The following is a 72,089-nucleotide window of genomic DNA, read 5'->3' as shown; positions in this document are numbered from 1 at the left end:
CCAATTTGATGGTAAAATTATTCTCACAGGTGTGTATGATATTTTAACCATTATTTTGGGGACATTGACTGATTTTTTTGTTTGAAATCACAGTCCTCATCATTCCTAATACCATTGCTGCTTGATGTTCCAAATTTAATGCTAAAATATCAATCCCAATAAATATGCTTCTTAAGCAGTTTCCTGAGCACATTGACCAATTACAACAAAATAACTCAGTCAATCATAGAATATGTCAACACCATTGCAACGATATGTCCCCAATTTGATGGTAAAATTATTCTCACAGATGTGCATGATATTTTAACCATTGATTTGGGGACATTGACTGATTATCTTATTTGATATCACAGTCATGAATATTCCTCATACCATTGCTGCTAGATGTTCCAAATTTAATGCCAAAATACCAACTCGAATAAATATGCTTCTTAAGCAGTTTCCTGAGCGCATTGACCAATTATAACAAAAGAACACAGTCAGTCATAAAATATGTCAACACCATTGCAACCATATGTCCCCAATTTGATGGTAAAATTATTCTCACAGGTGTGTATGATATTTTAACCATTGATTTGGGGACATTGACTGATTATTTTATTTGAAATCACAGTCATCATCATTTCTAATACCATTGCTGCTCAATGTTCCAAATTTAATGCTAAAATATCAATCCCAATAAATATGCTTCTTAAGCAGTTTTCTGAGCACATTGACCAATTACAACAAAATAACTCAGTCAATCATAGAATATGTCAACACCATTGCAACGATATGTCCCCAATTTGATGGTAAAATTATTCTCACAGGTGTGTATGATATTTTAACCATTGATTTGGGGACATTGACTGATTATTTTATTTGAAATCACAGTCATCATCATTCCTAATACCATTGCTGCTCGATGTTCCAAATTTAATGCCAAAATATCAACTCATATGAATGTGCTTTCTAAGAAGTTTTTTGAGCACATTGACCAGTTAAAACAGAAGAACACAGTCAGCCATAAATAATGTCAACACCATTGCAACAATATGCCCCCAATTTGATGGTAAAATTATTCTCACAGGTGTGTATGATATTTTAACCATTGATTTGGGGACATTGACTGATTATCTTATTTGATATCACAGTCATGAATATTCCTAATACCATTGCTGCTAGATGTTCCAAATTTAATGCCAAAATACCAACTCGAATAAATATGCTTCTTAAGCAGTTTCCTGAGCGCATTGACCAATTATAACAAAAGAACACAGTCAGTCATAGAATATCTCAACACCATTGCAACCATATGTCCCCAATTTGATGGTAAAATTATTCTCACAGGTGTGTATGATATTTTAACCATTGATTTGGGGACATTGACTGATTATCTTATTTGATATCACAGTCATGAATATTCCTAATACCATTGCTGCTAGATGTTCCAAATTTAATGCCAAAATACCAACTCGAATAAATATGCTTCTTAAGCAGTTTCCTGAGCGCATTGACCAATTATAACAAAAGAACACAGTCAGTCATAGAATATGTCAACACCATTGCAACCATATGTCCCCAATTTGATGGTAAAATTATTCTCACAGGTGTGTATGATATTTTAACCATTGATTTGGGGACATTGACTGATTATTTTATTTGAAATCACAGTCATCATCATTTCTAATACCATCGCTGCTCAATGTTCCAAATTTAATGCTAAAATATCAATCCCAATAAATATGCTTCTTAAGCAGTTTTCTGAGCACATTGACCAATTAGAACAAAAGAACACAGTCAGTCATAGACAATGTCAACACCATTGCAACAATATGTCCCCAATTTGATGGTAAAATTATTCTCACAGGTGTGTATGATATTTTAACCATTGATTTGGGGACATTGACTGATTATTTTATTTGAAATCACAGTCATCATCATTCCTAATACCATCGCTGCTCGATGTTCCAAATTTAATGCCAAAATATCAACTCCAATGAATATGCTTTTTAAGCAGTTTTCTAAGCACATTGACCAATTAGAACAAAAGAACACAGTCAGTCTTAGACAATGTCAACACCATTGCAACAATATGTCCCCAATTTGATGGTAAAATTATTCTCACAGGTGTGTATGATATTTTAACCATATATTTTGGGACATAGAACAATTATTATGTGTGAAATCACAGTCATGAACAATCTAAAAACTGTTGCTGTAAGATGGCCGTTATTTGACAGCCAAATATCTCAGACATGTTTACGCTGTTTTAAACATTTGTATGGTCACATTAACCAATTATGATAAAATAATGTGCAGTTTTAAGCCATGTAAATTCATCATGCCAAGATGTCTCAATTTGATCACAGAACTATTATCACATATGCATATGACTTTACAAATTTTTGTAAGTTCACTTACAGTCACTAATCATTTCAAAGCATCTGGGCTGTAGAAAAATCTCTCTAATTTAATGGCACAAATATCACAGGAAGTTTTAGTTATATTTGAACCATTAGCTTGAAAAAATTGATCTATAATTGTAAGTGCACACTTATTCGCCAACCATCTTAAAGCGAATGTGTGAGAAGACTTCACCAATTTTGTGCTAAAACTAATATTGCAACTGTGAATGATTTTGCTTCCATTAGACTGAAACATTGATCAATTATTACCAATCTACACACAGTGATCAAGCATCTCATAGCTATTGTGACAAGATGTCCCCAAATAGATGCTAAAATACCATCACCAGTGTTTATAATTATGTAACTATTCTGGGAAGTTGGCCAATATGCAACTCCGCTCACAGTCGTACAACAGCTCAAAGTATCTGTAATAAAATGTCCCTAATGCTCGCTTCATTATCTCCACAAAGCTTGTATGATTTTTTTAACCATTTGCTCGGGGATATTGAGCAATTATTACAAAAGCAGTTTGAGTGATATAGCATCTCAACGCCATTGTGCTATGTTGTTGCTAATTTGAGGCTTCAAATATAACCACGAGTTTGCATGATCTTTTAACCATTGGTTTGAAATAATTGTCAAAATTTACTGGTGCATACATAGTATTAATTCATATCAAGGATGTTACAAAAAGTTTTCTTCAGTTTGTTGTTACATTTGATGACAAAGAATAAAATATCTCTAATTTGGAAAGATGAATACCGCAACAAATACTTATTATATTACAACCATTAGTTTGGAACATTACACAATGATTATAAGAGCACAATTAGTCGCCACCAATCTCAAAACATTTGTAATAAGATGTTCCCAAATTGATGGTAAAAATATCAGTGCATGAACATTTGCTTGTATGGCCATTGGTTTAAAAACATAAAGCAAATATCATAACTGTACATACAGTCATTAAATTTTTCAATGCTGTTTCAATAACTACGAATATTATCAAAACCGTTAATTAAAATACAACAATTACTTTTAGAATATTAATGAATAAATTAAGTATACTTTCATCCATAAAAAATTCATGAAACATTAAGAAATTGGAGATGTGTTTGTTGTTTCAACGATTAATTTTGCAAACATTAGTTTAACCAAATAATAGAAATAGCATTGCGATAATATATCCTCATTTCGGTTTTGGAATTATTATCATGGGTGTGAATGTCATTTAACCTATTAGTTTGGGATTTTTACCAATTCTTGTACGAAAATTATTAGGTGTATTAAAAAATATTTATTTTCTTTCAAATATTTGCATGATAGAAACTATTGAGCCTATAATTGGCACACATACACAAGAAAACAACACTAATGCAATACAAATATAATATAATTCGTGTACAGCTAAAAGACAATATTGCAACTAAAGGTGATTTGCTGTCCGCTAAGTAGATATTTGCCAGAATTATTTATCTTCAGAATCTGTAAAACAAAATACAACCTGTCAAACACATTTCACTCGCTATGCCTGTTTGGCTTTTAATTCATATTGAAGTTTTTGTAAATAAAAATAGACAGTAACTATCAAATTCTTTAAGTATAACATTTCAACGTGAAACCTTCGGCAATATTTAACTAAGTCAGTATTGTTTATGATAATAATCATCTATGTGAGCAACATCCAATAATATGAAATATTTTGAAAAGGTGATTCGCCTTTACCGTTAACTGTTGTTCACTTTACTTTTTCGATTCAAAACACATGGCATAACTCTTTGGCAACTGTGCAGTAAGTTGATGGATTGTGAAAGCTGTTTAGATTGGCAAATATGTACGCATGTCTTTAAAAAAATGGGCATAGTGGAAACCATGTGATATAAAATAAAAGTGAGCATGACTATCTGATGTTGCAAATAAAGTTTAAAATCTTGTGCCTAGGTAGATTTTCGACAAATTATTTGCAGTGTCTGTGAGATTTACAAGCTACCATTTCATTAACAACATGTCTCACTCACTGAATCTGTTTGGTTTTTAGCTAACCATAAAGCCGCGCACAAAATAGAATATTATAGAACTGCGTAGACATAAAATGCTAAGTTCATTTAATATTTGTAAAGCGTCTATGCTATTGAGCACAAACTTTATAAGAGTTTAGGATCTTATTTGTCTTTGATTTAGTGTACAAGCAGAAAATGTTATAATCTTGTCATTGTGCATGAGCAGCGCTGAACTTTACTGATTGCAGTATTGAATAAGTCTCTTTGTTCCCTAAGTTTAATTGATCCTTCTTCAATATTACATAATCATAAGCAGAACAAGACATGTTCAATGTATGACAGGCAAAGTTTCAACAGTCATAAACATGTCGGCTCAGAAAACTCTTAAACAGAGCAGAAAGTTTATCAATGCTGTGAGACTTTCTCAAAGCAATTATTAATAAAAAGGGGTGGCTATATACATGTATGAGCTACGCAAAGTAAAGTGAGATGAGTTTTTCAATCTTTAAAACTATAGGTAAGCTTTTCAACAAAGGTAGTGAATGGCCAGCTATAGAATAATTCTAAAAAAATGTTTAGTTCAAATTAGCAATCACAATAGAACAATAAGTAGGTTATTGCACTATTGCTATTGATATCTAAAATTATTTTGTTACAATGCAATTTCTAAAAAGACTTGTGTAGTTTTTCAAACAAAATTACAAATTAACAAAACAGGAGTTTTGGCTTGTGACCTTCCTTGAGTAAAAGACCAAAAGTAATAACTTTGTCAGCAGTAATAACAAACAGTTGACAAGGATCTTCAGGCAATTTTGCAAGTGTGCTTTTGCGAATTTTCAACAAGGGATCTACCAGTTGGTAATTATTGGTGCTCAACACAAGTTTTTGTTTAACTTCGTGTCTAAATTATCAGAAATACTTTTGCAAATTGGTATCATTCCTGCAGACTTTTTATTATTGTGAATTTTATAAGCAATTATCAGCCTCTCTTGCTTCATATAAAATTAGCATTGTAATTAAAACCGTTAAATATTTTTAAGTGTAGTATGTTATGGAGAGCATATCTTTAAAGAAAAAATTTCTTCTCTGGATGAGAGACTGTGTAAAAGTCGCAAACCATATGATCTTATTATTGCCTGCAAGTAACCGTATTGCATAATTTCCTTTGTTCTATTAATAGATCTTGTTGCTGTTTGATGTTGCATCATGATTACCTGGACCCTTGCTGCTTAATGTTTAGCAGAAAATAAGTGGAAAGTAATAATATTTACTTGGTTCAGGAGATTCTCTACCAACACTGAAAGTATACCAAAACGACGGATATTAAACAAAAATTATTACAAAAACAACGACACTAGAAAACAACTTTGCAATAATCACTCACTATTAAAGTTCTTGCTGTGCAAGCCGGTACATCAACCGAACTATCTAATGTGATGCAAAAGAAAAAAACTTTGGAAGTGTGATATTCCAACAATCAACTTTGAGAATCATGCATTTTGGGTTTAAAAGATTTTTTCCAATTACAATTTAAATTAAAAACTAAAGCAAATCAGTAAATACATGACTTCAAACCTTCCATAGTTAGGGTGATATAATTCTATTGTCTATCATAATTTTCTTCTGGTATAAGTTGCTCATGGTTAAATTGCATTAAAATTGTCAGAATACTAAATTTCTCTTGAGAAATTGAAAAAGGTTTTATAAGAAATACCCTTCATATTTGTTTTAAAATGTAACTGTTCAACTCTTTGTAAATTCGATAGTCCAATTAAAGAATTAATTTGTGTTCCATATTACGTTTTGTTTTTCATAATGTTATCAAATAAATCATATGACAATATTGCCCTATGTCAGTATAGCGTATGATAATAGTAGTCTATGGGAACAACATCAGTTTAGATGAAATATTTTAAAAATATGATTTGTCTTGATTGTTAGCTTTTGTTCATTTTATTTTTTCTATTTAAGATGCATGTGATAACTCTTCGGAAACTATGCAGTGATTTGATGCACTGCGAAAGCTGTTTAGATAGGCAAATATGTACGCATTTCCTTAAAAAATGGGCTTAGTGAAAATCATGTGATCTGAAATGAACGTGAGCATGACTATCATTAATCCAAAACAAATGTAATATTTCCTGTTTGAGGCTAGCTAGGTGATGTTGCAAATAAAGTTTAAAACCTGGCACCTGGGTAGATTCTTAAAAACTATTTGCAGTGTCTGGGGATTTTGAAGCCACCATAGCATTTACAACATGTCTCACTTGCTGAGTCTGCTTGCATTTTAGCTAAACATAAAGCTTTGCGCAGAATAGAATACTGTAGAGCAAAGTAGACAGAAAATACTAAATTCATCAAATATTTGTAAATTGTATATGCTAGCAAGAGCAAACTTTATGAGAGTAAACATTTGATTTGTCTTTGATTGGTGTATAAAGCATCAAATGTTATAATCTTGTTATTGTATATGACCAGCAGTACTGAATAAGTTTCTTTGTTCTCCAGATTTAACTCCTGATTCTTCGATATTACATAATCATAAGCAAGACACTACAGGCTCAAGGTATGACAGGCAAAGATTGAGAAGCGATAACATGTTGGGTCAGACAAATCGCAAACAGCATCAAATATTCACTAATGCCGTGAGACTTTTTCAAAGTAATTATGGAAAAAAGAGCAACTATCAGTAACACAAAGTACAATTAGATGGGTTTTCCAAACATTGAAACTGTAGATAAAATTTACAACCGAAGTTGTCAATGACCAGTTATAAAATAATTCTCATAAAACTGATTAGTTCAAATTAGCAATCACAATAACAATAGAACAATAAGTAAATTATTGCACTATTGATATCTAAAATTAGTTTGCTACACTGCAATCTATAAAATATTCTTGCGAATGTCAAATAGGATGTTTCCATGGGAAATATTGATCTATGTCTGTATAGTTTATGATAACAGTGATCTTTGTGTGCAACATCAATTCAGATGTAATATTTTGAAAATATGATCCGGCTTGATTATTACAAATGGTTCACTTTATTTTCTCTATTTAAAACATATAACATTACTCTTTGGCGCCTGAGCAGTAATTTGATGCATTTTTAAAACTATTTATATTGGCAAATAAGTACGCATTTTCTTAAAAAGATTGGCATAGTAAAAACAATGTGATTTAAAGTGAATGTGAACATGAGTATCATTAATACAAAACAAATACAATTTGTTCTGTTTGAGGCTAACTGGGTGATATTGCAAATGAAGTTCAAAATCTCGCGCCTAGGTAAATTATTGACAAATTATTTGCAGTGTTTGTGAAATTTACAAGCTACTATTTTATTAAAAACATGTCTCACTCACTGCATCTGCTTGGATTTTAATTAACAATAAAGCCTTGTGCCAATAGAATATTATAGAATGGAGTAAATGGAAAATAATAAACTCATTGAATATTTGTAAATTGTATAGCGCAAATTTTATGGAAGTAAACATCTTATTTGTCTTTGATTTGGTGTGTAAAGCATCCAATGTTATAATCTTGTTATTACAGATGACCAGCAGTACTGAATAAGTTTCTTTGTTCTCTATATTTAACTTGTGGTTCTGCGATGTTACATAATCATAAGCAAGACACTACAGGCTAAATGTATGACAGGCAAAGGTTGAGAAGCGATAACATGTTGGCTCAAACAAATCTCAAATAGCACGAAAATGTTACCAATGCTGTGAGAGTTTTTTAAAGTAACTATTAGAAAAACAAGCAACTATGACCAACAAAAAGTTAAATGAGTCGGTTTTTCAAACATTAAAACTGTAGGTAAGCTTTCCAACAGAAGTAGTCAATGGCCCGCTATAGAATAATTCTCATAAAACTGTTTACTTCAAATTAGGAATCACAATAACAACAGCACCATAATTAATTTATTGCCCTATTGCTATTGATATCTAAAATTAGTTTGTTACAATGCAATCTATAAAAATTAATTGCAAAGTTTTTGGAACAAAATTAAAAATAGCAAAATAACAAACGTTTACCTGTAAACTTTTTTAATTAAAACAGCGCAAGTAATAACTTTGTCAAGAATAATTAAAAAAACAGTTAACAAGAAATTGCTAGCAGTTTTGCCAGTGTGATTTTGAAAATCTTTGACCAGGGATCTACTATTTGGTATTTTTTGGTGATCAACAGAAGTTTTACTTTCATTTTGTGTTTTAACTATAAAAAATGTTTTTCTTTATATTGGTCTAACTTCTTTAGATTTTTTATTGTTGTGAATTTTTACAAATAGGTAGCAGCCTCTCTTGCTTTATATAAAACAAGCAGATTGCCCGATTTTGCACGGGTAATAAAAATGACGGTTTCAAATGAAGGTTTTTTTTTTATTTCTGCGTACTGCATTTATTTCTGTGTACTTTTTATATATTTGTGTAATTTATACTGTGCCTGTTTCAGTTCTACTACAGCTCTCTACTGATTGCAATATTCTTGCTTATCATATCAATCAAGCTTATGAGAGAGTCATGTAAGTTATGCATTGTTATGTTAAAACAATGCATACTTATTATAAATGAACATACAATAAAAGACAAAAAGACACTGATATTTATATATAGATTTTCAGTATGCATTGCTTATTTGCTGAGACGTTAGCTAAGCGCATTTGGCTTTGTATCGTATAACAAACAAAGTTTCATGCATTCACTGAACCGTATTAGGCTCTTACATATATACACTACTGAAATCCAGCTAAAATTATATATGATGAATACTACAATAAAATTTAAAAAATTTTAATCTGTTGCATTCCCATGAACGAAGTAAAAATAAACATTTAAAAAATCATTCATGTTGACGATTATTTGCGGTCAGTATTTCACACCCATTTAACACCCCAAAAAATCTTTTTATTGTTTGCGAGTGTGCAAAAACACTTTGCTTTTTTGTATACTTAATTTTTTGCCAATTTCATGTGCTTGGTGGACAATTTCATGTGGAATCTCATGTGCACACTTCCACAATTATGCTATTAAAAGTTATGCATGACTTCATTTCTACTTCAAACTCAGTTCAAAAGTTCTATAGTTGTCTATGAAATCTTTGTTGAGTAATAAATATACATATTATGACACTTTTTTAATTTACTTTTAGGAACTATTAATGATGATACACATGTATGATGTACAAAGGATAACTCAGCGTTAGGCCATTAGCGATTGACATAAACAGACAACAAATTTAATTACGTTACTGAATTAATTTTGTTGCCGTATCTCATTTTATACTGCTAGCAATGCCAGTCATCAACATATTTACATTGCGTCAGCATGAGTTAACTATTATAAAAAAAGTAAAAAGAACAAGTGAGGTGATGACAAGCACTTTTTCAAAAATCCAAAAGCCAAAAAGAATTAAATATATTCATTAAATGTTGACACTGCTGCTTAGTTTTACACATTGATAACCGCAATTGATTAAACTAGAAACTTGTATAATTCCATTGTTTTCAAGCCATACATGAAAAGCAAGCATAGGGACATAAGAGTTAAATTACAATCAAGCTTTAGATAAAAAGATTGGTATTGTTAACATACTAAATATAAACTTGATGAAATATATATATTTTCTAAAACAACTATAAGTATTTTCAATGAGGAGCGATAAATGTATGGCAGAATTTTCCATCTAGCTGTTTCATTCTCTAAAGGTATACTACCTTGTCAAACAGCAACAAAAGTTTTTTAGTGGAGCTGATGAAAGAATACTACATAGTAAAAAAGTTCAATGATGGACCGTTGGTCTGAGAAAGAAAAAACAGAAAACTTCATTGAATTCTAACAACATACAGATCTCAGATTACAAATTTGCAGAGACACTTGAAATTGGTTTAATAATGTTTGTTTTAAATGTTTTGAACCAAAATTATCAGACATTCAAGTTAACTTTTAAAATATATTTTAAATCAGAAATTTGACCATTATTATTCATAGATATAGGAAAAATGTAAACGAGTTAGAGAAAGCATTGGAGGCTACATGTTTTATTTTAATATTTTATTCAGTCTAAAAATATCAAGGAAGGATGATGTAGTAAAGTTCTTGCAAAGACATACAATGGATCAAGATTTGAAGTCAATAAAGTACATGTACAGAGATCTTATGCTTAAGACCATGTGAAATTAACCTGAGATTTTATGCAGCTATAACTTATGTAAGAAATGTACATAATGAATTCAAACAAATCTTTTGAATAATAAAGCGCAATTTTTTTTAATTGCGTATAAACTACAACCATACTAAAAATAAAAGCTAGTAAGTAAAGAAGGATGCATATGTGAGAATATTTGAAAAAGTACAAGAGCTCTCAAGGATTATTAAAGGCCTGAACTATTGAAGGAAGCAAACGAGACACACTTTCAAATGTCTGCTGAGCGTGTATAACTGCTGACCAAATACATTATATTGTAAAAAAACTCTGCAAATGCTAAACTACTAAATACATTTGTAATGCAGAAGAGCAAATATAGCCTTTAGCTAAACATAAGTTCAAAAATAGTGTAAACGCTCAATTTGCTTCCGAAGCTACATTTAAAAAAAAACTCACAAATATTGTGACTTTTCACTCACAAATATTGTGAGTTTTCATATCTTGTAATTTCATTCTTGTCGCAACTCGCAAATATTGTGAGTTTTTACAAGGTAGAAATTAGCTCCCCAATAAGATATAATGTCCCCAATTGTTAGGTAAAAAGTTTCTATGAGAAGAAAACTCCGAAAATATTTGCCTACTCACAAATGGGAACAGGTCAAATGTGTGTAAGAATTTAACAAACTTTATGGGGACTTACATATTTTTTCACACACCCACACTCACAGATGTTCTCGTACAAATGCAGGCAATTGAGGACAGTGCTCAGATTTTGTCGGGAGTTGGATTAAACTATATATTTTTTAGTTTTTTATAAGAAAAAAGGGTTTAAAAGATTGGGGACGTCCCCAATTCCCGAACGTCCCCAATTTGTCTGTTAAATTCTGGTGTGAGTCCCCAATTGCATGCATTTACAAGTTCACACACACACACATACACACACACACACACACATCTTTGACTGTGAATGAATTCTGTGCCAAACACTCCATCTCTATTGTGCCTCATCCCCCGTACTCATCAGACCTTGCTCCCTGTGACTTCTGGTTGTTTCCAAAGTTAAAATTTTCCCTTAAAAGTGAATGATTTGAAGACATCAAATCAATTAAAAAAAATACAACTTTGGAGTTGCGGGCCCTGAAGAAAGCAGACTTCTGTCACTGCTTTGAGCAATGGCAGCGGCGTTGGACTAAATGTATAGACTCTCAAGGAATGTATTTTGAAGGAGATTAATTTAGTTTGTTTGTAAAACTATCTATATTGCAACAATACAGCCATTCCTGGAACTTGTTGATCAGACCTCGTATAATTAGTCTTCTCTGTTTAGAGCTGTGTATGCTTTTGCTCCGATTTAAATAAAGCAGCGGATTATATAAAAAAAACATATCCTGAAATAAATATAAATAAATAAATATATTTCATTAAAATGATAAAATACACTGTTTTATGGCGTCTCCATAGTAACAATGGCATGTATATATATTTCATGATTGTTGTAGAATAGAACTGTTGAATTATTCATAAATATTACTTCTAATAGGTTTTCCAATGTAGTTTTCTTTGGATTCAATAAAGTTCAGCAGTTATTAGGCTACTATATTTTTTTATCCCAGCATTTTTGGTGGAAGGTTATTTACAAATAAAGTTTCTGTTTCAATTGTAGTAGCTGTTCTAAGGGTGTTCACACAGAGTTAGCATCACTAATTTTTTATAAATATTAGAGGCATAAAATAAATACAGCTTTATAAAATAACACATTAGGAGGTGCTGCAGGTTAGCAGTTAGTTGTATTGTTCATGTTAATTAGCCCAATCAGAGGTTGGTTTATCATCAGTTTTTTTGGATATGTTTAGCATTTTGTAGTGGTCTTAGCTATACTGTTATAGGATTTTGCATATATGGGAAACAAAAGATAATTTAGTTAATCAGGGTGTAGCATTTGTAATCTTTAATGGGTTTGGACCCTTAGGAAATTGTCTTCCTTTTTTGTAAAACTAAGTCACGAGTTGACAATTTTTTTTAACCAAAGCAAGAAATTTTCAAACGTTCTTTTGTTTGCAGGACCAAAGCTGAATGTGAGAAAGCCTGTCCACCTAGAGAAATTACTACAGCACAAGTACCTGTTGATATTTGTCAGCTGCCACTAGTGGCCGGATCATGCAGGGCAAACTTGAGATCTTGGGGAAATAGGGGAGGAGCTTGTGTGGAATTTGTTTATGGAGGCTGTGAAGGAAATGAGAATAGATTCCAGTAAGTAAACTAGATGAGATAAAAATTATTTTGTGTTATAAACAAATCACTTGGTGGTGATTGCTTTAGATATTTTGTGATCTTACACTTTTTGACTACATATTTATATGTACATGTATATACACCCATTGTTTAGAGATTGTAATAAGTTACTGCTTTGTATGAATTCCAACATTCTGCCTAGCTGACTAACATTGTAACAACTGTGCCCATCGACTTTCAAAAAAATTTGCGCATATACTTATTCTATCTACTTTGTTGACACCCTTAATGATCTCTAGTTTTACTAGAGATAAATAAGATAGTCTTTAATACCAGTCAATATAATCAGTAGGATAACCTGACAGTTATGATTTCATCATTTGAGATCATCAGGTGTGCCCAATAATCACAGATAATAATGATTTGCTCACTTATTCAAAAACACTGGAAGACGTCTCTCAGCGCACTGTTGGACTGTCTCGGATTTAAGCTGCATGTCAGGAGTTTGAGTACAAACCAATATTTTAACCTAACCCTTCACTATGAATAACTTCTCATCATGGATTTGGAAATCTGGACAGGCATCCCTGCTAATATTGTAAAAACAGTTCGCAGAAAGTTCTTTTTTTCTCAATTCAAAGCAAGTTGAAAAAAGTTGAATACTAAAAGTATATTATTCGACCATCTGAAAATTTTTATTATCACAGTCAGCAAATAACTTTCATTTGTAGCTTTTGGTGAATATATAGTGAAAATACAGTTTTAACGATTCTACTTGTTGCTTCTGAATCAAGTATTTATTGATAACTTCTATTTTCAGGAGTCGCGAGGAGTGCGAAAGAGCATGTCCTCCCAACTCAACCACACTACCTATTGCTGTAGCGCTGCGTGAACGTGTTGACATTTGTCAGCTGCCATTAGTGACTGGAATGTGTCTAGCATACTTTCAATCATGGGGTAGTCAGGCGGGAGAATGTGTCAGCTTCATTTACGGTGGTTGCAGTGGCAATGAGAACAGATTCTCATAAGTGAAATTGATATGTTCTGTATGCACATCTACGCCGGCCCTAAAATTACTTGATTGCTGTAACAATGAGTTTTTGTTGAAATTTAACAGTTAGTATCCCGTTGAATGATTAGGAAGCCATCCAAAATGCTTAAAGATAAAATTAACCCGCAGTGCATTAGACCAGAACTTAATAGTAACACTTTGTGACAACTGCAAGCCATGTACTGCGGCTCACCAGAACAGATGCATATGGCCTGGAGTCATGTGGCATGGCAATAGTAATTTTTATGCAAGGTTTTCTCTGATTAATGAGAAATTTAAAACATAATTTATTAGCTTATCAGATCTGTATTTAAAGAAAAGGGATCATCCGTTGAGCCAATAGAAACTATGTTTACAATCAATCTTGATCATAGTTTTGCTTTTTAAAAACCTTATTTCTAATCACAATTTTTTTAGCAAAGACGCATTATGGCTACAGAGGTTTCATGCATTCTAAATATATGAGCTTTAAGGGTTTTTATTAAAAATAGTACAACTGACAAATATTATTTTATTGTTATCAAATAACAATGATAAAGCTGTAGTAATATCACAAACTTGTCCAACCGTATTTGGGAAAAAGGCTGAAAGCTGGGCAAGCTCATTCTGCAATTTGTTTATGGAGTTTGTATGGCGTCATCCGGTGTAAAAGATTTTGCTAATTAATTTTGCGTCAAAAATTTTTTACAGGCATTGTATTTTAGAGGTTATGACAATTTGTATGCACCCTTGTTTCTTGTAAAACATTAGGTTTTAACAAATATGTAATTACACGTATGTTTTGGTAGGGTAAGTAACTTGACTGCAAAACAAGTTGAGCGTAGAATATTTACTATAACAAATGATGTGGATGTGTAAATTCAGGGTAAAAGAGTACAATAAAATATTTTCCTGCACAGGACTTGAACCCATAAAGTTTAGCTTAGTTGAAAGAAAATCTATTACTGGCACAAACCAACTTGCCTGCTTTGTGCTTTTTTAGGACACTTGATGATATTTCACAACTTTCTAGAGTGTGTGTGTACTAAGAGATATTTTTACTCATTAAAATGTTTCAGTTGAGGTCTTTGATTGGTTTATTATTGCAAATTATCTACAAAGTGATGTTAAATTCTAAACTTTGAGCAAGCATTTCAATTTCCATTTTTAATTCATTGGTTTAATTTAGGATAATTTTTTTAAATGCAAATAAAATGTGGAACAGGTGCTATATTATTTGGTGTTTTTCTCAATTATTAATTTATTTGATTTATTAGGTTAATGTCTTACGTTGCCCGTGCAATGAAAGTCTCTGCACAAAATACTTTTTTTTCATTTAACATATAACAGCAGCTACCATCCTCACTTTCAAACTTTATTCCATGAGGACAGTTTTTGTTGCGTTTTATATAAATTAGGAGAAAAAATAAAACGATTGTAAAGTTTTCAAGCTTTTTCGGACAACTATAACTTTTTAAACTTCAAATCAAGATAACAAACTTTTGCACAGGCCAAATAAGTTAACAAACAAAATAAAACAACTATAAGTGTTTAAAGAAAAAATGGGATAATTAGCAAGTAATAGCTAAATTAAGTCTGTTTGCTATGATTACAATAGAAATGATTTGATGATGATACAATTAATGCAAACTGAGAAAACAAAATGGAAACTGTGAATAGGTTGAACTGATAATAAAATATTGTTACATAGAAGTGGGTGAGTATGCAAAAAGGTTACTGTTTCAGCAAAAGATATTTATCAAAACTTTGAATACGAAAATACTGGTGCCTCTCGATACTGGTACCAATGTAAGAATGATATATCGGAGTGTCTTTGTCTGACCAAACGGGGATAGAGAATATAGAGAATATACTAACTCAAAATAATGCGATTGTCCACGTGAAAAGTATTACCTTTTAGGGCTAATAATACTAAAACCGATTTCGATTGAACCACACAAAAAAACTGGAGATGAAAGTTTGCCAAAATCCAACAAAGTATTGTTCTTAATAGAGTTAATAGAGATTATAGAGGTTAATTTAATACCTCTATGAACTTTTTTAGCTCCATAAACTCTATGGAATATATGAAATAAATGAAATTATATCATGTTTCCTAGAGGTAATAGAGATTCGATTATAACGTCATCTAGCGTCTATATAGGGAAAAGGGTTTATAAAGCATATAGTGAGGGTTTGAATCGCAAGGGCATGCATGGTCTCATGCATACAGAATATATTGCAAACCTGTGATTGTGATCTTGAAAATAAGTCCAGCAGAACACAAATTTTAAAGATTCCAGATTTTAATAGCTATAAATGGACAGACAGATATACAAACAGACGACAAACTGAGATTTATATAGATTGAAAGGTTTGATGCGATGAGAAGGTAATTGTTACTTTAACGAACTGTCTAAAAGTTGACTGATATGGCTTCTAAATATTTTGCATCTATGCAAATCAACTGTAAACCTGCAGCAGAATTCAACTATTTTTACTAGCTAACTTTCACTATCAGGCCTGTTGGTACTAGAGCTGTGAAGCTGTGATTAATGGCTGTCAAATGGCCTAATCATGACTGATTTTATTGACAACTTGCACCCTGGCAGTCGAGTGTGTCATGAGAGATCAAATGTATTGTGAGAACTCATTGCGTGTGATAGGTAGCTGCATAGTTATTTAAAAATGTTGTTAGGCAATCAATTAGTACAGGTAGTAGCGTCCTGGACTGACAAATTAAACTGAATGTTAGAAGTTTGAATCCTGCTAAAAGCATTTGTTTTTTTGTAACCGACCGGCATGGCTTGAGTCAAATAGACAGACACAGCTGTTATTATAGTAAACCCTATGGAATAAAAATACAGGCATATCTCTTTTACCAACAAGAATGAGTGGCCTTATTTTCTCTTTTAAGTAGGCTAATCTTGAGGAACTGATCCTGTTACAAATACATTATCAACTGTAATGAAAGTATGGTCTGTCCAAATCCATGGTTGGAGGTTAGGATAAAAAAATATTTAGACACTATTGACATTTACCATGGTAGATCGACACTTTTAAACTTGCACCAATCAACTGCTTTCACTCATCTCTGAGTATTTGTTCTAGATGACCAGACTACCGAGGAGCTGGTACTGTATATACGAGGTCTGATCAATAAGTTCCCGGAATTGTGTTATCATGACTAGTAGTCAATGTCGGAGTTACTTTTTCATGGTTGCAAACGAAAGAACGACTCCTAATTAGTTAGTACAGAAAGTTTTAGGCCAAAATTCTTAGTCGTTGCTAAGCAATATTAATACAATCACGGACTAGTTTGGATCTTTCGGCAAATTTTTCAAGCTGGCCGATCAAAACGAACAACGCGTCTGTATAAAATGTTGTGCTAAACTCGGTAAATCACCATCAGATACCCTTTAAAAGTTGCATACAGCCTTCGAGGATGAGTCCCTAAAAAAACACAAGTCTATGAATAGCACAAACGGTTTAGAAAAGGAACAGAAGAGGTTGAAGACGATAAACGCTGTGGAGCTCCAACATCACGAAGGAATGTCACTGCTATTGACACTGTAAAGGCTATAGTCAACGCTGATTGCCGTGTTACTATACGAAAAATAAGCCAAAAAACTGGGCTTTCCTTTGGTACCATTCATAAAATATTAAAAATGATCTTAACATGCGTAGGGTAGCTGCAAAGTTTGTTCCACGTTTGCTGAATGATGATCAAAAGCAGAGAAGAATTGACATTTGTAGCAAACTTAAGACAGCAGTACTGCATGATCCCGACTTCCTAAAAACTGTAATAACAACTGATGAAAGCTGGGTGTATGGGTACGACCCTGAAACCAAAATGCAGAGTTCACAGTGGAAGTCACCTGAGTCTCCTAGACCAAAGAAGGCGAGGATGTCACGGTCAGCGATCAGAACGCTTCTGGTTGTTTTCTTTGACATTGCTGGAATAGTACACAAAGAATTCTTACCTCCAGGAACTAATGTTAATCAGTATGTTTACAAAGATATCTTAAGTCGCTTGAACGAAAGTATCAGGCGCAAAAGACCAGCTTTAGCGAAGCCAGGTGGTTGGAGGTTACATCATAACGCCCCAGAACACACATCTTTGACTGTGAATGAATTCTGTGCCAAATACTCCATCTCTATTGTGCCTCATCCCCCGTACTCATCAGACCTTGCTCCCTGTGACTTCTGGTTGTTTCCAAAGTTAAAATTTTTCCTTAAAAGTGAACGATTTGAAGACATCAAATCAATTAAAAGAAATACAACTTTGGAGTTGCGGGCCCTGAAGAAAGCAGACTTCTGTCACTGCTTTGAGCAATGGCAGCGGCGTTGGACTAAATGTATAGACTCTCCAGGAATGTATTTTGAAGGAGACTAATTTAGTTTGTTTGTAAAACTATCTATATTGCAACAATACAGCCATTCCTGGAACTTGTTGATCAGACCTCGTATAATTAGTCTTCTCTGTTTAGAGCTGTGTATGCTTTAGCTCCGATTTAAATAAAGCAGCGGATTATATAAAAAAAAACATATCCTGAAATAAATATAAATAAATAAATATATTTCATTAAAATGATAAAATACACTGTTTTATGGCGTCTCCATAGTAACAATGGCATGTATATATATTTCATGATTGTTGTAGAATAGAACTGTTGAATTATTCATAAATATTACTTCTAATAGGTTTTCCAATGTAGTTTTCTTTGGATTCAATAAAGTTCAGCAGTTATTAGGCTACTATATTTTTTTATCCGAGCATTTTTGGTGGAAGGTTATTTACAAATAAAGTTTCTGTTTCAATTGTAGTAGCTGTTCTAAGGGTGTTCACACAGAGTTAGCATCACTAATTTTTTATAAATATTAGAGGCATAAAATAAATACAGCTTTATAAAATAACACATTAGGAGGTGCTGCAGGTTAGCAGTTAGTTGTATTGTTCATGTTAATTAGCCCAATCAGAGGTTGGTTTATCATCAGTTTTTTTGGATATGTTTAGCATTTTGTAGTGGTCTTAACTATACTGTTATAGGATTTTGCATATATGGGAAACAAAAGATAATTTAGTTAATCAGGGTGTAGCATTTGTAATCTTGAATGAGTTTGGACCCTTAGGAAATTTTCTTCCTTTTTTGTAAAACTAAGTCACGAGTTGACAATTTTTTTAATCAAAGCAAGAAATTTTCAAACGTTCTTTTGTTTGCAGGACCAAAGCTGAATGTGAGAAAGCCTGTCCACCTAGAGAAATTACTACAGCACAAGTACCTGTTGATATTTGTCAGCTGCCACTAGTGGCCGGATCATGCAGGGCAAACTTGAGATCTTGGGGAAATAGGGGAGGAGCTTGTGTGGAATTTGTTTATGGAGGCTGTGAAGGAAATGAGAATAGATTCCAGTAAGTAAACTAGATGAGATAAAAATTATTTTGTGTTATAAACAAATCACTTGGTGGTGATTGCTTTAGATATTTTGTGATCTTACACTTTTTGACTACATATTTATATGTACATGTATATACACCCATTGTTTAGAGATTGTAATAAGTTACTGCTTTGTATGAATTCCAACATTCTGCCTAGCTGACTAACATTGTAACAACTGTGCCCATCGACTTTCAAAATAATTTGCGCATATACTTATTCTATCTACTTTGTTGACACCCTTAATGATCTCTGGTTTTACTAGAGATAAATAAGATAGTCTTTAATACCAGTCAATATAATCAGTAGGATAACCTGACAGTTATGATTTCATCATTTGAGATCATCAGGTGTGCCCAATAATCACAGATAATAATGATTTGCTCACTTATTCAAAAACACTGGAAGACGTCTCTCAGCGCACTGTTGGACTGTCTCGGATTTAAGCTGCATGTCAGGAGCTTGAGTACAAAGCAATATTTTAACCTAACCCTTCACTATGAATAACTTCTCATCATGGATTTGGAAATCTGGACAGGCATCCCTGCTAATATTGTAAAAACAGTTCGCAGAAAGTTCTTTTTTTCTCAATTCAAAGCAAGTCGAAAAAAGTTGAATACTAAAAGTATATTATTCGACCATCTGAAAATGTTTATTATCACAGTCAGCCAATAACTTTCATTTGTAGCTTTTGGTGAATATATAGTGAAAATACAGTTATAACGATTCTACTTGTTGCTTCTGAATCAAGTATTTATTGATAACTTCTATTTTCAGGAGTCGCGAGGAGTGCGAAAGAGCATGTCCTCCCAACTCAACCACACCACCTATTGCTGTAGCGCTGCGTGAACGTGTTGACATTTGTCAGCTGCCATTAGTGACTGGAATGTGTCTAGCATACTTTCCATCATGGGGTAGTCAGGCGGGAGAATGTGTCAGCTTCATTTACGGAGGTTGCAGTGGCAATGAGAACAGATTCTCGTAAGTGAAATTGATATGTCCTCTATGCACACCTATGCCGGCCCAAAAACTACTTGATTGCTGTAACAATGAGTTTTTGTTGAAATTTAACAGTTAGTATCCCGTTGAATGATTAGGAAGCCATCCAAAATGCTTAAAGATAAAATTAATCCGCAGTGCATTAGACCAGAACTTAATAGTAACACTTTGTGACAACTGCAAGCCATGTACTGCGGCTCACCAGAACAGATGCATATGGCCTGGAGTCATGTGGCATGGCAATAGTAATTTTTATGCAAGGTTTTCTCTGATTAATGAGAAATTTAAAACATAATTTATTAGCTTATCAGATCTGTATTTAAAGAAAAGGGATCATCCGTTGAGCCAATAGAAACTATGTTTACAATCAATCTTGATCATAGTTTTGCTTTTTAAAAACCTTATTTCTAATCACAATTTTTTTAGCAAAGACGCATTATGGCTACAGAGGTTTCATGCATTCTAAATATATGAGCTTTAAGGGTTTTTATTAAAAATAGTACAACTGACAAATATTATTTTATTGTTATCAAATAACAATGATAAAGCTGTAGTAATATCACAAACTTGTCCAACCGTATTTGGGAAAAAGGCTGAAAGCTGGGCAAGCTCATTCTGCAATTTGTTTATGGAGTTTGTATGGCGTCATCCGGTGTAAAAGATTTTGCTAATTAATTTTGCGTCAAAAATTTTTTACAGGCATTGTATTTTAGAGGTTATGACAATTTGTATGCACCCTTGTTTCTTGTAAAACATTAGGTTTTAACAAATATGTAATTACACGTATGTTTTGGTAGGGTAAGTAACTTGACTGCAAAACAAGTTGAGCATAGAATATTTACTATAACAAATGATATGGATGTGTAAATTCAGGGTAAAAGAGTACAATAAAATATTTTCCTGCCCAGGACTTGAACCCATAAAGTTTAGCTTAGTTGAAAGAAAATCTATTACTGGCACAAACCAACTTGCCTGCTTTGTGCTTTTTTAGGACACTTGATGATATTTCACAACTTTCTAGAGTGTGTGTGTACTAAGAGATATTTTTACTCATTAAAATGTTTCAGTTGAGGTCTTTGATTGGTTTATTATTGCAAATTATCTACAAAGTGATGTTAAATTCTAAACTTTGAGCAAGCATTTCAATTTCCATTTTTAATTCATTGGTTTAATTTAGGAAAATTTTTTAAATGCAAATAAAATTTGGAACAGGTGCTATATTATTTGGTTCTTTTCTCAATTATTAATTTATTTGATTTATTAGGTTAATGCCTTACGTTGCCCGTGCAATGAAAGTCTCTGCACAAAATACTTTTTTTTCATTTAACATATAACAGCAGCTACCATCCTCACTTTCAAACTTTATTTCATGAGGACAGTTTTTGTTGCGTTTTATATAAATTAACAGAAAAAATAAAACAATTGTTAAGAGTTTAAAGCTTTTTCGGACAACTATAACTTTTTAAACTTCAAATCAAGATAAAAAAATTTTGCGCAGGCCAAATAAGTTAACAAACAAAATAAAACAACTATAAAAGTGTTAAAAGAAAAAATGGGATAATTAGCAAGTAATAGCTAAATTAAGTCTGTTTGCTATGATTACAATAGAAATGATTTGATGATGATACAATTAATGCAAACTGAGAAATCAAAATGGAAACTGTGAATAGGTTGAACTGATAATAAAAAATTATTACATAGAAGTGGGTGAGTATGCAAAAAGGTTACTGTTTTAGCAAAAGATATTTATCAAAACTTTGAATACGACAATACTGGTGCCTCTCGATACTGTTACCAATGTAAGACTGATATATCGGAGTGACTTTTTCTGACCAAACGGGGATAGAGAATATAGAGAATATACTAACTCAAAATAATGCGATTGTCCACGTGAAAAGTATTACCCTTTAGGGCTAATACATACTAAAACCGATTTCGATTAAACCACAAAAAAACTGGAGATGAAAGTTTGCCAAAAGCCAACAAAGTATTGTTCTTAATAGAGTTAATAGCGATTATAGAGGTTAATTTAATACCTCTATGAACTTTTTTAGCTCTATAAACTCTATGGAATATATGAAATAAATGAAATTATATCATGTTTCCTAGAGGTAATAGAGATTCGATTATAATGTCATCTAGCGTCTATATAGGGAAAAGGGTTTATAAAGCATATAGTGAGGGTTTGAATTGTAAGGGCATGCATGGTCTCATGCATAGAAAATATATTGCAAACCTGTGACTGTGATCTTGAAAATAAGTCCAGCAGAACACAAATTTTAAAGATTCCAGATTTTAATAGCTATAAATGGACAGACAGATATACAAACAGACGACGACAAACTGAGATTTATATAGATTGAAAGGTTTGATGCGATGAGAAGGTAATTGTTACTTTAACGAACTGTCTAAAAGTTGACTGATATGGCTTCTAAATATTTTGCATCTATACAAATCAACTGTAAACCTGCAGCAGAATTCAACTCTTTTTACTAGATAACTTTCACCATCAGGCCTGTTGGTACTAGAGCTGTGAAGCTGTGATTAATGGCTGTCAAATGGCCTAATCATGACTGATTTTATTGACAACTTGCATCCTGGCAGCTGAGTGTGTCATGAGAGATCAAATGTGTCGTGAGAAATAATTGTGTGTGATAGGTAGCTGCATAGTTATTTCAAAATGTTGTTAGGCAATCAATTAGTGCAGGTAGTAGTGTCCTGGACTGACAAATTAAACTGAAAGTTAGAAGTTTGAATCCTGCTGAAAGCATTTGTTTTTTGTAACCGACTGGCATGGCTTGAGTCAAATGCTGTTATTATAGTAAAACCTATAGAATACAAATACAGGCATATATCTTTTACCAACAAGAATGAGTGGCCTTATTTTCTCTTTTAAGTAGGCTAATCTTGAGGGACTGATCCTGTTACAAATACATTATTAGCTGTAATGAAAGTATGGTCTGTCCAAATCCATGGTTGGAGGTTAGGATAAAAAAATATTTAGACACTATTGACATTTACCATTTACCTAATCTTGAATGATTTTTGACACTTAGGGTATTATTTTCTTCCTTTTTTGTAAAACTAAATCAGGAGTTGACCACTTTGTTGAACCAAAACAAAATAATTTCAAACATTATTGTGTTTGCAGGACCAAAGCTGAATGTGAGAAAGCTTGTCCACCTACAGAAATTACTACAGCGCATGTACCTGTTGATACTTGTCAGCTGCCACTAGTGGCTGGACCATGCAGGGCTAACTTGAGATCATGGGGAAATAGAGGAGGAGCTTGTGTGGAATTTGTTTATGGAGGCTGTGAAGGAAATGAGAATAGATTCCAGTGAGTAAATTAGATGAAATAAAAATTGTTTAGTGTTATGAACAGTCCACTTAGGGGTGATTGCTTTAGATCTGTTTTTGATTTTATACTTTCTGGCTATATTTCTATATGTACATGTACACACATGTACACCCATGATTTAGAGATTGGGATAAAACACTGCTTTGTATGAAATCCAACATTCTGCTTAATTGCCTAACACTGTAACAACTTTGCTAACTGACCACCCATTGATTTTCAAAGTAGTTTGTGCAAACACTGAATATCTCTACTGTATCGACACACAAAATGATCTCTTACAGCACACAGCCACACTAATTTGTGTGTTGAGGTTGTCATGTTTGATTAAGATAATTTTTGGAAAATGGTATTTTTTAACGTAACTTCAATTTTTAGTTTGTTGGAAATTATCATTAATTTGATTTAGGCGAGCAAAAGTTTTTAAAAATTGAAAAGGTTAGCTTTCTATTTCTTAACTAAAATATGTGCATGTTTTTAAAAATTTACCAGGACCAAGGCTGAATGCGAAAGAGCATGCCCGTCTCTGTCCACTAGTGTTACTCAGACACCTGTTGACACATGCCAGCAACCATTAGTAACGGGGCAGTGCAGAGGCTACTTCTCATCATGGGGAAGTAGAAATGGAGTATGTGTGGAGTTTATTTATGGAGGATGTGAAGGCAACAATAACAGATTTGAGTAAGTAAAGGTTTGGTATAGTTTTTAAATTTCAACTTTTATTTTTCTTACTCCAAATTATTGTATGTTTTGTATCATTTACCAAGACCAAAACTGAATGCTAAGGAGTATGTCATAAACTGCCAACTGCCACAACTCTGTCACCTGTTGACCCTTGCCAATTGCCACAAGTAATAGGGCACTGCAGAAGCTGTTTTGAATTATGAAAAGAAAAAAACGAAGTGTGTCAATTTTATTTATTGGGTTTGTCAACACAATAATAACAGATTTTAATGAGTTGTACTAGTGTATAAAGTATTAAAACTTTTTGCTTTACCAAAAATGCCTAAATTTGTAAATGGTTATAAATTGTTTTATTTGTCTTGCTTTTAAAAATTTATCAGAACAAAGGCTGAATGTGAAACGGCATGCCCATCTCAGTTGGCTACTTCAACTCAATTACCTGTTGACACATGCCAGCTGCCACTAACAACAGGACCATGCAGAGGCTTTTTTCAATCATGGGGAAGTAGTAATGGAATTTGTGTGGAGTTTATTTATGGAGGCTGTCAAGGCAATGATAACAGATTCGGGTAAGTAAAGGTTTGTGTAAAAAACTTGAAATGCTAGCTTTAATTCTCACAAATGTTAAAAATTTAAAGGCTTATGTAATATTTACCAGGACAAAAGCCGAATGTGAGACAGCATGCCCACCACTACCAAACATTTCATCTTTGTCACCTTGCCAGTTGCCATTAGTAACAGGACAGTGCATGGGCTACTTCCCATCATGGGGAAGCAAGGATGGAATTTGCGTAGAGTTTGTTTATGGAGGCTGTCAAGGAAACGAAAATAGATTTCAGTAAGACTTTACACTGAAAATTCCTGCTAATAGTTTTCTGTGAACTATTCCCATAACTATCAAAACATGTATGGTTTTAAAAATTTACCAGGAGCAAGGCTGAATGCGAAAGAGCATGCCCATCTTTGTCAGCTAGTGTTACTTCGATGCCTGTTGACACATGCCAGCAACCATTAGTAACAGGACAGTGCAGAGGCTACTTCCCATCATGGGGAAGTAGAAATGGAGTATGTGTGGAGTTTATTTATGGAGGCTGTCAAGGCAACGATAACAGATTTGGGTAAGTAAAAGTTTAGCAAAAATTTTTAATTATTTTTGTGACTTCACGTGTTTGTATTTTTATCTATTTGTACTTTACTCAAGATTTATTTCAATCATTTATGTGTCTCTTTTATCTCTTCAGATGCAAAATTTTCAAATTTACAGTAAACCATAACCACAAATTTCTATATATTTTAGCTCTTTTTTTTATTTTTTGGTAAACTCTCTGGGGTAGAGCATCATTGAGTTAGCAGTTGCTGTAGTTCGAAGTTTTCATGTTAAGTTTACAGAAGTGTAAAAGAGCAAAGTGTTTGTGACTCGTCTCCTCACGCTTTTTGAATTTCATCAACGATACAAAATCTATAATGCACCTAAGGATAAAACGAAAATGATTACAGTTAATAAAAATTCATTTCATTAGGTATAAGCTAATTAGTTTTAAATTTTTATCATATAACTAGAAGGGGGCGGATTGATGGTTTTGATTAAATTCCAAAAGTAGGGATTTCTATGCGATGGGCTTCTAATATTAAATAAAGTGTTGGTCAGCAGAGGTAATCATTTGATATTCAGCCTAACTGACTTTAAACTGGTACAATAGTAACTAGTTGTTTTATACATGTCGCTTCTATTCCCTAAACGAAATTAAACAATACATTTTTTTAAATTGATTTTTGCAAGCAAATTGATTCAACAAGCAAGCATAATTTTTGAGGTGTTAAAATAAATTACAACTCATAAGTCTCTTATTTTTGAAAGTGATCATTTAATACCTTGCTCATTGGGATTTGCCTGAGCTTCGTGTTGGATAAGCATCTTTATTGATCAGAGAACGCTTAGTTTTACTTTATTGTAAAACCTTGACAGCTCTACTGGCATGTTGAACCTAGATGCTAGCAGAAATTCAAAATACTACATAAAACTATATATTTATATATACACATATATAAAGAGGTATACAATATATAGAGATAGAAATATATACAATGCATATATATATATCTATACATATATTATATGTATATATGTATATATATATATATATATATACATATATATATATATATATATATTTATATATATATATACATATATATATATATATATATATATATATATATATATATATATATATATATACATATATATATATGTATATATGCATACTCATGCTACAGACAGTACTGTTTCGGCTATTGAAGCCTCATCAGTGCAGCTCAGAACTTAAGCAAGGGACACAAATCCCATTACTTCCCTTACTTCCCTTATTTCCCATTACCCATCCCTTTGCTTGATTTTGGCACACGCCAGTTTTTTGTCATTAGCCTCCAATTCAGTCTTTCATTTGGTCACTGACATCTTGATGAATGCCACAAGAGCAGAGTGAACATCATACACCTCAGGTGCACAAGCATCAACCATGGAAAATTTCGTCATAGGTTCTTTGATAGTCAATCCAGGTCATGAATAGATTGGTATACCTTCTCCTGCTGTATTGACAGACCATCTGACTCACCAGCAACTGGTGATTGGCTCCTCAGGTGTCACATCCAATTCCTTTTTGAGCACCGGTCATATAAGGGAATCATGTGCTCTTCTAGTTTGTCTGCAACTATTTCGGAGAGCACTTTCAAGGGTGTGACCAATCATGTTATTCGTCGATAGTTCTTGGAAACCGGACCGTGCTTTGGGTCATTTATCAGAAGTACAGTTCGTCCTTTGCTCAGCCTTTCCGGATGGTCGCTTTCTTCTGGTAGGCTTTTTATTTGCTTTGTCATTCTAGTGTGAAGTGATGTCAACTTCTTTAACTAGAAGGCCTGAACCATGCCATAGCCAGGTACTGCCCAGTTCTTCATATGATGCTCTCTGCTTTTGATGTTCACTTATCTGATGGTGATTCCTTGCTGAGCCACACTGTGTTTGTGGCTCTCTTTGGGCCTCTTCAGCCAACTTCCAGTGGTGGTATGAAAAACCTCTTTCTCCCAAATGTCTTTCCAAAACTTTAAGGTGATAGATTCGGGAGGATCTGGAATTGGCCTTCGTAGTTCACCTTTGAACTGAGAATACAATCTTGATGAATTATTGGTGAGTAGTTTGTTGATTCTCTTTTTACCCCACTCTTTGGTGTATTGCTTTGGTCGTGCAAAGAGTGTTACTAGCTGAGGTTTAGCAGATTTTAAAGCTTCCATTGTGTCTTTCCTTTTTAGATGTTCCAATGTAAAATTAGATCTTTCACTGAGCTTATAAACTTTGGAGCGCAAGTCCTTGATCTTATTTTGTAGCCTAATCTGCCAAGACAAAATGGCTTCATGCTCTGTTGACAGTGGCCTAATACCATATATGCTAAGACGATGGTTGCCAAACTGTATATTAGGACATTAGTCTTACTGATCGGTCCTCTTGAGATCGACCCCAAGACCAAGCTAATGTCACTAAGACATTCATAATCATTATCAGCTGGCATATTGTTGTTGACATATTCCACAAGCTTTTTCACCCTTGGGTCTAGTTGCATGTCTTCTTCAACCCGTGAATCAACACAAGATCATGTATGTGTGACTGTGTGTTGATCAGAGGTAGCATGTTGATAAAGCTAATAAATTGTTGATAAAAAAGTGTTGATATGCGCTACACAATGGTCAAGGTTACTTGGGAGAAATTTTTCTTAATTTCATCTATCTCAAGTTCCGATATGAGGTGCCACTCGACTATGTTACTCATCTTAGCTACAAGACTGTTAGACTTTAGTGGCAGTCAGGGCGCATGTTTTTCCGCAGTTGACGCATCCTTCCGACATAGCCCAACTTTGGAGGTTCACCCATTAGGTAGCATTGAATGAGGTTTGTGTTATCAGTTTGAGTCCATTTCATTCATTTTGAACCTGTAACACAGTATTCACTGCGTTATACTGTTTCGGTTACAATCAGTCAGACCTTGTATGACCGAGTGGCGTCCAAGCCAGCATGGCTTCGGTTATCGCACTCATCATGAAGGTTGCATAGGGTATATAAACAAGGGTCTTGTTTAAGGACTGCCAGAAAGGTCATGGAAAAGTGCGGTTGCTGGGATTTGAATCTAGGACCTAACGGTCGCTGTCCACTTATACTTTACCATACTGATACCTAAAACGTATTTGAAGCATACAATTTTACTGCCTATTTTTTAATTTTTATTTAGGCTGTTACCAAACATGGATAATGGAAGTACGAAATATTTCTAACCAAATTTTTTTGAGAGTACTAAGTAATATAAAGTACTGAAAGACTCTCAAATGAACCCGACTGAGTCCTATGTACTTTTAGAACTAAAGAAGATTGTGAAGCAGCCTGCCCTACGACCAATGTATGTAGTTTACCCGTTGAGAGTGGACCATGTTATGCCTACATGCTACGGTGGGCCAATGTTGGAGCAGAGTGCAAGGAATTTGTATATGGTGGATGCAATGGCAATGGTAATCGATTCATGTGAGTAAATATGCACATCAGTGTTTAATCAACAACCCTTTCTTTTAATGTCAACTCGAATCAAAGAGGTTTCTTTTTTCTTCCACAGCAGTCTATGCTGCAAAAAATACACGATATCACATAATTAAAAAATGAACCGAACAAAAGGTATGCGTATTAGGGAATAAATATCCCAGATAACCCTGTTTGTCTTTTTGAGTCTCAAAAGTACTCAACAAAAACATAGTAATTCTAAGCAAACTATGGGAGTTGTTTTGTTTGAGTAGATTTTAGGAATTTGTATCGACTTGATACTTTATATAATACGTACTTTTCTTACAAAACTCAATGGAAAAAACTACATGTTCAGTGGAATTTATGTAAAATGAGGTTTATGTTATTGGGACAGCAACTGTATTTTTTAGAGAATTTATATGGGCGTCTACTGTAGTTGATAAGGGTGCCTGCTTATTGGATTGAAAAATTGGATTAAAGGAGTGCCAAATGTAGTTTGTCAAAGCCATTTGGTCAATGTTAGATTGTTTGTCCTGTAGTTAGACACTGGGTATTTATCAAGTTAAGTGAGTAATCCATTAGAATAATTATATTTAAACTAAAATCTGACATACCTAAAATAACTGTTATTGTTGTACAATATTTATTTTATCACTTGTTACGAATCTCAGGTGCATTCTGAAAATTGGATATTACCCTGCTTAGCAGCTTCCTCATCAGTTTTAAGCCAAAGACTCAATAGTCTGAAAACTGACTTTTATATTGTTTTGGCAGGTCAAAAGAGGACTGTGATGCAGTTTGCCGTGAAACTCAGCCACGGAATATCCTGCCTGCTATTCAACCTGTCCCATCAAGTGTTGACAGATGTCAGCTGCCCTTAGAGACAGGACCATGTATGGCCAGCCTCACAAGATGGGGGAGTCAAGATGGTAAATGTGTGTCATTTACCTTTGGTGGATGTGGAGCAAATGAAAACAACTTTGGGTAGGTGAAAACCTCAACACGCTAACTTTGAATTTTGAGTTTGAAATTATTGACAATGAGCTCCTGCACCTTTCCTTATGGCTGGTCTAAAAGTAGTTCAATTTGTCGATTTGTTACTATGCTTTTTACGTTCATGCCAACTTGAACATGATCACTGTGTTGTCATGCTTCAATTGTGTTCAGAATTTCTTCCCTTTCAAATCATAAAAAACAATAAAATCTGAACGCATTTGCCGCCACTTCACTTCTGTAAATCTGTGTGAAAACATTCACTGTGAGAATTGAGTCTATTTCAACAAGTTTTATTTTGAGGAATTTGTTGCAAAATTTAAAAATACTATAGTACAACTCCAAATCATAGAAACAGTAGAGTTTTAACTCGTCAGCAGCAGCGGACAACTCAGCAATCAAACGAAGCCTAAAGACACAAAAATCAAAAGCAAACTTGAGCATATAAAACTTATTTTAATTCTTCTAAAAAGACAGTATAAAAAACTATTTCAACATATATTCAAAATTGCTAAAAAAGAACTTTGACAAGCTTATTTTGAAAGCTGTTGTTATTGATGGTTAATTAAATTATCTCTGCAAATGTAGTCGTTGATGTTAAGGGAATTTTTCCATTGTTAAACAACAATAACTACATACTTAACCTTATCTCAGCTGATGCACTGAAAATTGCACCATTTTTCGAATCTTCAAAAATGTAGAGAAAAAAACATTTACTAAAAATTTGTGGAAATTTTTAGACAGTTAACAATAAAAAATATTCATTAAAACTTGGAAAACCAAAAAATCTTTAATTGGAAAAGTTAACAAAATTTTAATCCCATACACGTCATAGTCATAGCGCTATTTCATGTATTTGTCTCTTCTGCCATAAGTCTTTGGGTATAGCAGAGCCGCATGTCTGGAACTTTGTTTGAACCACTGACCTGCACTTTTGCAGTTGTTAGCGCTACACAATGGCGCTCAGAATAAGGTGCCCTTTATCAAACTTTCGTTTAAAAATAATTCTGTAGAAATATAGGCTTACTCATTACGGGGTGATATATATATATATATATATATAAATATATGTATATATATCACCCAGTATGATATATATACATTGTATATATATTTATATATATATATATGTATATATATATATATATATATATATATATATATATCACCGCTGCTCTTCTGCATATGCCTAAACCCTCTAAGCAATATGCTGGAGGAGACTCAATATGGGTACCAGTTTAAGAGTGGCACCAAGATAAACCACCTCTTCTACATGGATGACATCAAGCTGTACGCTAACAAAGAAAGGGACATTGATTCGCTAATACACCTCACTCAGGTATACAGCAAGGACATCGGAATGACCTTCGGTATTGAGAAATGTGGAAGGCTAATTCTTAAGAAAGGCCATTCTATGCTCACAGATGGCCTAAGAATGCCAAATGGTACCATCAAAGATATAGAAGAAGGGTACAAGTACTTAGGGATTATGCAAAGCAACATCAACCACGAAGCCGAGGTACGTCACAAAGCCATTACCGAATACAAGAAACGCCTTCGGCAGGTCTTACGGAGCCAGCTCAATGCCAAGAACCAAATCATGGCAATAAATACCTACGCACTGCCAGTAATAAGATATCCAGCAGGCATAATAAAGTGGACTGAGGAAGCCATCAAAGAAACAGATATAGCAACTCGTAAACTGCTGACCATGCATGGAGCACTCCACCCAAAATCTGATACTATTAGATTGTATCTTGATAGGAAAGATGGCGGTAGGGGACTCAAAAGTGTACAGCAGACAGTGAAAGAAGAGGAGCAAAGCATCAAAGCATATGCAGCCTCCATGGCCATCTCAGATAATTTGCTAGCTGAATTTCAATCGGCTGCTCTTACAACGGACCTACAGTATGCCCTGATGATGAGGAAGATGACTGGCACACGAAACCTCTTCATTGTGCTTACCACTAACAAATATCTAAGGTTGGCGATCTTCACCAGACGTATACGTGGCTGAACAAAGGAAACCTAACGGCCAATACAGAGTCGCTAATCATGGCAGCCCAGGAGCAAGTGCTCCCAACAAGGCAACTCCAAACGAAAATCTATCACACTAGAGACGATCCTAGATGCAGACTGTGCAAAGATGCACCTGAGACCATCCAACACATCATCAGTGGATGCAGACAGCTAGCAGAGAACGCATACACTGAGCGGCATAATCATGTCACAGGTATTGTGTATAGAAGTCTATGTGATGAGTATGGCCTTAATAAACCACAACATTGGTGGGAAGCTCCTGGTAAGGTCAATGAAAATGACCGCGCTAAGATCCTCTGGGACTTCTACATCCAAACTGACAAGCATTTCCTAGCAAACCAACCAGATATAGTGGTGGTAGACAAGGAGAACAAGAGGGCTACTATAATAGATATAGCAGTACCCAATGACTACAATATAGCCAGCAAAGAAAAAGAAAAGGTAGAAAAATATCTCCCTCTTGGAGAAGAAATTGAAAAATGCTGGAATGTAAGAACAACCGTAATCCCAGTAGTCATTGGGGCGATGGGCGCAATAACACCGGCGCATAAAATGTGGCTTGCCCAAATACCAACAACAATCAACTCATGTGAGTTGCAGAAAAGTACGCTATTGGGAACAGCTAAGATCTTGAGACAAGTGCTGTCATGCAAGTGCCAAGTATTATTGGTACTTTGCAAACAAACATTATGCTTATTAGCTAAAGCTTTATACAAGCTAATATTATATTGTACTGTCTCATTATAGCTATTAATAATGCTTGTAGCTTTTTACAAAGCTTTTCTATGACCAAACATATAAATACTTGGGTTTTCTGTTATCAAATCAGTTGTCTCTGGAGAGTGCAATAAACCACATTTCTCTAATTTAATACTCTATTTGATTGCTTCTGTGCAGAAACATAACAGAAGCTAATTGGCGACAAGGATTTCTCTTTTGAACAGTTACAAAGAGTTTTGTTCAGATTTGCATTGCAAAATTGCACCACTACAATGGCAGAAGTAGCAGACCTGATCAAGCTAATGCAGAAGCAGCAGGAGGACCAGAGACAGCAGCAAGAGGAATACAGACGTCAGCAAGAAGAGCATAGACAACAACAGCATGAGGAGTTCAAGCAGCAACAAGAGGAATACAGACGTCAGCAAGATGAAAGAATGGAGGAGAATAAGAAACTGATGGAACTACTACTACAAAACCTACAACGGAAACAAGAAACAGCTGCAACCGCTGTTCCAGCCTTCCCAGGTTTTGACCCAACAGCAGAGCTACTAACAGATTACATAGACAGATTCAACACCTTCATTGCAGCAAATTCTATTCATCAAGACAAGATTGCTGGCACTTTTCTCACCAACCAACAGCCTACACTCTACAAGCAGCTTAGTAATATGGCAGCTCAGCTTTCAACACCCAAGCAGATCAACGACCTCAACATGGATGAAATACTGGAATTTCTCAAAGACCAGTATGACCCTAAGCGCTTCATTGTTAGAGAGCGTTACAAGTATTGGAGTGACATGCAGAGGAAACCTGGAGAAACTATTCAAGAGTTAGCTGCCAGAATTCGTCAAGATGCAACTACATGTGCCTTCATAGACATTACAGATCCATTAGATGAGGCTCTCAGAACAAGATTTATATGCTCTGTAAACAATGAAGCAGTTCTCAAATCTCTCTTCAAGGTCAAGGACAATGAACTCAACTTCAACAAAGCTATACAGGTAGCACAGGAAACAGAAGAAGCAGCTAAAGTTGCCAAAGAGACAGTTTATGGAAACTCGTCTAAAGTCAACAAGGTTGCTCAACAGAAATCAAGATACAAACCACTCCAGAAAAACAACTCTACACCTGACAAGCAGAAGGAAGGAAAGCTATGCTACAGATGTGACCGAACTAACCATACAGCGGATGACTGCAGATTCAAAGCAGCCACCTGCAACTTTTGTTCTAAACAAGGTGACATAGAAAGAGCATGCAAGAAAAAGAAATCATCTGCAGCAGGAAAACCAGTAAAGATGATAGAATGCACATCAACCAAGATGGTGAAACTTGCTGAAAACATCAAACTGGAGGGAGACAACTTCACACTTGAACTGGACACTGGAGCTTGTGACAACTTCATCTGTAAATCAATATGGGAGAAGCTAGGAAAGCCAAACCTAAAACCTACTACAGTTAACTACAAATCAGCCTCAGGACATCTCATAGAGACGCTTGGCAGATGTGAGCTAACTGCCCAATTGGATGCACAGAAAGAAGTCAGACTACCATTTGTGATTAGTGCTGTACAAGATCTCAACCTACTAGGAAGAACTGCTATACAGCAACTAGGCATCTCTATTGATGACAAGCTACAACAGAACCTTGTATCAACAATCACAGAGAACCAGCCAGATGGGAGGTTACAAATCAAGTGTAAGGAGATGTGCAAAGAATTTCCAGAAATATTCAAAGACGAGCTAGGATGTCTCAAGAACTTTGAACTAGAGATAAACTTCAAACCTTCAACAAAGCCAGTCTTCTGCCGACCCAGACCAGTTCCTATTGCCTTGACAGAAGAGCTCAACCAAGCATACGAAGCAGGTGTAGCTAAAGGCATATGGGAACCAACTCAATTCAACCAGTATGGAACACCAGTTGTACCTGTACGCAAATCTACAACAGGTCAAGCTGCAGGGAAGATCAGAGTATGTGGAGACTACTCCAAAACTATCAATAATCAGCTAGAAACACATAGGAAACCTATCCCACTACCAGAAGATCTAATCAGAAAACTAGGTGGAGGCTATTGCTACACAAAGATTGATTTAGCAGATGCCTACAATCAAATATTGTTGGCACCAGAAAGTCAACGACGACTAGCACTATCAACACACCGAGGAGTACTACTACAGAAGAGGTTGCCCTTTGGCATAAGCTCAGCACCAGGGTATTTTCAAGAAATCATGGAGCAACTGACACAAGACCTCCCAGGAGTAGCAGTATACCTAGATGATATACTAGTGAGTGGAGCCAATGCAGAGAGCCATCTACAAAACTTACGTCGACTTCTTCAAAGATTAGAAGAAAGAGGGCTCAGATGTAGAAAAGACAAGTGCTGTTTTGCTCAACCGACAGTAGAGTATCTGGGACACAAACTCACTTCAAAGGGAATCACTAAAGGAAAGAAGGCAGATGCAGTACAACAGATGCCAGTCCCAACAGACTTAACTCAGCTAAGATCTTTCTTAGGAGCTACACAATTCTACAGCAAGTTCATACCCAATCTGTCACAACTCACAGGACCATTGCATAAACTGACACGCAAAGGAGAGACCTGGAAGTGGGGCACTGAACAAGAAAAGAGCTTCAACAAACTGAAAGATATGCTATCAACTGATAGTGTCTTAGCACACTTCAACGCAGATCTTGACATTGGAATCTCATGTGATGCTTCAGAAACTGGACTGGGAGCTGTACTATTTCATCGTTATCCTGATGGAAGTGAGAGACCAATAGCCAATGTTTCAAAAAACACTGACCAGCACACAGAGGAAATATGGACAAATACAAAAAGAAGCTCTCTCAATCATATTTGCTCTAAAGAAGTATCACCAGTACCTGTATGGTCGACGGTTTATCTTGGTAACTGACCACAGACCTCTTCTCACACTTCTAGGACCTACCAAAGGAGTTCCAGCTGTAGCAGCCAACAGACTAGCAAGATGGGCACTGGTACTAAATCAGTATGACTACACCATAGAATACAGATCTACCCAGCATCATCAAAATGCAGATGTCCTCTCAAGACTGCCAGTCGGACCTGATAAAGAGTTTGATGCAAGAGAAGATGAGGATGATGTTGATACTGTATGCACTATTCACACTATTGGACAACAGCTCAACGCTACAGACTACAATGTTCTAGCAAAGGAGACAAAGAAAGACCCAACACTAGCCACAGTAATGCGCTACACAGCAGAAGGATGGCCTGGTAACAAAGAGATGAAGGAGACTCAGCTGTCACTCTTCCACAAGATCTCTGATTCACTTTCTATCACTGAAGGTTGTCTTCTATATGGCAACAGAGTAGTCATTCCTGTCAAGTTACAACAGGAAGTATTAAAGATCCTTCACCTTGGACACTTTGGAATGGAAAGAATGAAGAAGCTAGCTCGAACTGCTGTCTATTGGCCTCGCATTGACTCTGATATAGAGGAGACAAGCCGACAGTGCACTGCCTGTGCGGAACACCAGAAGCTTCCACAGAAGTATCCTATACATCCCTGGATGCTACCTGAGAAGCCATGGAGTCGTCTTCACGTAGATCATGCAGTAAACTTCATGGGCAGCCAATGGCTAGTGATGATAGATGCCTACTCAAAGTATCCATGCATACACAGGACTTCATCTACTTCTACCAGAGCTACCACAGACATCTTAGAGGAGATATTCGCACACTTTGGATACCCTCACGCCATAGTCACTGACAATGCTACCAGCTTCACCTCAGGAGAGTTTCAGCAGTGGTGTCAAGAGAGAAGCATTGTTCACCTCACTGGAGCACCCTACCATCCAGCTACAAATGGCGCAGCTGAAAGACTAGTACAATCCTTCAAACAAGCCATGAAGAAATCGTCACTCCCACCTAAATCTGCACTACAACAGTTCCTGATGCACTATAGAAGGACACCACTTCCTACAGGATACTCTCCCAGTCAGCTGCTGAATGGAAGACAGATGAGATGCAAGATTGACACCCTATTGCCATCACCCGCACACATAGCACAGTTTCATCAATCCAGAGAAGTCAACCGATCTGCAGAAAAGACAGTTAGCAAGATACACAGCTACAATCTTGGAGCACCATGCTATGCCTTGTATCATGGACCTAGACGCAACAGACAACCTAGATGGGTTCCAGCCATTGTTACTAAGATATATGGAACTCGTAGTCTCAATGTCAAAGTGGTACCAAAGGGACCTACTTGGAGAAGACATGTTGAACAACTCAGACCAAGATACTCAACAGAAGAAGATCAAGACCCTGGAGATAAACCTGATATAACAGAGGAGACAAAACTGCAACTACCAGCCCCTACAACTGTAACAGAGCAACCTCCGTCTAGAAGAAGACCACGCAACCCTTGTCTACCTGATGGAGATGAGTATAGCAGAGACAAACCCCGAAGGTCTAAGAGAACCAGAAAGAACCTTTAGCTTAGTGAGGAGGTGTCATGCAAGTGCCAAGTATTATTGGTACTTTGCAAACAAACATTATGCTTATTAGCTAAAGCTTTATACAAGCTAATATTATATAGTACTGTCTCATTATAGCTATTAATAATGCTTGTAGCTTTTTACAAAGCTTTTCTATAACCAAACATATAAATACTTGGGTTTTCTGTTATCAAATCAGTTGTCTCTGGAGAGTGCAATAAACCACATTTCTCTAATTTAATACTCTATTTGATTGCTTCTGTGCAGAAACATAACAAGTGCTCAAACTCCCAGGTCTCTGGTAGGAGACCCGAGTTAGAGCAGAATTTACCACCCATACGGGGTATCCGGGGTGAGGAAACAATTTTATATATATATATACTAGCTGTTCCCAATAGCGCACTTTTCTGCAACTCACCTGAGTTGATTGCTGTTGGTATTGTGGCTTGCCCAAATACCAACAGCAATCAACTCAGGTGAGTTGCAGAAAAGTGCGCTATTGGGAACAGCTAAGATCTTGAGGTGTGTGCTCAAACTCCCAGGTCTCTGGTAGGAGACCCAAGTTAGAGCAGAATTTACCACCCATACGGGGTATCCGGGGTGAAGAAACAATTTTTTTTATTTATATATATATCACCCAGTATGATATATATATGTACATTGTATATATTTACAAAGTATCTATGTTTATGAGTATGTATTTCTCAAATTCTATGTGTCTGTGTGTATGTATGTGTATGTCCTGCTATAGCTATTAAAATGTTAAAATTAAAATTCCGCATTCCGATGGCATTAAACTCACAAACGTAGCAAGTTTTCAAACCCACACACCCTACCACTAAGCTATAAAAGGCGTGTTAGTCATAAACGTTATCAAATGCCAAGCAGCATGAGTATGCATACATGAGCATTGTGTATACCTGTTACAATGCCCCTGTTATAAAATATTCTTTGCCTGAGTATAGAAAATACGATTTTTTTTGGTTATTTTTTCGTTACGGCAAACATTTTCTGCCAGACAATATCAAGAATAATTTCTCTTGAAATTAAAATTTGGTTTTTTTGTGTACTGAATATATATGTTAGTGAGAGATATACATTGCTTGCCATAGCAAGTTCAGCATTATCCGCTATCATTTACGGTATAGCGTATGCACACGGTAAATGACGTATTATTTAAAACTTTATGAATTATTTTAACTTTATGAAACACAATGCTTTTTCATGTTTTTTTGAACTTCTGTTATTGGTTTTGCATAGGGTTCAATTGTTATATAAAAAGTAGAAAAGAAGAGGGGGGCAATTAGCCCACCCACCCAAAGAGCCAGACCTTGGCTAGATAAATAGACTAATATCATGCTGAACTGAAAATGACTAAATATGATGAGTTTGCAAGTATGTCTTAAGTCAAAAATGAGACAGAATGATTATTTTACAGCTGGCTATGTACATGTATCTCGGTCACTAAATCTGAAGGGTAATGATTGTATCCCTAGCATTGTGGATGTTACTAACTATGATGGTAACCAAGGAACAACTTCCCTAATCACAATTAAAGGCTGACTTACAACAAAATTCACATTACAATTATTTGGTATCAAAAGATTCACCAAGTCTAATTCTGCTGAGTTGTAAGTGCAAAATATGTGGAAATGTGATTACAAACTCTTAAAAGCTCAAAAATGAACAGTTGATCCCAGCCAATACGAAATCTTTATAGATCGGAATGACGTTTTATAATGACAAATTATAAGCCTTATAAAAGGACAACTTCTCATTCTGCTGCTGTTTTTCATTCCTGATAAAACAAGCAGTAAACGTTAAAATACTGTAAAAATTACTCTATGATCCTGATTGGCCAGTTACAAGGAATAATAAGTGCATGTAAACTTATCTCTCAAACTACAAATGTAAGCGAGTGTGCCTGACACTTGACATGTACCAATCCATGTGCCGACACCTGTCAACTGTGCTGGTTGACTGTGTCATATGGTTCCATTGTAGGCTCATATGGATTATATAGGGTGTAGTGAATTTGAGTTAAAATCAAACTCAGAACATACTAGGTTGATTTAATAAAGTACTTGAGTTGTACTTGAGATGCTTAAATGTATCAGCTTCTACGTAAAATTGTTATTTAACAACAAATGATAAAAATAAAAGATGAAATTTATTGATGTTTACAAATGCAGTTGCTATTGCATAATAGTAAATAGTAAGTTTCAGCCATGTCGGGTTAAAACTATGCGATAAAAGAACAGAGTATGTTATGCTCTGTGTTACCGTGTGGTGTGCCACCTCCAGGTGTGGTCAGCGATACAGTATACTTACTATGACAGAGCCTGCAGGTGGAATGAGTTACAGTAACCACAGGTGACAGTTCATAAACGCTCACTTTTAGCGAAGGCAACGTGAAACCTGCATTTGATTGGATAAAGTATCTTTAGCCAATGCAGTAGTCTCTTTTTTTCCATAGACAGTTGTTCCATTTTTAAATTACCAGTTTACCTCCTGCAACAATAAACCGAGAATTGTATAGTTTGATGCTAGTTTTGTTAGTTTTGCTTGACCATGTGACTACTTCATGTGAACCTCCGCTGTCTTTCATTTTGAGTACTCTGTTACTCTTCCGTGTCAGACACTACACACACACCAGCTTAATTTCAAAACATTTTTGCCAGCAACAAAACGCTGTGGAGTAGTACAGCCTATACCATAGGTTTTGCAGTCATAACTAGTTTTGCAACACAATTTCGATTTTATGATGTACATTCTGTATTATTATATTATGCATACTAAAAATGTCGCAAACCAAAGTTTTGCTTTTCTTCAAAGAGCTTTGCTAATAAATTTGCATTTGATCCAAAATTTTGATCTTTTGAAATTTTATGATTTTTTTTTACAATTATGGCAGAATCACAATACAGGTGTTTTTTTGCAGGAGCCCACCACTGAGGACTAACAGTTTAATAACTAGCTGAAATTTGTTTGACTTGTTATTACAATGGTGTAGCTTTGCATCATCGCAAATTATAAGCTTAATAAAAGGGCAAATTCTCATTCTGCTGCTTATCATGCAAAAAGCAATAAATATTAAATTTTGCAAAAATCAAGGGAGTATCATGATTGGTCAGTTACAAAGTAGATCAAATGTATGTAAACTTATCACTGTATCAGCAAGTCTACCATAAACTTGATGTGTACCAATTCATCTGCCGATCCCTTTCATTTGTGCTGGTTGACTGTATTATATGGTTCTATTGTATAGGCTCACATAAATAGAGGTGTAATATATTTGAGCTAAAATCAAAAGTGATTTAATAAACATACCAAGTTGATTTAAAGGTTTTCTTGCCAAAAAATTCAGATTACAGCTAATTGGTATCAAAAAGTTCACCATGTCTTACTCGGCTGTTTTCAAGGTAAAAAATATGTGTAAATGTGTTACAAGCTGTTAAAAGCTCAAAAACTAACAGTTAATCACAGCCATCATGAAAACGCCGTAGATTAGAATCCCTTTCCAAATCGGCTCAAATAGGACTTTAATGAACAAAATGGCTTCCTCTTGCATTTTCATGCAACTTCATCCATAGAAGTATTTTCACAAATATACCTCTTGCATTCAATAGAATGATGGCTGTTGTATTCAGACGTATACTTCATCATCATTGTAGTGCTGTCATTTTGAGCACTGATATCTCAAAACCAAATGAAAAAATTCATTTAATTTTCCAACTTTGGCTCGAAGGAGTGCTATCATCCTCTGATAAACATAACAAGGCTGTTGGTCACCTGTGATAAGAAAAAATTGCTGCATAATTTGTTTGCGCTATTTGGCAGGAAGTATGGGTCACATAATCCGATTACGACTACATGATTAGATCAAGCTAAAACGAAACTGTAAAGTAGCGAGCTTCTATATTGGATACAGGCTTTTCGATAGAACCCGAAATGTTTGTCATAAGCTAGTGCTGCAAGGCGTTTGAAATTGAGCATTTCATTGGCCTTTAATTTTACATGATAACATCACATGTCAAAATAATAACCAAATTGTTTGAGCACATCAAAGAAATAAATCGCTTCCAACCTACGGCGTTATAGTGATGGCTGCGATTAACTGTTTGTTTTTGAGCTTTTAAAAGTTTTTAATTACATTTCTACATATTTTTCACCAACAACACAGCAAAGAAAGACATTTCGATATCAAATTACTGTAATGTGAATTTTGTTGCAAGTCAACCTTTAATAAAATATTGTACTTGAGATGCATATATGTATCAGCTTCTGCACCAAACCGTTACAATGTATTTACCAACAAAATATATAAATAAAAGATAAAAATATATGAGGTTGACAAACGCACTTGCCATTTCATAATAGTAAATGGTAAGTTTCAGCCATTTCAGGTTGAAACTACACGATAAAAAACAGAGTATGTTATGCTCAACTAGAAATTGTGCGCTGCTGGAGACTGAAAGTCTCATTACATTTAAACAATGTTTGCCACTTATATGATAGGTTCATCAATTCCTTGTATGAAAGGTATTCACAAGCTTTCTACCTCCTTGGTTATATCTGTTGCTTTATTACGGTAATTAATGCCAAAGGTCACACAATTTTCAGCTATACTCTTCTAAACATTTGGCTCACATTTGCATCTCTGCCACTTCTTCCGGCAGCATGTAAAACCGCGTGATCTGAGTGTGTTGAGCCAATTGTTCATTTTAGTCGGACTATTCACAATGAAAAGCACTCTTTTTAGACTAGACTTGGTTTTCAGTAATAAGTGAAAGCCCTGAGGAAATAAATCGCAAAACATAGAAAATTGTCTACAACTAACATCATTTTTGCTAGCTACTACTTTGAATTTCTGCTTTTGTGGACATGGAAGGTGTATTGATGCACACGGCACAAGTTTGTATGATATTGTTTACTCTTTGTTGAACTTTTGAAATCTCTATGTGTACCTTTGTCATGGCAGTGGTACCTTCTGATATGTAATTTCGAAACAGCAGTCAATTAAAACAAAGAAAAGTTACTGGCAAAGTCTTGACAAGTGCGACACAATTCAGGTTTTTTGTAGGAAGGAGAGTAATGTGGCTTTTATTGAGATGACTGAACTCTTGTTTCAATCTCATATCGATTCAACTTTAATTTTTCATGTGTGATTAATAAGTCAATAGGATTAGAATCAAACGCTTGCTTTTGTTGCAAATCCTGGCAGACTGTTACTTTTCTATGCTTTTGACCATACATGAGCAGCCTGGAACAAACGTTGCTGAGATATGTTTCCTATTGTGTTTTTATTAAATTGTGTAAACTGATCCACTTGACGAGCTACTATGTCTATATGTGTATTATTGTTCAGTCTCCGTAGATTTTGGAACGCATAATTCCAAAATTTTCTCATTTGGCTGGTCATTAGTTTTCTAGATCCAGTGGCATTTTTAACACTAGTTAGGTCACTTTGAAAATTGTGATTCATTTTTAGACACTCCATTTGCTAAGAAGAATCTTACCGTATAATGTCTGCAAGCGTTCAATGGTGCCCATTACTTCTTCCCTAATGTCACAAAAAACTTTGTCACACTTATTTGCTCCTTCACTACTGAAACGTCAAATACGCTCGCGAAGACAATATGTTGTTCAACATATTCTACATCTTGAGTTGTAGTCCAAAAGCAGACCAACCAACAAAAGTCGACCAACAATATCTTATCTCTCGCAAAAAGATGAAGGCAAATGAACTTTGACTGCAAAAACACCATAGCTATCAAAAAATATGGTTAAACAAATTGCTAGAATTTTTTTTAATGCTCCTCAATTCACTTCTATCGTATGAAGAAATTTTTCTTGATTCACTTATTAATAATAACATTTACTACAATAACTATACTACTGAATTAGTGGCTTGCTGTCAAGTAAACAATCGCAATAATTCCTGTGTTGCGGCGACGAGACTCTCAAATGTGCAACGCTAAAAATCTTGCCTTGGTTGTGAATTAACCTTTCAAAATTAGCAAGCCTCTCTCATTAGTTTTTTCACATTACGCTGTTCCTTTGTTTGTTGCATTTCAATCACCAGCAGTGGCTAAATAATTCTTTAGCTTAGTTTCCTACAGAATTATTTGATAGACAAAAATAATTATAAATTCTACATTACCAAAGTCAGTGTTTTTTTTTATTTTTTGAATATTGGTAATCAAAAACAAAGACAAAATTGCTGGACTAAACAGCAGGTTTAATTTTTCTTATTGTTTTGAAAGGAGTAGCTCAATCAACGTGAATATTGTTATAATCTCAATAAGTTTTTTATTAAACTATTCACAGGGTTTTAGTAAAGCTTCCAATCACTCAATCTAACTAGCAAGTTACCCTAACCCAACTATCGTTGTTTACAGCCTTTTTTAGTTTCTGAGCTTTCTTAGTAAGTATTAGGTCTAAAAAAAGTGTTTTTATACATAGCTTAAAAATTGCCGAAATCAATGCTTTGTTGTGAAAATTTGAAAAAAACCTTCCCACTCCAAGTTTTAAAAATGCAAAAGAGCATCAATACACAGCTTCTGCAAATCTACTTATAACTCCTTGTGATGCCTTGATGAAAACATTTCATTTTTAGGGCAAAACAATAAAGCTACTATATTTACAAGGTTTTAGTGCTTACTTTGATGAACACCGCTAGCACGAGTGATCACATAGTTCTGTAAGACTAACTTTTGTTCACAGTCATTAAAGCAACTTAGAAGTTATTTCTCCAGACTATTTTTCCCATATTTATGGAACAGAAGATGCTAGTAAAACTGGCTATTTTATATATTATAAAAAAGAAAACTTTATGCTGAATAAAAATGTGATTAACAGTTTTAAGGTATGCCAATTACTTCTCAAGTTTTTTTCCAAAAAACGTTATTCAAGGCATATCAACTTTCAAAAGTTCTTATGAAAACTTGTTTCACTTTGAACAGCTAATATTCATTTACAATTATTTACATTTTGCTCCATAGCTTAGTTGATCAATTTTTAGAACTGAAGAAGAATGCATAAATCAATGCGTATCGACATCAAAGCCCAAGCGATGTCAACCATTGTCTGATGATGTCTCAGCCAACTGTGTGGCAGGTCCTAATAGGTGGATGTATGAAGGCTACCGTAACAGCTGTTATGAGACAGAGCAAAGCAGATGTGGAGTTAAACGAATTCTTCGAGGTTTTAGGTAAGTCAACTGACCAAAGAATATCAAAATAATATTGTAGTATGTTGTATTAACGTGTTTTAATATTTATCTCATATTGTGTTGTAATGTATGTTATAGTATAACATGGCATTACATTATATCATATCGTATTGTATGAAACAAGCATGATATGAAATTTCATTACCTTATAGAATGTGCTGTCATAGTTTCCTGAAATATGCTGTAAGTTTGAGATAAAATATTATTTCATTTGACTTTTGTTACATATATTATTATAATACCACATTCCTATTACAACTTTTTAGCTTCCTCAAAATGTAATAAATATCATTATTAGTGTGATAGATCTGAGTTTGGGGTTGCTGAGTTGGGAGCATGTTCTTTGGCGCTGATAGGATTATCGACTCTGTAATGCTGTTGTTAGGTCACCTTGGTTCAACCACTTAGTCTTTATACATTTGTTGGAGGCTGCGAAGCTCAAATACATGTTGGTAGTAGAACTATAAAGAGGGTTGCTGTGCCTTTCAGGTTTCTCAACATCTGTGTGCAGCTCAATTGTTACAGCATTCATGGAAACGGCTAGCAACTTGCCAATGGTAACCTTGGAAGCTTTATAGGCTTTCATCCCTGTTCTTCTTTTTTGAACAGTCACACAATATTAGGTTTCCAGTCACCATCTTTCTTAGTCAAATATAACCTAGCTGTATCGGATTTTGTGAATAATGCTTCCTGAAATTCAGCAGCTGGTGAGCTACTATGTATGTTTCTTGATGGCTTCTTAAGCCCACTTTATAATATCTGCTGAATATCTCATTACTGGTTCTATCTATGTATGTATTTATTGCTGTGACTTAGTCTTTGGCTAACCATTGAGCTTGCATCTTTGGATCTCCCAAACGTTTTTATCATTTGTGAGGCGAGCCTTGTGACGTATTTCGCTTTTGTGGTTGATACTACTTTGCATTACCTTCAAGTAGTTGCAATGTCATTTTTGCATCTTTGCTGGTACTAGCTGCCACGTTCAGGCTTTTGGTGTGCACAACCCAGTTTTTATTAAAAATTAGAACTCCACATTTTTTCATTTGCAATACCAAATGTATTTGCTTTAGGTTTGAGAAATATTTTATTAGCAAATCAATGGCTCACTCCTTCTTTGCACACATATAGATGTTATCTATATAAAATAATTCGTTTATCTTGGTGCTACTCTTAACCTAGTATTCATATTGGGTCCTCTTTGGCATATTGCTTAAAGGGATTAGGCATATGCAGAACAGCCTTGCTCATAAGGAGTCACTTTAATACATGTCACACTTGCTTCTGACACTGGTCTTCTTTTTTCACTAGTCTCATATTCTGTTTTTTAAACATTTTCATCATCATTACAATTGAACAAAAAAATTAGTTATATAACTTTTGACAATTGCTTCATAGGCTTTTTCACAGTCAATCAAAGCCTTAACATTTTTGTGTGCGCTTGATCAAAATTATTAGAATTAATATAAAGGTAAAGTTATTTTTACTAGCTCTAATCTAGTTTTAAAATAATATATATTGTACTCATAGGCAACTCCGCCGAGCATCGTAAATATTTATACATGTTGAAGACTTCAAATGAAGTTATAATTGCTCTATAATTACTTTATAATTACTCTGAAATTAAAATTTAAACTACTTCAGTAAACGAGGTAGTATATTTACTATATGCATTTTTGTTAACAACGTCTAACATTCACTTTACATTCACAAGACGGTTTAACCAGTTATTGGAACATAAAACAAGTTGAAAAAATGAAGCAACAAATTAGTCTTCAACCAACATACCTGTAGGACAGTAAGGACATATAATTCACATGCTTTTGTTTTTTATAGGACACTGAGGGCATGCGAAAAGAACTGTAAAAACTGATGAATGCAACATTTGATCCTCCCAAAAAAGAAATGAGCGGCCCAAGTTTAATCAAATACGTGTATTTTATACTTCAAATAGATTGTTGCTCTATTTTTATCTAATTACTACTTTACACCAATGACAAGAATTAATTCATGTTTTTAATGTTGCTGTGATTATACATTTGTGCTTAGGTAATTTAGAGCCAAATATAGAATGTAGAAACTAAATTGTCGAATAAGCTTCTATTGGTTTTGAGTTTGTCAAAAGTAGATCAGTGAGTTTTATAAAATACATAAAGCACCAAATCTTGGTTAAGGAAGGGCCTATTTTATTCCTTCTCGTTGGCTCTAAGCATTTTGGCTTCTATGTAAAAAAGCACCAATGGTCCTTTTTTCTATCAACAGTAAATAACCATTATACGTGGCGAGATTAAATTTCCTATAAAAATCTTCCATAACACAACACTTTTAATTCTGCTTCTCAGGATGGCCAAAAATGTATTCCACTTAGATGGTAATCAATTATGTTTACAGCTAAATTTCTACTTCAGACTGTCTTACTAAAACATGGAAGGTTTTTTCATGTATAATTTACAGTGGACACTCCTTTAACATAAACAATCCGTGCCAGGAATGTTTACGTTATAGGAATTTACATTATAAGAGCATTGACAGTAAAATACATGTAAATTGCCTAATTCGTTTGAAGATTTTTCCAAACTCATCCCTTTGGCCTTGAAAAAGTGTAAAAACTTTGCTTTACCCCTTTAATTTGTGGGCTAGACCATGAATGCAAATATATTGGTTTGCATCAAAAACTTCTTTCATTTTCATAATCCATCTCACTGGTTTTATAGATCAAGATTGTGGTAAATTTACCACAAGCTGATAGGGAGTGCACACTTGCAACGTTCATTTACACGATTTGTTTATTGTTTTGCACAAAGTCTATTCTGTAAAGTATAGCTAATAACAAAAATTTAGTACGCCTGCAATGAGGGCAAACAAAAAAACTTATTATGAAAAGCAGTTCTACCTGTTTGTCGTTTATAATTGTCCAGTGGTCAAGGTTAGGATATGATAGAGGGAGATAAATTTTGACGATACTCCATTTCGTTACATTAAGACTGGTAGACTGATGCTGTAACACCTGCACCAATCAATCGCTTTTGTATTTATGAACAATTGTTCAGCTATCTTACTTGATTTTTTGCCGACACGTTTAATGATCTATCATGACAAACTAGAATGTTGTTATTAGCTATACATAATAGATATAATGCTGAACACACGACGTTTGCTCTGCTGTTAGTATGGTAAAAAAAACTAACTTTCAAGTTGACCTTAAAAACCCGCCCAAATTGACACCTTACATTATATGTAATATTTTATGCAGTAGGAAGCAAAATCTTCACATAGTTTTTTTCACGCTACTTTGAATTCACGTTATAGGAGGTGTACCTTATAGGGGCGTCTACTGTACAGTGTAAGCAATATTTTGGCTCATTTTTAATGGATTTTAAATAAATAAAAAAATTTTACTACTTAAATTTAAAGGCAAGGGAAAAAAGAGTATATTAGTACAAGATATCTGAAAAACAAATAGAAATAACCAAATATATGCAGTTAAACGTACATATATTAGGACACCATCTTTATTGGAATTCTACCTGTAATAAAAAGCTATTATAGAGGGATGGTGAAAAAATACAGAAATAACCTTTAATTTAATGCCACCTTTATTTACCTGCTACTTTGACATATTTTGATGTTTACAAATCTACAATAAAAAGAGATCAGTAGAGATGTTCATAAACCGGTGGTAACAATGACTCAGTTTAATAAATACAATTTAATTATTTTATTGTTACTGTAGTAGATGTCATGGTTTTAATAGGGAATGTACCACAAAAGAAGGATTGCTACAATGATCAGAACTACACTCTGATTTGAAAGCAGTAACGTCTAAATCATATCCATTTTTTGCCGATTCATTTGCAATGTAGTGTGCAATTTGATCTAAATGCTTTAAGAACCTTGATATGCATTGAAAATATTTCATAAGAATGCTGCAGGATGTAATTACAGTCATTTTTATGTCATACTAAAGTCAGTTTTTAAGTCCAAAGCTTAATGATTTTTTTGCTTAAAACTTTGAAAGCAACGCCATCAAAATAGTTAACAATGTACTCGGCAATTATGTTTTACTCAAAGCAGTTCCTTGTTTACCTCTTTCTGATACTTTGATGTGCATATAAACACATGTGAACATGTTTTTCTAAAATGCATTATTACTGTTCCACTCGAAGACGTGAGTGTAAAGTTTACAATAGAAGGTGCAAAATATATTCGAGTTTAGCATTGCTTCCCCCATAAAAAGGGCTAAATTTATCTAAAAAAATCTGCTAGTTGAAGAATACAACCTTACCCTTTATTTAAGCCTCATTCCTGGTAAAACACTACTATATATCCGGGAATCGGTTGAAAAATATAGTTCAATGGCATTCAAATAGAGGTTTTATTGTGAGTGAAATTATTTTAAATTTTAGTAATTGTATCTGTGTATTCCTGTCCCTTATTTGGTTTAAGCCTATAGAAACCCATACTTTACTACCAGTTGTGTGTCTTTAAAAAATAACATCAAAACAAAATTATATTTATTAAGTTTATTCAATTTAATGTTGATTGGTAAATTACATGTAGTTCTAATTAGCTAACAATTTCGTTTACATGTAAGTATAGCTTTAGATTTGCTTCACATTATGCATTGTCGTAAGTCAAAATTTGAGTTATTTATGGTATTTAATAACAATTGTTCAACTACATAAATAATTAAAATTGCGGCAGATTACTCTTATAAGAATGTCTATAATAATTCTAACATGCATATGGTTCAATATTTGAAACCTTACACTGAGGTAGCGTCACTTGTAGAAGTCTCAATGCATGCATGATAAACAGTTGCTGACTGGTGTCCCCTTACATTCAGCCAAGCCCAACCAAACCAAGCCCAAAGCCAAGCCAAGCCAAGACAAAGCCAGGTCGAGTCAAGACCGAGACAGGCCGAGCTGAGCCGGGCCGTGCTGGGTCCAGCCAAGTAGAACGGAGGCGGAGCTTACTAGCTGTATAAGCTCGAACATTTGTGTAGAAGAGCAGAGCTGTTCTGGGCCTGTTCATTGCTACTGTTACTTGATCATTATTGTACAACTTATGAACTAAGCAGAAATATATGTATAAACTCATGCACCGAGTCTTGTACTAGTGGAGGAAATCGAAGGTCGCACAAAACATTTACAATACTCAATTTAGACTGTAAGCTATGATACAGTGCGCCCTATAGTATGAAAAATATGATCCATACAAATGATAAAAGGACTGATTCCTATCACTATCCTTCTATGTAGTGTTAAAAGCACACACTGCTTTCATTTTGCTCAAAGTCTATAAATGATACAAGTGTAACAAATGATAAAAGAAATTTTTGGTGATTTTTAACTCAAACATACAATATTCAATGCCTCAGAGTACTATTTGTTGCACTGTTTCCTGGATTGCCACTAAGAGATCAATGTCCACTATGTATATGACCACGTGTGTCTGTGTCTGTTCATATGTCCAGGTCTGTTTATCTGTCTGTTTTTTTGCGTAAATGTTTGCGTTTTCATCAATTTTTGATGATTTTATTCAGACTTTATATGCATATATTCCTTGACTTGTGCAAGGAGTCACTATAATATTTTGTTTTAAAAACTTGTTTTGTTTTTAAGAAAAAGCCTTTCAAATACTCACCTGTCTATTGGATAAAACCCGAAAGAAATTCATACATAAGCCAAGCACCGGAACAGTTTCCACATCTGACTAAACAATTTATATTTTTACCATAGTTTTTGTGGTTTTTACATAGATTTATAAAATGCAATTGTTTTAATGTTATAGGAACTCGCATGAAATATTTTTGTTATCGTTAGAGTTTGGGATCATAAAAAATTTCAAAGAAGAAAGAGTGATTCCTATGGAAACACGTGGCAGTTCTGAAATATGAAGAAAATCTGAGAACAAATTAATTTTATATCTAGATATTTGACTCAACAATTTTGCTAGTTATAACAACAATCTTTGTACTGCAATCACATTTTTATATAGACAGATTTTTATAAGTATATAAACTTCTCTGCTTTTACACTTTATTTATGTGTTGACGAGTTTGTTTGAACGTCAGTCTACAGTCTCCTCTTTAAGAGCACGGCTGATGTTGACGCACACTTTATGTCTGTAGATCATCAATGTCTAGCCTATAGTTATACTTTTGGTAAATAATTACATAATGGATTGATAGAAATGATAGTTTTTTACCACATATCACAAGTATCAATGATAAGAATCTTAGAAGGGGAGATTAACAACAAGCAGATTTATGGATGTGTTTTTCTCGCATGACTGCTGCCATAAAGGTCATACAAGTAGCGCTGTGGGTATGATGCAATATGATATAGCGTCTGGCAGCAGCGACAGTTTAAATGAAAAGGCTGTATATTAAGGAATACTGAATTTTTTCATCCAAACTTTGATCTTGAAATGAGATTAAATAACATAACATTGAAGGGTGCCTGTAAATTAATTGATTAGGAAGATTTGGGTTTACCTAATTTCCTGCATGCCAGAACTTGTCTTATTTAGCTTCAAGTATTGTTAAAAGCAAACTCGAACAAGTTTTCAGTTGATTGTACCAAAAAGTATCGGCATTTTCTATAATTTCAAATTGTTTTTTTTATTTTTAGGGTGACTGGACTGCCTGAATTTTTTTAACAAAGATTTAACAGAGGTTGATCTTGCTTAAAATGTTCAAAAGAAAGTTACTCACTTAAATGATGTCACTATTCGGAAACTAAGAAGCCACTATTTCGATGATTCAAGATTTAAATTGACCAAGCTTTATTGCAGTTAATTTGTTCAGAAGAATGATATGTGAGAATTGCCATCTTTGGTTGCTATCGTTGGAATGGTTGATATAGGTTAGTATGTTGAAATTGCAGCGTTTAATGTAACAATTTTGTCCATTTATGATCATCATAATGGTGTTTTTGCTTGATCTGAGCACTTTAACTTTGATCAAGTTTTGTTTATTTCAATCTATAACCATATTAGCAGTCAAATCATCAAACATCATAAGCAATCATGAATAATAGATACACACTGTACTATACTGTTTGAAGTCACACTAAGATTGTTAGAAAAAAATAATGCACTGTAGGGGAATTGAACCCTCATAATCAGATACCCAGCCAAACATGCCATCATATGCCTCCCTCATCTACCTTTCCACACTTGAGAATAGTTGTGAATATAGTTATTACTCATGACAATCTCTCACATTGCACTAGACTGCCAGCGTACAACTATTTTTTATAGCAAAAGCCGTGTATGTTCCTCTGCAAAACTATGGCTGAATGTTCAGACAAAGATTGCATCAAACAAGATTTGAACCACCATCATGTACCTTTTCCCTTGGTACGCTAGCGCCTGTACTAATAACTCACTTTTCACCATGCTAAAATTTTTATACATATATTTAACCTCTGTGTTTTATTGAAATATCTGACTGTTTCTATTAGCACACCACATTGACAGGGTACTAGTAATTATAACAATGTGATGATTGTGAATATAGCAAGTGACAGTGACATGTACCTTTTGAGATATGCTATAGCTAGCTATAACTGCTCTCAAATTTGATTAGCATAAATATTAGCATAGATGTATTTTTTGTAGAGCCAATATTTATTTGATTTTAATCTCTATTCCCTTTCAGATCTCAAAGCCTTAGTAGCCAAGGCAGATAACTTGTTTCACAAAGGAAATCATGTTTCAGTCAAATTAAACTGTTTTTCCAAAACCTTTAACCAGGGTAAATTTTAACCATGGCATGTAGCCTATATAAATGTATATTTCATAAATGTTTGACGGCTTTGTAGAATAAGAATTCTTTGAACTGTCTATAAAACTCACTTTTACAAGGTTCTCCAAGATAGTTTTCTATAAAAAAGATTCAATAAAAAATCAGCAGCTTAGTTAACTTTTGAGAGGTTTCCCTATCCCTCCTTTTTGAGAGGGGATTAGCTCTCACATTAGCAACATTTCCATTTTTTTAAATTTTTTTAGAAAATAATTTTTTGCCTGATGCTTTTTAAGGCTGATTTATAATGAAATATAAAAAAATTAATTATATTAATCGATATGTCCGAGGCTACTAGATTTTAATTTTTACCTAGCATTATTAGTGGAAGTTTTAAATTAAGAAAATTTTTGTTTTAATTGCAGTTCTAAATGAGTTCACGTGGAGTTAGTGTCAATATTTTTATAACTATTACAATTGCAGCCCAATAAAATAACACATTAAATATATTGCAGGTTTTCAGTTCTGTTGCTCATAAAAATTGGCTTAATTAGAGGTTGGTTTGGTCAGAGCCATACAGTTTCATAGAGTCCCACGACCAACGGAAGCGTATATAGGAGCTCGCTCAAATCCAAACAAACAGGCAGTGCCTACTATTTTTATATAAGTTCAAATGGAGAGGCCGCCACATTAACCAGCAAAAACCACTCTCATTGGCTGTCACTTTAGAATTGATTGTTGTATTATATACCATTTGAATGAGGACAAAAATTTAATTTTCTACAAGAAACTACAAATATTTTTTTGGTAAAAAAGTGAAGTAAATGCAAAAGAGTGATTTATTGAGAGCGAGGTAAAAATATTATATTATAGATCAGTATGTCGATCGGGTTTGTTTGAAAACTAGCGTTTTTGTTTCCGGGTGTTGTCGTGAGACTCTGTAAAACTATACAGCTCTGGGTTTGGTTATCATCACTGATTTAGTGTTAGGTCTTTTTGTGTAGCATTTTATTGTAGTCTCAGCAAAACGGCTATAAGGGTTTGCACATATGGAAAAAGAGAAGAAATTTGTTCATCAGTGTGCCGTGTTTGTAATCTTGAATTATTTTGAACACTTGTGGAATTGTCTTCCTTTTTCGTAAAACTATGTCAAGAGTTGACAGCTTTTGTTGAATCTAAACAAGATTTTTTTAAGAGTTCTTTTGTATGTAGGACCAGAGCTGAATGCGAGGAAACCTGTCCATCTAGAGAAATTACTGCAGCTTATGTACCTTTTGATGCTTGTCAGCTGCCACTAATGGCCGGACCATGCAGAGCTAACTTGAGATAATGGAGAAATAGGGGAGGAGCTTGTCCAGAATTTATTTATGGAGGCTGTGAAGGGAATGAGGATAGATTCCAGTGAGTATTAATAGTATTTGAGATCAAATGTTTCGTATTATAAACGATTTACTTAGTGGTGATTGCTTTAGATCTGTTTGTGATTTTATACTTTCTGACTATATTTCTATATGTACATGTATATACACCCTTGATTTAGATATTGGTATAAAACACTGCTTTTTATGAATTCCAACATTTTGCCTGGTTGACTAACACTGTAACAACTTTGCCAATTGACCGCCTATTGACTTTCAGAATAATTGTGCATACACTTATTCTCCCTACTTTATCGGCACCCTTAGTGATCTCTCACAGCACACTAGCCTAACAGGGTGCGAAATATTTTTTCCCAAACCGGTTTACATACGGCAGTAAAATCTTGGCTCCTGATTGGTTTTAGTAATTGAGTTTTAGTAACCAAAACCTACATCATTACATTAGAAATCAATAGTTATAATTAGAAAGGAACACAAAATTCTAAATAACGTAGTAAAACTGATGTTATCAATCAAAAAGTGCTGTTAAAACGTAAAAGGCGCTCACTTAGAACTCATTAATTTAAGCCATTTTGAATAAAATTTTAGAGTTTTGTGTTCCTCTCTAATTATAATTATTGACTTTTAATGTAATGATGTAGGTTTTGGTTACTAAAACTCAATTACTAAAGCCATTCATGAGCTAAAATTTTACTGCCGTATGTAAACCTGTTTGGAATAAAAAAAATTTGCTACCAGGGTACTAGTACTGTAAACTTTTAAAACTGTGTGCGAGTGTCTGCCTGCTGGTGATCTGATCAACACCTCTTACACCTGTTGACGCTTTTAAATTTTTACTTATGCTAATATCTGGACCATGGGTGCCTTGAAATAAAGTATATGTATCTATGGAGTGCATGTGGAATTCGTGTGTTGAGGTCGTCAAACTTGAGTAGGGAGAATTTTGGAAAATACTATTCTTTATTAGGTAATTTCAATTTTTAGCCTGTTGTAAATGCTCATTATTTAGATGTAGGTAATTAAAAGTTTGATAAAAATTTAAAAAGTTAGCTTTCTTTTTCATAAATAAAAAAGCTTGCATGTTTAAAAATTTACCAGGGCCATGGCTGAATGCAAACAAGCATGCCCATATCTGTCAACTATTGTTACTCAGACACCTGTTAGCACATGCCAGCAGCCATTAGTAACAGGACAGGGCCGAGGCTACTTTCCATCATGGAGAAGTAGAAATGGAGTATGTATGGAGTGTACTCATAGCATCTAAGCAGTGCTATTGAGCAGCTCTGAATAGGTCAGCTTGAACAGTAATCTAAAAACTTGAAGTAAGTTTCAAAAAATATTTAAAGGTTGTTTTTCATGTTCATTGGTTTTATTAATTTGAACAACAGATCCAAAGAAAAATGTAAACGCTTATGCACTGTAACTTCATCCACTACACCTGTTGACACTTGTCAACTGCCACTAGTGATAGAGCAGTGCAAGGAAACTTTCGTCGATGGGGAGTAGAAATGGTGAATGTGTGCAGTTCATTTATGTTGACAACTCAAAAATGACTGTTAAACTTTTGCAATTTTAACTGTCTTCTAAAGCTTTAACTTTGACAAGCTATTTTATAAATATCATCTAAGCCGTTACCGAGCTTGAAAAAATAAAAGTATGAAATATTTGTAACCAAATGTTGTGGAAGTACTAAGTAATATAAAGTACTGAAAAACTTTCAACTCAGGGTCCGATTTATTTTTAGAACCAAAGAAGAATGTGAAGCAGTCTGCACTAAAAACAGCATATGCAACTTACCCGTTGGGAGTGGACCCTGTTATGCCTACAAGCTGCGGTGGGCCAATGTTAAAGGAATTTGCAGAGAATTTGTAGATGGTGGATGTTATGGCAGCGATAATTGATTTATGCGAGTAAATAAGTGCATCAGTGTGTAATCGACAGCCCAGATCTTTAATGGTAATTTGAATCTATTATTCTTTTCATTTTTTACCAGAAATCTCTGTTACAAAAAGTCAATAACGCATAAGTCTAAAAAAGTGAACAAAAGGCATGCGTAATAGGTGATAGGTGTTCCAAATACAATTATATGTCTTTTTATTCATATGTGTACTAAGCAAGAAAATGATGCTTCTAAGCAAACTATGAGACTTTCTTTGCTTGAACAGAACTGTAAAAAGTTGCACCGACTTGATAGTTTATGTTATCTAGACTTTCTTAATGTAATACATACAATGGCAAAAATTACTTGATTTCACATTCAGAAAAATTAATGTAAAACTAGGTTTATGTTATTGAGGCAGCAGTTGTATTTTACAAGGATTTTATATGGGTGTCTATTGTAGTTGATAAGGGTGTCTACTGCAAACTACTGTAGTTTGCCAAGACCTTTTGGTCAATGTTAGATTGTTTGTCTCATATTTAGATACATTTTATTTATCAAGTTAAGTGAGTAATTCATTAAAACATATTTAATTTAAAAACTTACATGCGTAAAATAATTGCTATTGTTATCTATTTTCTTATAATATATATTTTATTGCTCATTACCAATCTCAGGTATAATTTGAAAACTATATATTACCTTGCTTAGCGGGATTTTCATCAGTTTTAAGTCAAACAGTCCATAGTCCTAAAACATACTTTCATATTGTTTTGACAGGTCAAAGGAGGAATGTCATGCCGTTTGTGGTGAAGCTCAGCTAGTGAGTATCTTGCCTCCCATCCAACCTGTCCCTTCAACTGTTGCCAGATGTCAGTTGCCCTTAGAGACAGGACCATGTCTGGCCAGCCTCAAATAATGGGGGAATCAAGATGGTAGATGCGTCTCATTTATTTATGGTGGATGTGGAGCAAATGAAAACAACTTCGGGGATGTGAAAACCTCTACATGCTAACTTTGAGCTTTATGTTTAAAGTTATTGAGAATAAGTTTCTGAACTTTTTTTTTTGGCCAGTCTAAATTAGTTCAAATAATCAGTTTGCTATTTCATAAATTTATGCCAACTTGAACATCATCACTGTGTTGTCATGCTTCAATTGTGTTCAGAGCTTCTTCCACTTCAAATCATGAAAACAGTATAATCTGAATGCATTTGCAGCAACTTGACTTCTATAATTCTGTGTGAAAAACTATTTCTACATGTATTCAAAGTTACTAAAATTGTTTTGCCAAGCCTCTTTCAAAAACTGTTGTTATTAATTGGCAATTAAATTATCTCATCAAATGTAGTATTTGATGTTTAGAGAATTTGTCCATTGTTAAACAAGGGTAACTATATACTTAATCTTATCTCAAATGATGCGCTAAAAAATTACACCATCTTTCAAGTCTTCAAAAATATAGAGAATTTTAGTAAGTTAGCAGTAAGAGAATATCCACTAAGACCATGAGAACACCATTTTTTTTATTGTGGACTTTTATCAAAATTCCAATTATGTACACATATTCATAACACCATGTCATGTACTTGTGTTTTCTGTTATCGGTACTTGAGTGTAACAAAGTCGCGTGTCTGTAGCAAAAGTTCAACAATTGACTTGCAATTTGGCAGCATTTAGCGCCAGCCACTAAACAATGTCCGCTCAGAAAAGGTGTCTTTTATCCACACTTTAGCTTACAGATACTTCAGTCGAAATTTAGGCCTAATCTGACTTAGTAATATATAATATTAATACTCATGTATATACATACATAACAATGTTTGCTATAACAAGGTTATAGTTTACAAGCTGCATTGCTGGCTATAACAACATGAGAGATCATCATGAGTAATTGGTATGGGCATAATTAACTCTTTCGATGCTAAATTTATTTCTTTATTTGTACAAGATTTCGCATTTGATGCAAAATAATGTTTTACAGAGGTGCCTATAAACTTCATAGTTTTTGAACCAAAGGGTCTCTATAAAAATATATTGATATCAAAATAATCATCATAAAATTTTACATCAGCTGATGCCATGAAAAATTCCAGAATTCCGTTGGTAAATGGGAATGGACACTTTTTTTGATTGTTTTCAAAAAGACCCTGAGCTTGTCCGAGTCAGACAATTTATCAATATTATTACAGTTTATGGCATTATTATTACTAGTCAAACATAAAAATTTACTTTTACTAAAAATTACTATTTTGTAAAAAGACTCACTTCAAGTTCATGGATCAAAAATTAGAAAACATGTGTAGCTGCAATGCATCACTACTAGCCATCGCTTATAATAAACCGTGGTAAGACATAAGTTTTTTGCAAAGTGAAACTATGCTCAGGATAGGCTGTTAACATGTTTTTGTATTGCAAAGTACATGCAAATATTTGTTTTCATTTGTTTAAGTTCAGGTATATAAAGTTTTTTTGTTAACTATTCACTCAACAGAAACGCTTTGTAAGATGCATGCTAAGGCCTCAACATCCAAATTTCTGCCAAATGTAAATGCTTTACCGAGCTGTACTACGCGGACCATAAAGCCAAATAGCTAATATGTGATACTGCAAGGTGTCTGAGTGGTGTAGTGGTATTGCTCTTGCCCATGAATTTGTCACCCTGGGTTTAACTTCTGAGTTAGGCAACATCCTTAGTTGATGCTCTTAGGTTGTTTTCAATAAGTCGGACAAACACTGATCATATATCTGTTTGTATAAAATAACATTTTTAATCTTATTTAAAAAGCTACACATTGATACTTTGAAAATACATATAGTCATTTTGTGTTATTGATAGGTTTCACGCCCTGGTAAATGTTAAAAGCTGTATATGTTTACATGAAGGTGAGTCATTATACTATAAAAGATTCAACTAACTTTGAAAGCTCGACATTTGAAGGTCAAAAGAAAACTGTGAAGCAGCTTGTCACTCAGAAAAACTGAATGTTTATCCGAGTCCATATGCTAGACTAACACCTGCCATCAGATGTCAGTTGCGCTTAGAAACAGGACTATGTCTGGCTAGCCTTACAAGATGGGGAAGTCAAAGTGGTAGATGTGTGTCATTTACCTATGGTGAATGTGGAGCAAATGAAAACAACTTTGGGTAGGTATATATGGCTAAAAGAAGGCTAGAAACGAAAAGTTAAACAGTTCTATTTAGTAAAAACTTTGTAATGCTTTGATTAAAGTCAATTACTGATTAGCTTTCATTGTTCTGCTCTTCATTTGATAAGATGTTGAGACACTCATGACTAAATTTTTCTTTTGTTAAATGCACAGTTAAGTTTTTGAGTGCACATGAAAATAATGAAAAATGGGCGGTTTTTATATTTCTAGTGCAGCCAAACACAGTACATTTTGTACTTTCAGTTGTTTCTAATTTTTAAATTAGTTTGATAACTGGGATTAAAAAACTTGTGCAGCATTATACTTCTCCTAACTGTGAGCTAATGCAATCGCATAACAATATTGAAAGCAGTGGTATTGACACGGTAGTGGTAGTGGTAGTGGTAGTGGTAGTGGTAGTGGTAGTGGTAGTGGTAGTGGTAGTGGTAGTGGTAGTGGTAGTGGTAGTGGTAGTGGTAGTGGTAGTGGTAGTGGTAGTGGTAGTGGTAGTGGTAGTGGTAGTGGTAGTGGTAGTGGTAGTGGTAGTGGTAGTGGTAGTGGTAGTGGTAGTGGTAGTGGTAGTGGTAGTGGTAGTGGTAGTGTAGTGGTAGTGGTAGTAGTAGTGGTAGTGACACGCCAAAGAGTCTATCTTTTTAATCATTCACTTGCAAAGAATTAGAGGAAGGGAATGTCAACACTCATCATGGTATTTCTGCTATAAACAATTTTTTGCTATTAATATTAAAATGTTGCAATATTTTCGGTTATAAATGTTATGCAATTTTTCAAGAAACTTTCTCCAAACAAACCAGGTCTTGGATTTACTGTCGTGTCTATCGGATATATCTTTTGGCCATTGGTGTAAATAGTTGGCTAAGTGATGATATGTATTCATAAGATTTTCTGTTTTTCATTAACCTGCATTATTGCTTATGTGCAAACGAGGCAGCTAGTTAAAACTGCTACAAAAAGATCAATCATTTTTGAACTAAAGTTATATAACTTTTAAAAATGACTGCTTCTGAAGCTGATATTTCAAAATTTTAATGAAGGTCTTTTCTAAACTCATTAACCTAAACTAAGTCTAAAGTCCTTTTTGAGATTAGGGTACATGCTGGACATTCATCTTATCAGTTTTATCTTGATCGATAAACTTTAAGTTATTCTCTAGTCACTGCTTTCAATAAAACAAGTATAATTAACAGAGCAAGATCACTATCAATGACTCCCTAACTAATCCTGTTAATAGCTTCTAGCTTAAACCGGGCCTGTTTCTTAAAAAGCTGTTCAATTATTGTACCCTCAAAACTTTGAAATACTTATAATGATTTTGGGTTAGCTACATTTGCCCTTATCTAACGTCAGTCTTTGACTAGGGTATTGTGTAGCATCTATCCTTTCTCTCCAACAAAGTATAAGCTTGCTTATTTCTTTCAAAATTGCTAAAAATCTTACAATGGTCTTGCACTGCTCTTTTATATATCTAAATTAAAAACACTTTAAAGTGTAAAATGCTTTCATAAATTTGATATACAAAGTTTATGTTCTTTTGAATTTTAATTTGTTCGAACAACCAGATAAATACCTTTAAATTCTTGTATCGACTTTCAAACTTATTCTTGACTTGAGATTACTATTGAGAAAGTTGACCGCTGATAATATTTTTGGTTATTTAGAAAATATTATTTTAAATGCAGAACAAATTGACGCTTATTCGAGTCAATTCCATGCTTTTTTAACAGCTGATGATATTAAACGTTCATCAAAAACATAATGTAAGTTGGCAACCAGCAGAAATTATAATTACTAGCTCGAATTTGGTACAAAGCATTGTCTTTTGACCTCTAGTTTGGACTTCAGACAGACATGTCTGTTATTAAAGTAAAGATAAATCTTACTATGCAGTTATTTAACTTGGTAAAAGCAACGTAAACAATCACTAGCTTGCTTGCTAATAGTTGATATAATTATTATTATTAATATTTGTTGAAAATCAAATATTATTTGTTTTATTAGTCAGAATACAGGAATATTCCATACTCAAGATTTTGCTCAATCTCAAATAGATATTGGTAGTGTGATTCATTATCATCAACTATACTATTTAGTACTAAATCCCAATGTGAGAGTGCCTGCCCACCTTCCGTACTTGCAAAAGACAGTCCACCTGTTGACATATGCCAGTTGCCACTTATGACAGAACCATCCAGAGGGTACTTCCCATCATGGGGAGGTAGAAATGGAAGTTTGTTTATTTTATTTTATCAAAAGATATGAAAACAAAAAAAAACAACCAAAGAAATACTCGTTTTTGTAGAAGTTGGAGTTTGTTTAAGTATTTACCTGGGGCGTTTTCCCAAGCCTCAATACAGTAACTGAATTTAGAATGAATAAATGTGTTGTAAATTAAAACCAAAATTTTGTGGGGTAAATAACTTGAGCATTTATATACGAGTCCTAACAAAGATCTAACACTATTAAAAAGTTTGTCTATGTGATCCTTCCATGTGAAATTTGTATCAATGTGAACACCAGGAAATTTTACACTTTCAACTTGGTTTAAAATTTTAACATGCAAAGTTAAAGCGGTCCTAGGGAATTTGTATTTATTTTGATGGTTTTTTAATATCGTAAAGTTTGTTTTGTCTACATTTAATGTTAGTTTATTAATATTACATCATTTTTGGATTTCATTTAGTTTATTATTTACTGCGGAAATTTGCTCATTTAAGTCTTCGGATTCTAAAACCAAGTTTGTATCATTGGCATACAAGATGAGAGTAAAAACTGTTAAAATGTTTGGTAAATCATTAATATAAATTAAAAAAGTGTAGGGCCAAGTATGGGGAACACCACATGTAATGCTTAGTTCATCAGAAACAGATTGTCCAATAATGGTGACTTGCTTTCGTCGAGAAAGAAAGTTTTCCACCCATTTAATAGAATTTGAACTAAACTTTAGCTGTTTCAGCTTATATAAAAGAATTTGGTGATCAAGGGTATCAAAGGCTTTACTAAAATCATGATAGACACCAAGTACAGTTTTCCCATCATTAAACGCTTTTAAATTTTGATTTGTGAATTGAGTAAGAGTGTAGAGTAAATTGTGTAAAGTTTGTGTATGGAGGTTGTCAAGGCAATGATAACAGATTTGAGTGAGTCGTACTCCCTTTGGTATTATCTTTGCTTCTTTTTGTTTTGGTAACAATGAGCTGTGTACAAGAAACTACAATTAGTGTTCAAAAAAGCCCAATGCTGGTCATTTTTTACCTCATCCAGTCTCCTAATTTTCAACAGCAAATAAACTATTAACAGCCTTTGTTAGAGTTATTACATATGTACTCGCAACAATTTTTAGTTGATTATATCGAAAAGTATAAGTATAAATATTATACTATAATTTGCTATTGTTTTTTATGATTGAGATGACCTGACTGCTAGGATTAAAATTAACAAATTTAAATTAAAATTGACAAAACTTTATAGCTGTTAAAACACCAAGGAGAAAATATGTGCCAAGACTTGCTCAAAACTATGCATATCGCCGTGAGGCTGCTTGTCTCTCGCTCGTATTACATTGGCCATTGCTATCAAAGTCAAACGCTACTCAAATCAAATTTATTTTTATACATTTTAACTTGTATGTGCTTATAATTATTGGAATGAAATTTAAAATCTAGCTAAGTATATAATGCTCTAGGTGTCTAAAACGTCTCTAATAAGGTGGTTAAAAGTTTTTCATTTCAGTTTTCCTCCAAATGTTGTGTGAAAAATGAGTACTAAATATGATTCTGCCAGTCTACGGTAATTAGGTTATTTATTTAACTTAGTTCATTGAGGCCTTTGTATCAGCAAAACTTTCAGTTGTTATCCGGATTGAAAGCTAGCTACTAAAAAAATGCTAGCTGCAGCTTAAAAAGAACATGTGGAAATATGTCGTAAAAACCAAAAGAAGGTCACATCCCTAAAAAGGTTATGTGTAGTCAACTTTATCTAGTCATTATTAATATCAATCCGTAGAAATATTTTTACTGCTTAAATTTTATTATGACTCAAATACGAAACAGTTAGTTGTATGAGTTGACCAAGGAAGTGAACACAAAGCAACGTCAATTTCTTTTCTATCAATTAACCCACAAATTCAGGCAAAGAGTTAACAAAATCATTTCTGCTCCTTGGTGGTTTATGGCATCAACTTATCCGTTTTCACTTAGTATTGTGGAGCACAAACCTTTCAAGCTTTTAATATTTATTTCATCGGAATTGACTAAAACTATGAAAAGGTACCTGTCAATACAGTTCTGATTACATTTTATAAACCAATCTATCAGACAACAATTTGGCATAACTGGCAACAGAGCTATGATGTATTCAATATGTTCTGCAAATCATGTTTTCATTATCTTCAACATTATTATTTTATTTTATAATTTTTACAAAAAGGAAGAATTTTTATCTCAGCAAAAGTTTTCATTAAAAACATTCATTCAAGTTGTGACTACTTACATAGTTTTAGTTCATATAATAGAGTAAAGTACACTACTCCAGTAAACTCAAACTCTGTATGTATCATATCTGGATACTTTTTCACATATTTGAACCGAAGACATGTAGTTTTCACTATGTTTTATAAACAGGTTTAAAGTGACCACCACTCTGCTCTTGTTAGTCCTTTTTAGTATTAGCAGTCGGTTTTTACATGCTGTGTTGTACATCTCAGGTTCCTGCAGGGTTTTTACATGGTTTTAAACACTCCGTATCTAGATACTCAGTTACTAACAAAATATTAAACTTTTATTATATTCAGATAACTTTTTGAATGTAACTTAAAAGTGAGATGACATTAGTAAAATTTTTGGCAATAAAAATACAGTTAGTTACAAAACTTAGTATGATAGTGTCCATAGTTATAAATGGTCACTCTCAATGAACTTGATTTTATAAAATCTGTAATCTCCTGCACTTCCGCAACACAATGGACATTCAACAGACTTCTGGCAAACATTGTAACCATAATTATAATAGTTACACCATTTGCTGGAAGCCTTTTAAATACACCTCTCAATTCATTCCTACACTGAATAATTTTGTTGACTCCCTAATAATAGTAATGAATACAATAACTAGAATGTTGAATTAGTAGATTGCTGCTAAGTGAGCTTTCACAATAATTCCTGTGTTCCCGCAAGAAAACTCATAATGCGCACTGCTAAGAAACTTGACTTCTTTTTGAATAACCTCTTTCTTCAGCTTTTTGACATTAGGCAACTCATTTTTTGTTGAATGTCAATCATTACCAGTATTTAAACCATTTTTTAACTGTGTTTTTTACCAAATTTTCTACAAGAAAAAATTTATTCTAAATTCTATATTAACAAATTAAGTGTTTTTTTTGTTAAGTCTGTAATCAAAAACAAAAGTTAAATTGCTGATCCAAGTATCTGGTTTAATTTTTCCTATTGGTATAAAATAAGTAATACAATTAATCTTAATATTTTATGTGAATTCTTCAAGGGTTTTTAACTCAACTAATTGCAAACATTTTAGCAAATATTTTTACAACCAATCTAACTGCTAAGTTATCCCTAAACCAACTATCGTTTTTGTGGGCAATTATGGTTTCTGAGGTTTGTCAGCAAGTATTAGGTCTAGAAACGAATTTTTTTCTAAATAATTTGTAAATTACCCAATCAGTGCTTTTGTTTTAAACAAACTTTGAAAAACCTTGTCACTCCATGTTTAAAAAATACAAACAAACATTGATTAAACAGCTTCTGCAATCCTGCTTATAACTCCTTGTGATGCCTTCATGGAAACATGTCATTTGTAGTTCAAAATAACAAAGCTATTAATGGTGACAAAATTTTAGCACTCAAAATGATGAACACCCCTAAAATGGAAACCACAAAAAATTTTTAGCACTACTGCTTGTTTGTATAGCCAATAAAAAGATTTAAATGTTAGTACTCTAAACCATTTTCCTATTTTTAAAGAACAGAAGATTCTAGTAAGACTATTTTATATATCATTATATTTTATATATCACTACATTGTAACTGATAATAGCTAGGGCTTCTAATGATGGTACACCATGACGCAAATACCATGACTGTGTCATGGTATTTGCCTTTATGTAGCAACATATATGGCGTAGATTGTCTATTAATCTCTGTGGCTAAATTGGTACAGCGGTGGACTTGCGAACGAGAGAGTCCGAGATCAAATCTACTCCAGTCCGCATTCTTTATTCCAAGATTCTAATAAGAATCTACATGTATATAGTATGTCCAGCTATTATAGCTAGGCATACTATAGATTTTAGACATACTGTTTTCCGGTATGTCCAGCTATAGCTGGTCCTACCGGAAATCAGCTGTCTAGAGTTTCTCAAAGTCTGTCAGCTGCAAACAGATGACAGACTTTGAAAAAAAAAAATATATAGATACTACAATTCTATTGCATTTTTGTCGTATAATTTAGCATTCTGAAAGTGTAGCATACATCATTTCTAGTCTGATCTATCTGAGTTTGGAGTTGCTTAGTTGGGAGCATGCGCTCTTGCGCTGCTAGAATTATTGGCATTCTAATGACTGTTAAGTCACCTTTGTTCAATCACTTACACGTCTGTTCGAGGTTGCAAACCTTAGATACTTGTTGGTGGTAAAGACCATGAAAAGGTTTGGTCAGGTTCCACATCATCTGTGTGCAGCTGAATTGTTACAGCATTTAAATGAACCGCTAGCAACTTGTGAATAGTAGCCATGAAACCCTTATAGCCTTTCATTAATGCTTTCCTTTTTTTACAGTCATACATTTTGAGCCTGCAGTCACCATAGTTCTTATTAAGGTATAGCCTAGTTGTATCAAACTTTGTATGAATTCTCCATGAATGTTCAGCAACTTGAGAACATGTCTGTTTCTTTGCTGGCTTCTTCAGTTCACCTCATTATGCCTGCTGAACACCGCTTTATTAGCACTGTCTATGTTTTTATTTATTGTTTTTATTACTTAGTATTTATTGTCATCATCTGGTCTATGACATTGAGCTGGCTTCGTTTGATCTGCCCAACATTTTTATTGTGTTTAGTAAGAGCCTTGTGACACATTGTGCTTTTCTAGTTGATACTATTTTGCATAATCCCCAGCTACTTGCAGTCTCATTTTATATCTTTGTCGTTTTTAGTAAGAGCCTTGTGACACATTTTGCTTTTGCAGTTGATACTATTTTGCAGCTACTAATCCCCAGCTTCTTGCCATCTCATTTTATATCTTTGCTGGTACTGGTTGCCAATTCCAGACTTTCTGCGTGGGCAGTACAGACTTTGTTAAAGATAGCATTCCACATTTTTAATAGCAATACAAAATGTCCTTGCTTTAGACTTGAGTTATGTTTATTAGCAAATCAATTACTTATTCCTTTTAGATTACATCAATAATATCAATCAATCAATAACATCAATATGTTTGCAAAGAAAGAATGAGCCATTGAATTGCTATTAAACTTCACTCAAGTCTAAAGCGAGGACATTATGTATTGCTATTGAAAAATGTGGAATGCTAATCTTTAACAATGTATGTACAGTGCCTGCGGAAAGTCTGGAGAAAATATATAGAAAATTTGGTTTATTTATATTGCTAATTTTAGCCTCGTACCCATAATGGGCCCTCTTCAGTATTTGGCTTAGAGGGTTTAGGCATATACAAATGAGTCATGACAATGAAGAGTCACCTTGACAAATGTCACACTTTATTCTGACACTTGTCAGCCTTTTTTCATTAGTCTGCTGTCATGTCTTTTTTGAACTTTTTTATAATGATTTATAACTTCTCTAACTATTGGAAATGGGATCTTATGCCTTATTGCAGTCAATCAAAGTCTTAATAATAATGTGTTTGTTGGATCAAAATTATTAGAATCTATGAAAAGATAAGGGTATATTTCTACTCGAGCTAACCTAGTTTTTAATTTATTTAATGTACTCTTAGGCATTTCCACTGAGCATCGTAAATCAATATATTTGTTGCAAACTTAGTATGAAGTTGTAACTATTTTCTAACTACTTTGGTAAATGAAGTAATATACTATTTGGATTTTAGCGTTTGACAGTTAATTGACATTCACAATGTGATTTAACTAGCTGTTTGAATTTAAAGCAAGTGGAAAAAAGATGCCACAAATTGGTCTTGAACCAACATTCCTGTGGGACGGTGAGGAGATATAATTTGCGAAATTCTCTTTTTTGCAGGACACTGAGGAAATGCGAAAAGAAATGTAAAAACTTATGAATACGATATTTGATCATTTTGAAGGAGAAATGACTGACCTAAGTTTACTCAGATATGTGTATATGAAACTTCAATTAATGTGTTCCTCTATTTTTTATAAAATTGCAGTTTTACACAGATGATAAAAAGTTATTCAAGTCGTTAATGTTGCTATGATTACATATTCTTGCTTTGTTAGTTTAGAATCAAATATAGAATATAGAAACCAATTCATCGCATTTGCTTTTTTTTGTTTTGAGCTTTTCAGAAATAGGTCAACAAGTTATATGAAATTCATAAGTCACAAACTCCTGGTTCAGGCCTTATCTCATTTTTGTAGCCCTCTCTAGGCTTTTGAGCAATTGTATGTAAAAAAGCAATGTTGGTACTTCTTTCTACTATCGGTAAAAGTTATTCTATGAGGCGAGATCAACTTTCGCATAAAAACTCTAACCCGATTCTTTAAATCCAGTTTTTCAGCACAGCAAAGATTAACTTCCTTTAGTTATTAATCAATTGCATATAGAGTAGTGCTGGGCACAAGTACTTTATGGCAAACAAGTTTAGCCTGCCCCCCCCCCCATTTATTTGAGTTGCTTTGAGTATTGGGTCGCTGGTAGTGCTTGGCACGGGTACCTCTTGCCCAACGGTTTTTGGATATCAAGATTGTTGACATGGGTTTGATGTTTAGAATTTTCAAATATCAGACATTTTTTTAAAATTTACATTGCAATTATAATTCTGTTCAACTTTATTTATTGTTTTTTTGCTACTTTCTGTCGACCGATATTTGTGCTTGCAGCCTTAATTGTTTGAAGTTTGGACTCTAACTATCGGCTGTCTAGCATTGCTCAATGTGCGTCAAAATCTCTATCAGCGGAAATTCCTGTGTTCACATGGCTTTGTTTACAAAAGCCGTTTCTAAATAACAGCGTAAACCAATCAAAGTAGTTTTTGCACAAGATACTCGCCCAGAATTTTTCCTTCTAATTGTAACAGTTTTCATTTATCTTTACTTACTTTCTTTGCTTTAATAACAAATTTTATTTGAGTGATATCACACAAAAAATCTGTATGACTTGTTTTTGGTCATAAATGATTGTGATGCAAATAAAGAATTTTATAATACTAACTATATTTTTCCAGTATATTTTGAGTTATAAAATAATTATGAACATGTGCTCAGTAGATATGATGCTATTATACATGCTTTTACAAGATTTTTTAGGTCGTAAAAACTTTTATAGTTTTAGCTTGAATAATGGTAATGTACTATTTGTTTTCTGTTCTATGACATTTGCTGTGGGCTGCCTAAATTTTTACTAGCGTTTCACTAAATAGCATCTTATTACGAGAGCATTCAGATATACATGATAAAAGTTTAAAACCTTTGGATCATTGAACAGATTGCCTTTGGTTACTGTCACACATTGACAAAAAAGCTAAGAATCAAAGGGTTAACAGGGGAGTTATTAAACAGTGCTTAAGGCGCAGGGCACAATAGACTGAGTTTTTTTCACTCTAATCGATGGCTCCGTGAACTAAAACCTGAACTCCCCTATCAAAACCCGATTTTTCAAGATCGAAATGCTTAAAATTTCTATTGCATGCGACTCGACAGAAGATAAACCCACTAAATCAACAAGCTTTATTACCCGTGTCAAGCACTAGTATAGAACCAACTTTCCAGTTTGAGTAATCCTATTAAAACTTGGAAATTATTTTTGAGTATATAATGTACAACGTAAGCAATATTTTGACTCATTAGTAACATATTTTCCATTGCAATCTTATGGTTTTTTAAATTAATCAGTTTATTTATAAAAAATAAGAGTAAAAAGAGTAGTTACATATAAAAATCACAAAAAATAAGCTATTTTACCAAAAACCAACAGTGAAATATTGATTCAAACTTCATATTTATTAAACTGTAGTAGTTAAATATATAGTAGAAAGTAAAATGCAAGAAGAAAGTAGTATTTATTAAATATATAGTAGAAAGCTGCTACAGGAAAAAGGCGAAATAAATACAGCACCATCCTTTATTTGAATATCACTTCTATTCAACCATCACTTTGACATACTTTGGTCTTTATAACCCACGTTGAAAAGAGATCAACAGAAATTCCAAAGAAATGGTGCTAATATGGGCTCAGTTAAATCAATAACTATTAATTATTTTGTTGTTGCCTCAGTGGTTGCCACGATTTTAGTGATATATCTGAAAATATTGACTTCACAATCCTCCGAGCCAAGTAAATCCATTTGAGTTAACCATGTGTTCGATATATCCGAGGGTGAGTTATCCATGTTTCACTGTATTTTAAGTTGAACTGCACCTGAGGAGTGCATTGCACGAAACTACTTTGTAGCGATTTTACCAAAATTTTACTTTCTTTTTAATAAGGTACTACTAGCTAGGAGGGCTACCTACTTTAACTAGGTAACCGTGGACCTGGTCGGGCCATTGCCAGCTACTCCAAGATGGGACAAGTGGGTGCTGGTCCTCACACACCACTTCACCTAATGGCAGGACACACTGGCGCTGCCTGACGCCACGGCACCAGCGGTCACAAACGCTCTGGACGAACGAGTGTTCTGTTAACTGGGATTACCAGAGCAGATCTCCACGAACCAAGGGGAGCAGTTTAAGAGCCAACTAATGACCAAACTGTGCTAACTCTGGAAAGTAGGGAAGATGCATTCCACTCTGTAACACCCGCAGGACAATGAAATCGCGGAGCGGAAAAACTATGGACTTAAGGATTCCCTGAGGGCGTTACTGTTAGCTCAAGGACAGGACAATTGAAACCTGTTACTGCCCCAGCTGATGAAGACATACTGAGGCACCCCCACTCCACAACCGGAGAAGCAGTCAATATGCTGATGTTTCGACGGGAGCTGAGGTTTCCGGACCAGCTGGAGAGTCACCCCCACCCACCGAATTTTTCCCTACTCCCACACTACTAAGTAAAAACAGGTGATTCCATATCGACAACCACCAATCAGGCGCAAAAATGGCTTTATTAACCCTCTGTCATAATTGGTGGGTTAATTGCTTTCAAATAAAGTGACATTTTGCGTTCACTATTTCAGTTAAGTCATAAAACCATTTGACTAGTACTTGAATCAACTAATCAAATGTGACCAGTAAACTATTTTCTACTAATTGATAATAATAATGGCTAGATAACGTTGACTATACATAACTTTTTTAGAGATGCCATTGGTTTCGCCCTATATCTGAACATATTCTTTTCAAAGTTGTGGCTTGCTTATTTTATATAGTTTCTAGCAACTAGCAAATTAGTAAATAGTATGGGTAGTAACTGAGAACTCTGCTATACAACGGTTGCAATGAATTAAGTTAACTTTATGACCTGAATATCGTATAATTCCTGTATCGTAGAGAGTAATCAAATGTTTACACAGCAATTCAAAGAAACTACTATAAAAATTTTTAATTTCTGTTATTTGAGGCGCTTGAGATATTTATAATAATGTATCCGTAAAGAGATTTAAAATTTTATTCTAGCAATGATGGGCAAATAGAAAATAAAATATATGCCAATAGAGCTGCATAGTGATATAATTTTACTGCGATAGCCAATGTGAATACGAGATACAGAGACAGATTGTTTCACTATAATTATGTATTACTTTTGGCACTTCTAGACGCATCTTTTTTTCTGATCGCTTTTACCGCGATTAATTTCTGTCGGTTTTAATCTTCAAATATTTTGGCATTGTCATTACCTAAAACAACAAACAACATCTCAACTGATAGAAAACCATAAACATTTATTGGTAAAATAAACTAAAATTTGACGCAATCACATCTTTAACAGCTGGGACAGCCCTAACTGTGCTGATTTGATACTGCTTTCAGTGCATGCAACTAATTAGTGACTTTTCCAGGTCAAGGAGAGTAACCAGTGAGCAAAGGTGGCCATACACTAGCAATATTTTTTAAACCCTCTTGTTAGTGTTTAGACACTATGCCAGGGTCAAGGTGGCCAGACACTAGCAAAGGTGTTTAAACACTTTTGCTAGTACCTGGCTGCCTTTATCTCCTGGCATATTATCTGTAGGTCAGTGGTTCAAATCATGTAAAAACCATTGGTGGTTGAGCACCAATAAAACCATAGGTTTATTGAGCAAAAAAACCAGTTACTGAGTGACCAGTTACCCCTGATCTAGTTATTGTGTTTTTATTTTTGTTGAGAAATACAGCAGTAGCGTCCCAAGATAATCTCTACACTGACCCGGTAATGCTTCGTGGGAAACTTTGTTTTGTGCAAGCTTCAAATTCTTACAAAATTCTTTCTCTTTTTAGTTGCAACAAAAATCCCAAAAATGTATCGGCACAAACTATAGAATTCCAGCAGCTACTAAGGGAGTTTACATGCAAAATGAAGGTGTTGTGTAACAGCTCAGAATGGAAGTCGATTACAGTGAATGCGGCTCAATCCTTTGCCAATGGCGAGCAAAGATTTACAATTCGTATTAAAGATGCAAAAAAAGATCTTTTACTGCTTTTAACAATGTGTGCTAAAAAGAATGGAAATGAAGCGGAGATTCAAACTCGAGAAGAACTCGTATTATCACTTTTAGGTAAACCAACCTTCAATGAAACCGACTTTGTTTTACCTGACGGTCAAATTATAGGACATGGAAGCTATGAAGAACTACAAGGTACACCTCAATTTCTTACTGGACAATTTAAGAGAAAGTTTAAAGTATGTCAAGGAAACTCTAAGAATGTAATTGCAGAAATTTGTCAGGAACATAAATCAACCGAAATTAAATCACTATACTTCAATTTTTGTAAAACTGGGTTGGATCGCAATACGTGCTTAGCACTTCTCGGAAAATCAGCATGGTATGCATTGTTAGATTGTGGATTACGCAGTATTAAATCAGCTCAGCCTACACGCCAGCCCGACATATTTGAAAGTGAGATTGGTGATCATTTCCTAAGTTTTTCATTACCTAATATTCAGTACCCAGCGACGTTTTATTTAACAAAGATAGCAAGATCGGAAGGAAATCCTTGCAGGGAATATTACACACTTACTGACAATAAAAACAGACTCATGTTTGTGATAGAGACTGACAATTCATCAAGACTCTCTGTTAGAGATTCGGCCAGTTTTAAAGAGCTACTTTATGCTAATGAGGCATCTCACTTAGAAGAAAAAATTAACATATACACTTCTGCAGATGTTTTCGTAGGAACTATCGGGCCCAGAAGATTCCGCAACACAGATGGTAGAGGGTTTTTTTATTTCGAAAAGATAAGTTCTGAAAAGATAACTAAAGTAAATGTAAGTGGTGACAAGAGGTATGCTCGTGGCAGCCATGTT

The 72,089-nt window shown here is 34.1% G+C and overlaps 1 protein-coding gene across 1 annotated transcript; it reads left to right on the top strand.

The window, feature by feature from the left end:
• Positions 1-29,716: 29,716 nt before the first annotated feature.
• LOC137404517 (boophilin-H2-like) lies at positions 29,717-46,284 on the top strand. The gene is made up of 3 exons (XM_068090748.1): positions 29,717-29,822; positions 44,095-44,283; positions 46,138-46,284. The coding sequence occupies exons 1-3, from the start codon at positions 29,734-29,736 to the stop codon at positions 46,172-46,174; spliced, it is 315 nt and encodes a 104-aa protein (XP_067946849.1). The 5' UTR covers positions 29,717-29,733; the 3' UTR covers positions 46,175-46,284.
• Positions 46,285-72,089: the final 25,805 nt, after the last annotated feature.

Source organism: Watersipora subatra, chromosome 9 (genome assembly GCF_963576615.1).
Source record: "Watersipora subatra chromosome 9, tzWatSuba1.1, whole genome shotgun sequence".
NCBI lineage: Eukaryota > Metazoa > Bryozoa > Gymnolaemata > Cheilostomatida > Watersiporidae > Watersipora > Watersipora subatra.
Note: the sequence above shows the minus strand (reverse complement) of the source record. Positions and strands in the feature narration are given on the sequence as shown.

Excerpts from the sequence above, each read along its gene's own strand:
- LOC137404517 (XM_068090748.1), top strand. The coding sequence starts at position 29,734 with ATGGCCAGCCTCACAAGATGGGGGAGTCAAGATGGTAAATGTGTGTCA. Across the intron at positions 29,823-44,094 it reads GCAAATGAAAACAACTTTGG|AACTGAAGAAGAATGCATAA; the intron begins GTAGGTGAAAAC and ends ATCAATTTTTAG. Across the intron at positions 44,284-46,137 it reads CGAATTCTTCGAGGTTTTAG|GACACTGAGGGCATGCGAAA; the intron begins GTAAGTCAACTG and ends TGTTTTTTATAG.